Source organism: Papaver somniferum, chromosome 2, assembly GCF_003573695.1.
Source record: "Papaver somniferum cultivar HN1 chromosome 2, ASM357369v1, whole genome shotgun sequence".
Lineage (NCBI taxonomy): Eukaryota > Viridiplantae > Streptophyta > Magnoliopsida > Ranunculales > Papaveraceae > Papaver > Papaver somniferum.
This window is the reverse complement of record NC_039359.1, coordinates 87,052,654-87,124,742: the sequence shown is the minus strand read 5'-3', so window position 1 is coordinate 87,124,742 and position 72,089 is coordinate 87,052,654. Positions and strand designations below refer to the sequence as shown.

At 35.1% G+C, this 72,089-nt stretch overlaps 3 protein-coding genes across 3 annotated transcripts; 1 reads left to right on the top strand and 2 right to left on the bottom strand.

Moving 5' to 3' along the window:
• Positions 1 to 7,424: 7,424 nt before the first annotated feature.
• LOC113353672 lies at positions 7,425 to 9,498 on the bottom strand. Its single transcript, XM_026597200.1, has 3 exons — positions 9,364 to 9,498; positions 8,160 to 8,237; positions 7,425 to 8,080 (listed from the first exon to the last, which is right to left on the bottom strand). Exons 2-3 carry the CDS (start codon positions 8,214 to 8,216, stop codon positions 7,583 to 7,585), a joined length of 555 nt encoding a protein of 184 aa, XP_026452985.1. The 5' UTR covers positions 8,217 to 8,237; positions 9,364 to 9,498; the 3' UTR covers positions 7,425 to 7,582.
• A 29,431-nt stretch (positions 9,499 to 38,929) lies between these two features.
• LOC113348302 (GTP-binding protein At2g22870-like) lies at positions 38,930 to 43,071 on the top strand. Its single transcript, XM_026592016.1, has 4 exons — positions 38,930 to 39,658; positions 41,951 to 42,020; positions 42,271 to 42,433; positions 42,545 to 43,071. The coding sequence occupies exons 1-4, from the start codon at positions 39,166 to 39,168 to the stop codon at positions 42,761 to 42,763; spliced, it is 945 nt and encodes a 314-aa protein (XP_026447801.1). The 5' UTR covers positions 38,930 to 39,165; the 3' UTR covers positions 42,764 to 43,071.
• Positions 43,072 to 43,958: 887 nt separating this feature from the next.
• On the bottom strand, positions 43,959 to 45,592 carry LOC113348301 (60S ribosomal protein L37-3-like). Its single transcript, XM_026592015.1, has 4 exons — positions 45,514 to 45,592; positions 45,265 to 45,400; positions 45,066 to 45,167; positions 43,959 to 44,300 (listed from the first exon to the last, which is right to left on the bottom strand). Exons 1-4 carry the CDS (start codon positions 45,514 to 45,516, stop codon positions 44,254 to 44,256), a joined length of 288 nt encoding a protein of 95 aa, XP_026447800.1. The 5' UTR covers positions 45,517 to 45,592; the 3' UTR covers positions 43,959 to 44,253.
• Positions 45,593 to 72,089: the final 26,497 nt, after the last annotated feature.

The following is a 72,089-nucleotide window of genomic DNA, read 5'->3' as shown; positions in this document are numbered from 1 at the left end:
CTTTGTTGATCAAGAGAACCGGAAGAATGGCGTGAAACAAGTCCGAGAACTCAGTCCGCGAACTGCCGAAGTTTTCAAACCCGAGAATTTCTGCTGGAGTTGACAAACTACTTGCGTGAAACTAAGTCCGCAAACTCAGTCCGCAAACTCATTCCGCGAACCTAGTCTGTGAACTTGAGAAGGTTATATATCTGAAGATGATTTCTGAACTTAAACTTAAAAATACTAAGGAATGCGGTATGCAAACCGTGGCTATAAAAGTTCATGAATCGATTCAAGTGAATCAAATCATCTTTGCTTCAATTTTTTCTTGTGTAGTACATGAGATTTCCTTGCAATTGAACAACTCTCTAACTAGTTCATTTGAAATCATTTGAGCTAGGTATGGTGAAGAAGAACTTGGTTGATATGGAATACTTATATGGCTAACCTTTTGGTTAACTATTGTTGAACCAACAAGTGCATAAGTTTGGCTATGGTTAACAAACCTAAAAGCGTGCATTGTAAAGTGTGTGTAACAAGCTAAGTTTTCGATCTAACGGTTGAGAAATATTAGCTTGAATCTAAATCAGGTTTTCAACTAACAGTGGATATTGATTTCTTAGTTACCAAGGTAACTTAATTGCAAACCCTGATTTGAAAGACTATATAAGGGGAACTCTAGTATCTGTGCAAAACTAATCCCACACCTCGCGTGTGATACTAGTTTGTATATTAGAGTCGGTTCTCCTTTAACCTTTGGTTTTCTTCTTCTAATACCAGGTTCACGACTTAAAGACTTCATTGGGATTGTGAAGACGGACCGATACTACTTTTATCATAGTTGTGTGATCTGATCTTGCATCTTCTATCGTACGAGTACAATCAGATTGATTGGCTTGAGATTGATATCTCCGATAGGAAAGATATAAAAAGTAATCACAAACATCTTCGTCTCATTGTTTGTGATTCCGCAACATCTTGTTTCACTACCATACGATTAAGATTGTTGTGAGGTGATTGATAGCTCTAGGTTGTTCTTCGGGAATATAAGACCGAATTATCATTTGGTTCCTGTTCACCTTGATTATTATCAAAAGACGGAATAGAACCTTTTAGGGTTTATCTGTGGGAGACAGATTGATCCTTTCATAGACTTGTCTGTGTGAGACAGATTTGTTTTATGACAAGTCTTCGACTTTGGGTAGTAGTAACTCTTAGTTGTGGGTGAGATCAGCTAAGGGAATCAATTGTGCAGTACCCTGTTGGGATCAGAGGCGTAGGGAGTACAACTGTACCTTGGATTATTGGGAGACTGATTGGGGTTCAAATACAATCCAGTCCGAAGTTAGCTTGGAGTATCAGCTGCGGACGGAGGACGAAGACGATCTCTAAGTTCAAGATTGGCTCTTATTTCCTCGAGTGAGTAAGACCGTTGAGGCGGATGATCAGCCATGAAGGAAGAAGAGTGAGAAAATATGACAAGGACAGTTGAGAAAAAATGAGGTGAGGTCTGCTGTATTTATAGTGTTGAAAAAAATGGAGGTTATTGAATCAATCATTAACTGCTGCATCTCAAGGGTCGTGGGGATGAAACCGTCCCTACCCACTCACTAAAACTAAATAGATCGAACGTGTGACTGTTGACATGGTCTTTGAACAGTCAAACAGTCAGGGGACTAATGTTAATACATGAAAATAACTAATCCTAAAAGAGTTAACCCCTTAACCTGCTAAGGGTTCCTCTTAAGGAGAAGGAACTTGGGGACTAGGTCTAATCCATTGGAATGGGATAGTTCTAGTCCATCCAAGACCATGTCAAGATTGGATGGACTTTAACCCAAAAAGAAAGCCTTTTAGGATTTTTTATTAACTCAAGGAAAGGGAAATGGTAGTTTAGTAATATGCTAATCTTATGAGCACTTATTTATAAGATAGTCATTATAACAGAGGAAAGATGACACACTTATTGAAATATCATTAACACACGATTACTATATCCGTAAATTCCTTGAGAGTACTTTCTGTGATTAGGACTAGTTCCTCCTTCCCACTTTCTACCCATTAGCATTGATCGCATATTTGACCGAACTAATACTTCGTCCAGACGATTAATGAGCGTACTTTTACTGATCCGAAATTTTACCGCTCTGCGAGTTGTTCACTAGGCTTGGGTTTTCCTTGCTTATCAAATAATCGGACAACCAAATTAGTGTGCTCAGTGAATAGATGAACCAGCTGGAGATGGGTGGGGATGCACTCATGTACGTTTACGTAATGTCGGTTGATTGCTTTTTTCCCCTGCTAAGATGGCTTTGCCTTCCAGAAAGAAAAGTGCGAAAATATAGGAAATCGAGTGCATATAGGTATGGGAAATCGAGGGGGAGATCAATGATGAGTAGACATTCCACAATCTGAGTAGTATTTAGTAACTTTTAAACAAACTGGGGAGGGTTGTGTTTGACTTCGTCCGAGACTCAAATCCATCACCCACTTTAATTCTTTGCAAGTACATACAACCTTGAAGTTGAAATTAAATCACATCTCATTATGCACGGGGACTTTCCATTCTCGAGGACAACAGCATCAACTTTCGGAGCATTAATTATTATCGGAGAACCTCATTTCCATAAAATGTTGAGCTCACAATTTAAAAAGTCACAAAAGTCACCACCCACTTCAACTTTACGGCTCCCATTTTCCACCCTCTTGAAATTGAAACTGATTTGAAGACAAGACAGCTCTCAAAAGTTGAAATTCAGCCGCTCAATGTTTTCCTTCTCAACGCCATCCACAATCCACGTAGGCATACCATGATTCGAGTTTTGCTTCGACTTGTATTGAATTAAGTGGTAAGATCCTCAGAAACTGGAAAGAATGTAATATACTTCCCATATGTGATTTTATTATTAATTTTAGTGTAAGAGGAAGATATAACCAAAAAATTAGCTTCAAATTCATTGTTGTTTGGATTCAGAGAAAAAAATGACGTTAAAATGCGAAGATTATGTCAATATAACCATGTTAATGAATCCTACCCGATATAAAAAACACTTAAAAACCTGGACAAATAAAGCTCCCACGTTAAAGGTTGAGGAAACCATCATTTTATACTGGTCGAAATCGTTTGTGCCAAACATAGTTGTGTGCCCTTTGTGCCTGCAACACATGTCTTTCCATGATAGCATCAACTAACTCTGTATATACTTCCTACTCCAGTTAGATATGGAAACATAGTTTAAACCATCTTCTTGGTTTTCATAAATGTCCATTCTTTTCGATCTTTTTGTTCTCTCCAATGCAAGGTACACCATCTCTCATCTTATTTTATTTCTTTTTATCATTTCCAACACCAATTATTGGATCTACCAATTATTGGATCTTATCTTGTGCATGGATGCACGAGATAACAAAACCCTTCAATTATACACGAGACTATCCAAAAGATAATTATTTAAGAACGAAACCGTAAAATAACTGAACATATGTTTGGAGTTAATTATCCTGGCTAAATTGGGGTCTAGACCACTTTATTGGGGCCTATAGGTTTTTCCTTCTCACACCCCAAATTACTCTAGGCACTCAAACCTTATAAAAAATACTAATTTACCCCCACATTAATTTCTGAAACTCATAAATTCTAATCTTTCTATTTTTAGTAAATCCAAAATCAAAAACACCTAAACCTAAAAAATCTTTCCATTTCTATCATAAACTTTCCAAATTCTCAAAACCCTAATCAATTTTTTTTTCATCCTCCACTCCGACGATCTCCGATCCAACCAAGAAGAAAGTAAATCTCCATCAACCCATTTTCTTATCTTATTGATTTACATCATTAAATCATCGTTTTTGACAAATAAAAACTTTGATTACACCCAGAATCGGTTTTTATTGACCTACCGAATAAACCGATTCTGGATTTTTTCCGCCCATGAAGAGCATGCACAGTAATCGGTTTACATTAGGATTAATCCGATTAATATAGTCTTTTCATCTTTCTTTCAGAATCGGATTTTATACATGTACCACATAAACCGATTTTAGTGGTCTCTTCATAATCGGATTACATATATTTTTTTATGTACCAATTGTTAACTTGATTTTTGTTTATTTTTTGTGTAGAATGGACTTCGGACACCTACCATTCTACAATCGCGATTTAACCGTGCAGGATATCTTGAGGAAACCACAAAGAGTGCCGGTGAGGAACCTAGAGAAGTTTGCATTCGGAGTTGAAACCCGGCTTGAACAAGCCCTGGAATTGATTGATAAGCTTTCACTTGAAGAGCTTATTGAGGTCATCACCTTCGCCAGGATGAGGAGAAACATGATTTCATCTGGGAGGGAGGTCCATGTAGAAATGGAAGAAATGTGGGAACTAATGGATGAAGTACAAGCTTCTCCTGATGGTGGTGATGATAGTGCTGGTGCTGGTGCTCCTGCTGATGGTGGTAATGCTGGTTATGATGCTGGTGATGCTGGTGCCGGTGCTCCTACTGTTTAAGTTATAGATATTAAAAGTTTAAGTTTACAAGACTTGTGGTTATTTTAAGGTTTTTATTTTGGATGATATATGTGTTGCACTTGATGAACTTAAATCGGCTTATTTTGAATGATATCTGTGTTTAATTATATTTATGTGTTGCTCTATAATTCTAGCCTGACATGTCAAGAATCGTTTTACTCGATATGTCATTATAAACCGATTATGCAAGCCAATCTTTCTGGATGTTATAGAATCCTATCACTTATGGAAATATATAAACCGATTAATGTCGGTGAAAACTCAAAATTTAAAATGACTCTAATCGGTTTACTTTGGTCGCAATAAAGACCGATTCCTTGTGGTATATAAAGGCAATCGGATTTTATATTTCTTCTAAAAGATCGATTATTTCAAATTATTACACGTTTTTCAAAAAAAATAGTCGTTTGGGACTTTCTCTATAAATAAAGACTTCACCCTTGGACCCCATTTGCCCCAAAATTGATCATTTTATTCCCCCTCACTCCATATACTCCGCAACTACTCATTTCATACATATACATACAAGAAATGGCATCATTCGACTCCGCGGAAGATTTGGCAATCACGAAAGCATGGTATGCGGAATATCAGCTTAGACGTCAATCCTCCGAAAGAGAGGATTCAACAACCTTTTGGGTTAAAGTACACAACAAATTTATCCAAGAATTTGGAAATCCTAACGCAAGAAGTGTTCAAGCCATCCATGAAAGACACCTTGTCATTGAAAATGCGATACTTGCTTTTTTAGCTCTCCAACCTCCAATTTTTAACCCTCACCTCTTCCCCTTGTCCATTGCACAATTTGTAAGTAATTTTGTGGATTTTTTTACGTACCCCATGTTTTGTTATCTTCCAACGAAACACCACTAACAAATGTAAGCTTGTTTTTGTGTTTTTGTAGCACGAAGTCGTGAAAGCGCGCTACTTGGAAGTAAAGGGGGAAGCATTCGCATTCGATGCAAGCTATCACTTCTTGGCAGATAGAACCCTGAAGGATTGCCCGGACTACTTGGATGTGGTATCGTCTTCGTCAGAGGAAGATTGATGGCTTTAGAAGTTTTTGTAAAGGTTTTGTGGGTAGACCTCTGTGTAAACCCTCACGAGATTATAACTCGTCCACTAGGGTCGCCTAGGGGTTTAAAGGCTTGATGCATGTGCTAAATGCATCCTACAATAATAATGCGATGAATGAAAATTGGTAATGAAAGGAAACAATCGGTTTATATATGTCACAAGTAAAATCCGATTATCAAAATCGGATTATAGAACATGTGAAAGTAAACCGATTCTGGATGTCCTCTGGTAATTCTAAACACCAATCCAGAATCGGTTTACAAGTGAATGAACGTAAACCGATTCTGTGTAACTTTTACGAAAAAAAAAACAAAATGTTGATGTTTTGATGAACTCTCTAACATTAATTAATCTCACATCCAAAACAAAGTTAACCCCTAATATGATTAATTAGTGATAATTAATCAGGAGTAAAATAGGTAGTTTGATAATTATTTTGATAAGAGGTTGTGTGAAGTGATTTCTAGTGACCTTTTTTGTCATCTAGCTATAAGCCCTAATTAAATGGTATAGACCCCGATTTAGCCAGGTTAATTATCAGCAATCAATGGTGTTTTCATATTAATGGTGGACGAAATTAAAAGATAATTGCACCTTGTTTTTAGGAAACCGTTATTAAGACATGTTTCACAGTAATTTATAAGATTTTGAATCCATTTTGTAAAATAGTTATTTGTGCCTGATAACTTTAATAATCATGTATTAGATCTTTTCATCAAGATCTTTACTCTTTTTGTACAATCCTTCATCACTATCTTAATTGTATTTAACCTTAGTTTTCAACTTGAACATTCAAAGGAAGAACGAATCTCATTATATTCTGTTTCCCTAATTAACCAGGGTAAATAGAGTAACAATAAACAGAGGTAGTTAATGTTTATAGGGAGACACATGTCGCCATTTTACTTACGGGCACAGAGGGCACACCACTATGTTTGGCACAGACGATCTGACCCTGAAAATAATATAAGTAAAAAGAAAGATAAATATAAACATATCCTAATTATAAAAGTAAGACAAAGAAAAAAATAGAAAGTAACTTAATAAACATAAACATATCCTTATTACAAATATATAAATATGAAGTTTATTAATATGAAACTTAATAAACCAACTGAATTTAGTTAGTATTTATATGTCTTTGCTGCCCCCATAGGCCTATGTGTTTAGTCATATATCCTAACCCAATTTAGTTATATCAATTCAATGTGGTGTCACTATCAGCGTAATAATGCATCCATGGGAATAAAAAACCAAATCTCTGTCGATGGTTTGTGTTTTGGTTCCTCCACTCACAGTTGTCGTAAGCCGTCCAAGTTGGCTTCATGCATCAGTATTACCCCAATTCCAGGTTTGCATGAAGCTTTATGAAAAATTTGTTAACCTTTTCAGAATTTTGAATTTTGGCGTTGACAACATATCATTTACCCACTATACATTCTGCCTTCAATCTCAATCTGACGTGAAAGTATTTTAATTTATTTTGTATGATTAGTCTAAATTGTGAACTGCAATATTGGCGATAGCCTTGAAGGAAGACCTAAAAGAAATAATCACCCAACATGAATCTTATATTTCATAGGGGAGAAATAAACCCGTGCATTGTATGGGTGAAAAACTAGTACGAATAAAAAGAAAGATAAACGTAAACATATCCTTATTTTATAAAAGTAAGACAAAGGAAAAAATAGAAAGTAAAAAAGGAACGCCTTAAATGCTTAAAAAACCAACCAACTTTTTAGTTTAAGAGATTCAACCTTCTCAGGCCATAGAAAAGGTACGGAGGGAGCTCGAAACAAATTAAGCCGCTGGGATCATTCAATACAACAGGAGTATGAACACGACTCCAAGGCAAACCTGGATGTTATACATTCTTTATTACACCTCACATACATCACTCTTACACTCTCCTTACGCCTTAAATTTCTCAAAAAGGGAGACTATAACGATGAATACTGAAAGGGAGGCTACAGCAACAATCGTCCCCACATGATTGTCTCAAAGTAGAACGAAAACTGCCCATGTATAGGCAAGATAGAGAGAAACCAAGCTAACACACAAGGTGAATCGGACAATTTTTAACAAGTATGAAATGTTTGGGCGTTTTAGTGTGAGCAGAAGTAGAATTATATCAGAAATTAGAGAAATGAGACTTAACGATGCAAACGCCTGAGAGACTACCGGATGTGCAAGGCTTATCTTTTTTTCTCCAAAAATCACAACTATCACAGCTACTAAGCTTCCAGCTGAAACAGCGATTAACCCTAAAGAAATCTTTAATTCACTTTGTAGATCAGCCGGTGGGGTTTCTTGATGGTCGTCTTGGTCAGCAACGGAATTAGGAGGTGGAGATATTCGGACATAAGAGACATGTCCATTTAGCTGATTATCATGTGGATTGGGCTCCATCACATTGACCTCCATAGGGTTCGGAATGTTAACTATATGCTCCAGGACCGGGTTTGTTTCAGGAATACCCTCCGGCGGCTGCCCGAGCTGTTAACAACAATGAATTAACATTTAGAAAAGAAACACATTGTTATATACAGTACTAGGAATAAAAATCTTGACTTACCAAGTTACCAATCACGGGTCCTAGGCGACGAACAGCTATGCCGAGAACAGCCAACATAGAATAATGTTGCTTATTTAGCTGCATGAGCACGATGTTATTTTAATCATTAAAACAAAAACAAAAAAACACATGATGTGCAAAAATGTCCCAACAACTGTGATTTGTAAGTAGATTCACATGGCCCATGACTAGATTTGAAGTGGAAGTGCATACAAAGTTTCCAATTCGGACCTGTCGAATTGAAAGTTGAAAGTGAAACTCGTAGACAGATAAAACAAACAAACAAATTCTCTTTTTTAATTTCTTTTCCAAATAAAAAATAATTTAATTAGCAAAGCTTACAAGAAATAACTCAAGCAAGAACAAACCAAAGGTTCCAAGGCGCCCACCAAAGAAATAATAAAAATCACCGAAACTAAACAAAACCCCCACCCCCAACTCAAGCTAGGATTAACTTACAAAAAAACACCGACCCAGTGGCGGAACTAGACTTTGATTATGGGGAGGATTTGACTTTTTTCTTGGGCTGGCTTAAGGGTAAAATTTACAAACATATAATGGCCCAACACAAAAAGGGCTATGAAAAAAATGTCTTTTTCCAATCTTGGGGCTGGCTTGAGCAAGCCCTAGTCCAAGGGTAGTTCCGCCCCTGCACCGACCTCAATTAGAATCAATCACCTCTAAATAAACACCATTTAGTTCCACCTTGTTTTTACACCAAAAGAAAGCTTGCCTTGAGCTTTCGCATTTTTGATCACTTGCTGCGCAAGAAATTATCTTTCTAAATTTAAAAGAAAATCACGTAAACAGCTCGAGCAAATGAAATCTCATCGATCAAATTGCAAAACCTGAAATTTTGTCATAAACCCAAATTCTCAAAAGATAAAAGTGTAGAATTTTCAAAAATAAAAAGACAAAAGAAAATAGGAGTATAGAACTGCAGAAGGAAAGTTAGAGAAACAGAAACGAAGCATAGATCACTCATTTGAAACCGACGGACAACAACAACTTAGACAACAACAAAAGCAGCGGCATCAACAACAACTACAAACAGCAACACCACTGCCGCCCCCACCAACAAAAACAACAAAAATAGCAGCAGCAACAACCAATAACAACATCGACTTCGGCAACAAAATCAAAAAAGCTGCAACAAAAACAAGATGAAGAAAAGCATTGGACAATATCAAGATCAATCACTCACCTGAAGTTCACGCTTGAAACTCTGCCTCCTCCCTGTTCCAATCCCTGATCAAAACAAAAACAAGAACAGGTGTAGTATAGTTCAAATCAAATCTGCAAAGGAAAAAGAACCAGTAGAAATAAGTAAAGAGAATCGTTAACCAGCAGCAGACCTCTAAGGCTAAGAAAATAGAATGAAAGAAAGAAAATGAACGAGGAGTGTACAAGACCGAGTCCCTTTTTATATAGGCACCAGACATGCACAGTAACCCACGGATGTAGTGGAAAATTCACCTAACAATTATTCTGTCAGTCTTGGATCCACCAACGACATCCCAGTTATCGTGGATTGACGATATAGGTTTACTGCTCACGACACTAGTTATGAACTTATTAAACAACTGCTGTTTGACGCATCAACAGATTATTTTTATTTTTCTTTGCAAGACGATACATCAACAGATGAACGGTTAACCATTCAAACATCCAACAAAATCCTAATTTCTAATAACTATGGAAAGAATAAAAGAATTACAGGACAAGAACTTGCTTCCATTTTAAAAAACAAACAACACGTAAGAATTTAGCTCTCGGTTCTTAATAACTATGTGGCGATTTTTTTTTATACTGGAATGCTCACTCATTTCTCTCCCTTTTTTAGGGGATTTTAATAAAGTGTCACACTTTCAGTTTCATGTTTAAGAAATTGTCACCGTTTTTTTTTTCAGAATTTATTTAATACCACACATTTGACCTTTTACATCCAAAAAAACTATTGACGTCAGTTAGTGCATAGGTGGCAGTTATCCTTCCTAGTAAAAGACATCTACACCCTCAAATCGTCTCAACCATTCACCGACCCAAAACTATCGACAACATCTCTATTTTCGGCTGCTGTCAGTGCCCAGCTTGGGTTTCATACTCTTCTTGATTCAACAAAACCCTTGTCAATGCTCATCACAAAGTCAGTCCAACAACTACCCCTTTCATTACCAATTCAAGCCAACAGAAACCATGGGAATTACATCAACACCAAGTTGTTTTCTTAACTAAGTTTACTGCCAAAACTTGCCCTGAATCACCACATATTTTTCTGCCCCCATCAATCTCATAAAATTGCTTTAGACTCATATGAACCCAGCCATCAGAACTCATGGAAAATACCTCCACAAGCAATTTTCAGCAACATCCCTTGTGCACAAGCTCAACTAACAGAAACTGAGCTTGAAGAGGTGAAGAAAAAGTCATTTAGGCCTTTTATCGAACACCTGATGTGCCATTCTCATCTTGCTGTAACATTGAACTTTCTATGGCTTCTAAACTCACCCAAACACCTGCAAATTCAATTCACAACAAACCCATAGTTCAGAAACCATTCAAAAATAATAAATCTCCAAATCCAATCCCAATTATCAACCAACAACACCATTATCTTCTCTGGTTCAATTGGTCTTCAAAGTCTATCAACTGCTCAACATTTCGTACTCATTTCAGCCTGCAAGTCGAGCTATAAAAGCTCTTGATGGACCCTGGCAAATACCCGTCGTAGACTCCCAAAAATCAGACACGGAAGCAACACATTTCCACCTGAATTTCAGCTCAATCTCTTCCCTTTTCTGGTTCCGAACGCCAGCAAATTCACCATATCCATCTCTTTCTCATTCGTACCAACCTCTTCCAACCCATTACCATTCATGCTAGCAAATACCCAATTGAAATCTTACCATGACCACCAACGATTACCTCTGTATTTTCTTGCTTTCGATTTAAGAACCCTAACAACAATCACCAATTCTATCAATCAAATTGAAACAATAATAGAAATCTTAATTAAACCCAATCACCATATTTTTCTCCTTAATTCATCACTCAATCAATTTTCCCCTCTTAGCACTCCCAATCTTCTAAATTCATTCATGGAGAACCTATACGGGAAGCGGCACCAAAAGAAAGGCAGGTTGTTATTCTTTTCTTTTTTTGTTTACCGGTGATAATGATGGTGAACCTGCGACTAGTATAACAGGGTTTTCAAGGGTAAATATGTAAATCGCGACAGATTTTTTTGACCGAGTCAGCGAAAAAGACCAAGTCTATGGGTCCTGACGGAAAAACTAACGGTTGTGGCATTTAATTAATATTGAAAAAAACAGTGGCGGTTTCTTAAACATGAAATTGAAAGTGTGGCACTTTCTTAAAATTCCCTTTTTTTTATCGAAAGAGAAAAGCTTATATTAAGGAATTTTTCTCGAAAGAGAAAAGCTTATATATTAAGGAAAAAACGAGGGCATAGTCGAACGTACAAAAGAGTGTCTACAAGTGGACTAGGAGATAAGAACCTGAAAGTATCTGATTTAATACTCCATAATACACTTGATCTCTTGAGAGGTCTTAGGCGTGCCTCTAAATACCCTGATGTTTCGTTCCAACCAGGCATGCCACACTATTGTGTAACGTAAAATACTTGAAATACTGTCCATGTATGCACGTGTTTTAAGTGATGCCACATATGAAATATCCACATTCATCATTGGAGAAGCTCTAATAGTTCATTAACATAAGCTAGAAATACTGTCACTGCACTAAAGTTTGTTTTTTAAGATTTGAGCTCCTACAAATTAGATCACACGTTTAAATATGCAAACAATTGAACAAAAGTCTGGTCAGAAACGAAGAAAAAGAAAACTCTATTACCACATGGTGGTATAGTAACAGTCGACAACTCACGCGCATATCACCCAAGTTATTTGGATAGATTTTGGTGTTTTTATCGTGTTTCAGGGTTTCAGTAGTTCTATACATACAGCTCATTTAAACGACACATTTACAACCTCCTCGCGTAGGGTGTGCTTCGCCATCTTGGAGTTATGAGGGATACCAACTCATTTAAACAACACAAAAATAACCTGAACTCCGCCTTCTTTGGAATTAGCAGGGACGAATTGTGAGCCCCACATTTTGAAGTTATGTGGGAGAGTTATTTTTGGGTTATTTAAATAGGTGGTATGTTTAGAATTTTTATTTGTATTTTAGTAGTTGTATATACATACCTCTTATTTAAGAGACACAAAAACAATCTCCTCATATAGGGAGGGCCCCACCGTCTGGGAGTTTTCAAGGGTCCATTTTTGGGCCCCGTTATTGGAAGTTACGTAGGAGGGTTGTTTTGGGGCTGTCTTAACAGGCGGATGTTCAGAATTTTTGTTTTTGTTTTAGCAGTTCTATATATACTGCTCATTTAAACACCACAAAAACAACCTCCTCACATAGGGTAGGTCTCGTCATTCTTGGTGTTAGCAGGGGTACGGGGTACCGTCCATTTAAACAACACAAAACAACCTCCTCACATACGCCATCCTTCAAGTTAGCAGGGGTCCACTTTTGAGAGGGTTGTTTTTGGGTTGCCTAACCAGACGCTATGTGTAAGGACCCTGAAGCTCGTCAACGCTATTAGACTAGTCAAGAGACGATTTAGCCGTTAATAACTCGATTAGTTTTAACACGAATGTTAATTAAGTATCGCTAGGTTGAACTCGAAAAGTTATGCGAAATGGACTACTTCAACGTGTCATTAAGATTCCTGACGAAGAAGATATTATCAGTTTGCAGTGTAACCGATTGGCAGCCCTTATCCAAGTTTTGGGCGCCTCAGTATTTTGGTCGGCCTTATCAAGACCAAGTCGAGCAAATAAGCTTATTCAGTCCTCTCTTCTTTCTCTTCCCTTCTCGTTCTTCTTCTTTCTTCTTCTCTTTTCTCTTCTTCTCCTGTTCTTCCTTCTATGGAAAATTCGAGAGATCAAATGGAGGATTTGTGATCGTTAAGAGGTAGGAAAGATCTTGGAGTAGTGGTAGTGATGATGTTGTTATCTTTTGTTGTTTCAGATTCGAAGAAGGTATATGAGTTAGGGTTTCAGTTGAGGCTCAAAGAAGAATTAGAAGATGAAGATGACAATTTAGGGGATTGAATTAAGTTGGGTTTACCACGAATTAGAATATAATGTTGAAGAGTGATTTCAATTTGATAGTAGGGTTTCTGATTTTGATTAAGATATGAGTTTGAAGATGAAGTTAAACTCAGAGAAGATGGAATTAACGTTCAAGTGGATTGTGGATCTCGAGGTAGGCGTGGTTTGTCATCAAAAGAGGTGGGAATAATTTTAACTCTTTTGTAACCGCTGTTGTTTCTTTTACAAAAGTCCTTTTTTAGCAAACTCATGCATTGTCCGTTTGTGCATTCCATGCATTGTTTAGTTTGCATTATGATTGTTCTGTTGATTCTTTGAATCTTTCCACGATTTAGAAAGGACTTGTAATGTTTGTTGTCATCAAGAATTGTTATGGGAAATGAAAATTTCCACGTGTCGTATATAGGATGAGCTCCTTCACATTTATATCTATTATATATTCATTCGGTGTGGAATTGGCATCAATATTACTATTCGGTGTGGAAATGGCATCAATATTATACATTGTTTGAAGAAGGAGTTTGTCCATATACATGTTTGTTTATTTTAGTGACTTAGTCGCTACGTTTCGGAAAACATGTATTGTTTTCCAAATCTTTCATATGATTACTTAAAAATTAAATGTTATTTTTACCGGGTACCCCTTATAGGGACGATGTGCTCACCCATTCCCACTTTCAGTTTCAGAGACAGATCAGAATTGTGCAGCGGAAGCTTTGTGGCGTTGAGTCTTCTGCTATGTTTATTATGTTGTATATTCTTTTTGCAAACCAAATGACTATTGTATATATATATATATCATTTGAGAGAATTTCTTGTTTATGTATTTCTGAGCGGGGCTAGTTTTGCGTTAATTTTTGTAGCAGATTTCTTAATTGAATATTTAAGAAAATGATTTAGATTCTTAGTGCCTCTTTATTTAGTTAATCTCGTGGATTAGTCAGCTGATAGCTTAGGAGGCGCTACAGTATGTTTTGAATTTTTTCTTGTATTTCAATAGTTTTATGCATACCGCCCATTAAGTGGGGAATTTTTTTTCGCCACAGTTGAAGGTGTCATGAACCGACCATGTTAGTCATTGGTGTAGTGGTATTGATTATAAATCGGTATATGTTTACAATCGCGTGGAATATCCCAATAGGAAAATCAATGGAAAATATATATATTGAGCAACTCTAGCAATTGGATTAGGATAAAGTGGGTTTCATTCAATTAGGAATATACAGTCTTGTAAGAAGAACATATCATGTAAATATTAAAGTTAAATTCATTTTTGTTTGAGATTTGCGAAGAAAATGACGCAAATCATGTATGATAGTGTCCATCTAAGAGTGACCACGGATACATATATTCTTATTTATGATGTACTGATGAAAACCCTTTCTCTTCTCTCCCCTTTCTCAAAATCCTGGAAAAAAATATTATTATCTTCTTCCTCCTTTGCTCAGATCTAGTGTTTTGGAGGCTAGATTTGAGCAATGATTACTTGTTTTTAGTTTTATTTTAAAGTGTTGATCTTATCTAGGAATTGTTTTATCGTACGTTTTGAATCATTTTCTTTGCTATTAGGGCGATTCTTTTCTTCGCTTGTAGAGCGATATTATCTACACTTTTATAGTGTTTCTTTTTAAACCGTTTTCTTGCGGGTTTTTTAATACAAGTACATCAGCGATTTGACGGAGGCAAGATCAAGTTCTTCTTCAACGAAATAATAGATCTATGGTTTCCGGGCTTCTCGCTAAATATGAGTTTTTGGGAAAATTACTCCTCTCTAATAGGAGTATCTCTTTTCCAAGAAGAAAATCAATCAAAATGGTCGAACTGTGATTTCAAGTACCATTCCTTCTCCAATCTCTCCGTATAAGATGTGGGCGCTACCATTGTAGATCACTCACTCTTTTCGCGATTTATTTACATTTTGCATATTTCATCGTATTTATTTCATGTTTAAGATGTACTTATTTTTCTTGAAAACCAAATCAATATTCAAACCAACAAATTTGTTAGTTCGAACATCCGTTTTTCATGTTTGTTGAGTGCATAATGGGAGCAAAATGAACAAACTTTGAGTTTGTTCATTCCATATGAACTGCTCTAAACGTTTCTTGCAATGAAATTAAAAGGTTGATTATTAAAAAAAAAATCGTATATACCGCTTCAAAAAAGAATAGTTTAATGAGTCTATTTATTGGGAATAAACAAAGAAAATTTTATAACATATTTCTAAAATATTTTTAAAAATTCCGCCTTCGTAACTTGGATAAAAAGCATACATGGAATGCTAATTAGAATTTTTGCAACTTGGTAAAAAAAAAAAAAAGGAAAACTAATGAAGGTTTTACAATAAAGATAGACAGACGAAGATTTTCCCGTCAAGAAATCTTATTACTTAAGATTTTATGCTTTTGCTTTGGTCCATAACCTCTGTTTATAGTAACGAGGTTAGCCAATAGTAGAGAGGAGTTCCCGTTACCTCTCCCAATACCCGATGTATCTTATCCTTCCGAAAAACTGGCACGTTTTTATCTACTTGTTTCGTACCTAATATATAAGCGGATAATGTGAAATCTCTTCGATTAAGAAATTTTTTGGTTTTCATAAATTTTCATGTTTTTTTACTGTTTTTACTCTTTGTCTCATTCTCACTACAATTTCCCATACAAAAAAAAAAGGATATCTATAAAAGAAATCCTTGCATTTTTAAGAGAGGCTAATAAGACAAAAAAGGATCACCCAAACCTATATGAAACCGCCCCTTATCCCTGATTTTTATAAATGACAAATATACCCTCAACAATTGGTAGATAAACCTACAATAAGTAGTTTACTTTAGTAATCGGTAAATATTAGGATAATCGGTAGGTAATATGTACATATGTAGTGTGAGATTTTTGTTATTTTGAAATAACTGACAATCGGTAGCCAAGGTTTCATGTATCACTACCGATTATGAAGTTGCCCCAAAAATGAAATTTGAAAAAATCACAAGTTTTCGAATTCGGGAATCACCATAATCTGTAGACTAGGAGTTAATATTTCTCCCGATTGTGAAGTTGCCCCAAAATTGAAATTTGAAAAAATCTCAAATTTTTCGAATTTGGGAACTACGATAAACGGTAGTTTATGAAGTTCAACTAACCCATCGATGTTAACTCCAATTTAACCGGTGGACAAGGAGAAAATATTGTGTCTGATTATCAGGGTTTTTTTGGTACAGAAGAACTTTGAAATGGAACCAAGATAATCGGTAGTAAATCTTAATAGTTTTACTTCCGATAGTGGACATGTCTCAAAAAAATTGGAAAACTCACCAGAATCGGTAATTAAGGTTGATAATGTTACTACTGATTCTGCACATATTTGACAATTTTTTGTAAAGTCACCAGAATCAGTAGTTTAGATTGATAATGTTACTACCGATTTTGCACATATTTGACAATTTTTTGAAAATTCACCAGAATCGGTAAATAAGGTTGATAGTTTATCCTTCGATTATTGTGAAAAATTCAGCAGTTTCAAATAATCAAGTAATAAACATAACTCAAAATACATTCATGACCCATAAACTTAAGAACATATAACCCCAAAAAAGTATTTAAGTGGAAGTCGTCGAGGTCGTCTTTGTTTTAATCTCACGGATTACACGAAGATGAGAATGCTCCCGGTACTACTCCATATAGCCTTGAGCATTATCATCACCTCGGTTGATAGCTTTCCTAGTGTTCACCAAGAAGTCCATCATTTTATCCCAATGTTTAATAACATATGGTGTACTAGAGTAAACTACCTTGATGGCATCATGATTAGACTCGTTATGCTCCACATCCAACTTGAACTTGCCACTTATGTGATGCCATGGTACTCCTTGTACAAAACCGTGTTGTCACATCACCCTTGATCCATTGTACATCACATAACCGGTGGGATGCTACAACGGTCCAAAATAACGGGACAACTAAGAACGACTAGCTATATGTCCAATAGCTCGGTCTTCCTTGTATGAATCAAAACATACCTCAGCGGCCTTCATCGCGTCTAACTTCTCCCTCAAGTTAATCAACTGTTGCTCCTTTGTCCTTGAACGGTTGTCACCGAACTTGTACTTTGTTCCTCTCGGTATACCTTTCTACCAATTCGGGTTCTCTGCTGCCAATTTCACATTCTTTGTCTAAAGGTCATCCTTTCATTTTTGTTGGTGCGACTGCGGGTTTGAGTAGACAAATCTCATCGAAATGATATTATTAGACACACAACACATTACAAAATTCATAGAGTGTTATTACGAATAAAACGACAATACACTAGTAAGAAAGAATATGATTATTACCTCGATTTCGTACATTTCTCTGGTCCATCAGTCTTTGTAGCCAAATAACAATGCTATCCAAATAACAATGCTCCTCCATGACTCTTCTTCAAAATACGTCCTCTTCAAATGAATAGGGAGAAGGTGTGATCTTTATTCGCGATTGGCTTCCTTGTAACTCCTTCTACTCCTTGTGTACCACTTTGTTGTCCTTCTTCTTGTACTCTAATTTCTGGAACATTTTGTCCAATTTTATATTGAGTTACTTCTGGTGCGCTTGGTTCTACTCCTTCTTGAGTTCCTTGTGGAGCGCTTGGTTCTACTCCTTCTCGAGTTCCATCATTGCTAGAATTTCCTTTTTGACTTCGTTCTCCCTGTTCACTAGCGCTTAGTTTCTTACCCCCTTTTTTACGAGGCCCTGTAATAGTTGTACCTTGGTCTTTCTTACCTCGCATGTTATCACACCTTCAAATGCCCCAGCAATTTTCTGCGAAAGTGTAACCCGGCAGCATAGTGGTTCTGTGAATAAAAATTTACCCACATGCACTTCAGCCTTATAAGTTTGCACCAATGCAAACAGCCAACTCTTCAGTTCACTAGCGGAAGACTTTAGTCTTCTTTCTCTTCACTTAAACTTCTCAAATGTACCCCATAATGCACTCAATTCATGCCATACTTTGCTAACAACAATCAGTCTACAAAGAACACTTAAAACATGACACAATCATCTCATTTTATTGCATCAAAGGGAAGAAATACAAAACTTTCACACTTAAGGACTTGCACAGACTTGTTCACCTTGAACCAAGCCTTAACCTTACAAAACACTCTTAATTTGAGTCTCACACTCTCCTGTGCTATCCTTCCAAATTTCCCATGCCTTAGGACTATTTATACAATAGCTTTTCTTGGCGAAAACCATGCACAACTGTTCAAACGCCAGGGACATCCATCTGTCACATGGAGCAGTTGCATAACCGACACTAACTGTGCTAACTGGCCAGTTCTTCTCTAACTTGCGCCAATCATCCAACACCTATTCTCTTGCAGTTGGCAACCTTCTCCCACGATCATAAACTCCCTTTATAACCGTTTTCACTTTGTCTCGCGTGTTTGGCATGCTTGTGAAACTCGCAACCCACTCCTAACCATCACTTGAGATGTAGTGCACTACTTGTTGTGCATTACTGGACTTTGGCCTTAATCTGATGTCAGCCACCTTGGCACTTCCAATTTCTTGCTCTAATATAATGCATGTACCATTGTTATGCTTCCAACATCAATGCCAATTCCTTAAGCTCGCTCTAGTTACTCATGGCGTCTTATGCTTCACTCTGCCAACTTGCATGACAATGGAATGCCACTCTTGCATTACCAACTTGTTTGCACTTGTTCAAGCTTTGGCCTGGCCTTGAACTAATGCATAGACTAACTCTTAGTTTATTCTACATGTTTGTATCATCCTTGAGTTTGGGATAACTCAATTCCACGGACATGCCAACATGCCACATGCCAACCTGCATGTTGCAATGTTGCATCTTGCAACTTTGTCCTAATCTTGCATTTCCCTAAATGAAGCTTCATTGTGTCGGCCAATCAACTTCATTACTTACCCAAATGTATTCACAATGTGGCGCCACTCTTGCGCTTCATTGGCCCTGCGGGGTTATGCCATTCTTGGCACTTGACAGTCTATGCAGTATCACGCCATCATGTCGGACACTAACTTGTCCTGCAACTCTGTAACGCGTAATCATTATGCGTCACTTGCATCCCCGTCATACCTGTCCCTAAACAATAAAAGTGGATCGTAAGTATTACACTACAAACTACAAAATCGGAAGCAAAAGATCCATGTTAAAAACCGATTGTGAATAATCGGAATTTAAATTAAAATCTAAACAAGCGATTGTAAACAATCGGAAGCATGGGTTAAAGATTGTCTTTCGATTACGAACAATCGGAAGTCATATTCTAGTTTTATCTCCCGAATATAAATAAATTTGGGTTCAGGGAAGGATAAGTTAATGATATAGATAATCGGAAGTAAAGAAATATCCTTTGACTTCCGATTAAAACGTAGCCCAGAAATTGAATTTTGCCAAAATCACAAATTTTACAACTTGCATAATCGGTAGTGAGTTGACTTCGTCTAACTTACGATTATAATGTCAATCGGAAGTCAAATACTATATAGTATCTTCCGATTCTACTGAATCTGTGTGTCCCTACCCTCTGTTATAATCGAAACGTAAAATATAACCTAGCTACCGATTATGTCAACTTTAGGGTTCAGTGTCAAAAAACAATATATAATCGGAAGTAAACTACAAATATTAACTCCCGATTCGGGTTGATGTTATTGAGGAATGAAGAAAATGGTAACAATCAGGAGAAAAAAGCAAGATTATTGATTCTGGGAAATAACCGAAAACCCTAGAAATTATTTTCATGTATTCGTCAAATTGAAGCAACATAAACTCATAAAATGATAGAAACTTACCTAATTGGGGTCATTTGCTGGAGAGTTTAGTTATCAAAATCACCACCACCTATATGATCGACTTCATCTTTTTCATCTTCTTCGTCATTTGCAGCAGTTACTCGAGCTCTCATGGGTTCTTTAGTTCTAGTCATCGTTTTATAGGAGAATCGACGATGTTTTTGATTCGGCGATGAACGACGACGATAAATTGAAGTTTAAAAACAAGGGGAAAGTGTTTTTCTTCTCCACAATCGGAAGGGAAGAAGAAGAGGAGAAGAACAAAAGTTGAAAAGAAAACAAAATGAAATTAGGTTAGATTTTGGGTGGTTTTACGTCGAAGGGGCATGTAGGTAATTAAACAATAGGTAGTTTGTCTCCAGTGGTTATCTACAGATTGTGTTCATAATCGGTTGTGTAATGATGTTCATTTGCTAACGATTAATAACAGTTGCCCCAAATTCATTTTTTTGCAAAACCGATAAAAATTCGAGTTTATTTTAATAATCTGTAGATATGATATGTTATTAATCTACCGATTCTGACAATAGCCCGTTCTTAAACAAACTAGTAATCGATAGATAATACCTCTACATTAAACTACCGATTATAAAAGGGCATAAGACCAGCCCTCCCAATAAAGCAAAGTAAGCGTTGCTTGAGGCCACACATGGGAAGGGGCCAGAAATTACCAAAATGCAAAACTATACCTTAGCTAGCTAATGCAAAAATATACCTTAGCTAGATACTCTAAGAGCAAGTCTTACGGTGGAATCCAAACTATTCCAAGTGTGGAAAAACCATGGAATGTCAAGTCTAGTGGCTTCCAAGTTGGGGTCTTCCACAGAAAATCCAAGCAAGGTTCCACGGTTTCGTGGAATCCATCTGAACGCCAATAAGAATAGTGTTAAACGCAATTAAGAATTGCGTTTTTTTTTATCCGTAGATTTAAAATGATTTGTTGAAATCTAATGGCTGAAAAAAAGCTACATTCTTAATTGCATTTTTTTAGCTCCATTCTTAATTGCGTTTTTTAGCTCCATTAAGAATTGTGTTTTTTTTTATCCGTAGATCTAAAATGAGTTGTTGAAAGCTAACGGCTGAAAAAAAAGTTCCATTCTTAATTGCGTTTTTTTAGCTCCATTAAGAATAGCGTTTCTACTATTCCACCATTACACTTGCGCTTCCATCCACAGTTCCAAGTGCTGAGGTGGCGTGGAAGATGGAAGATGGATGGAGTCCACCATAAGACTTGCTCTAACCAGAGAAAGAGAAGGTCAAAAATCGTTTTTAATGGACTCGTTGTTCCTTATTGTGGTCGTTTTCTTTGCTTTATCAGATTTTTTTTTTCTTTCGGAAAATGGATCATTTGTTTAAATATTTTTAAAACATGGTTCTAATGGACGAGTTAATTATTACGGGTGAAATGGATAAAAAAAATAACAAGGATGAAACTGGATTCATCCTGGCTTAAATTTAAAAAATAGCGAGGATGAAACTGGATGCATCCTGATGTAAATTAAGAATAAGAAAAGGTATTTGAAAATGGGTAGGATGAAACTGTTTACATCCTGGTTATTTTAACATTTTTTTCCATTTAAACAGTATCAAAATCTAGATGTCTTTTTCACCCAAAAATTATTGATTTTGGTCTTTTTAATATGTTTTTTTTAATCTTTCGGTAGTTCTTGCTTTATCAGATTCAATTAACTAGAATAGTACTCCGCGTATGCTCATTTATCCCCATGTAAATGCATGGATGTGTCATAATATTTAAATTGTTGTGTGTACCTCGGGTTCCAGCTAGCTAGTTAAACTCACGATGGGTTGTTTGGCTCAATCAATTGGTACAGACAATTCTGTTTATGCGAAATTTTGGCTAACTATTGTAACATGTTTTAGTTCTTTTTTTTTTTTTTTTAATTGCTTTTCTTTTTTCCTTTCTTTCAGAGGTTCCCTTTCTTTCTGTTTTCTTTGATTCTTAATTCTTATCAATCAATAAAGTCTCCTCGTAACCTAGTTAAGCACCCCCCACTGCTAGTCACCCCCCCACTGCTAGTTATCGGTAGATACGTAGTACAGATGCACATAGATGCGCATAAAAATCATCTCTGTCAATACTATCTATATGTCACGAGTACATTAATTTGACTATCTGTGAACCAAAAATGTAGGGAAAGCTTAGTTCGTGCATCCATTGTTGACGATTTTTCCTGTAAAAATTGTACAAAGACAACCAACTGTTGGGCGACCATTATTGGAATGCTTTTCTAACTAGCAGTGGTCCATAACTTCTTTTTTTTAGAGCTTCCTTTTCTCCAGACAAAGGCCATAAATTTTATTTTATTTTAGGCCACCAAAATCCCGGGACCGGGTTTGGGAGGGCACTTAGGTATTTTCCGGACATTTCACAACCGTGTCTATGTGTTGGGAATAAAAAAGTCGTCCTTAAATATTTCGAAGCCGCTCCTAAAAATGCAAGGTAAAATATAAGAATATCTATATCAAGAGCCTTCTTATAATTGGAATTACACCTATTTAGTGGGACTAGAAAAATCCGATATTCCATCTATATAATACAGGGGCGGAAAGAATATCTTCGAGGACAGCTCTGGACGTGGTTAGTTAATCCAGATGAATCGAGTACTTGGCACATCGTAGTAGGAAAATGATCGTAGTAGGAAAATGATACACAAAATTGGTTAAAAAAACCAAAATAAACAATTGCTGGGTGAAAAAGACATTTAGATTTTGATACTGTTTAAATGGACAAAAATGTAAAAATAGTCAGGATGTAAACAGTTTCATCCTACCAATTTTCAAATATTTTTTCTTATTTTTAATTTACATCAGGAAGCATCCAGTTTCATCCTTGCTATCTTTTAAATTTAAGTCAAGATGAATCCAGTTTCATCCTTGCTATTTTTTTGGTGTCCATTTCACCCATACTAATTTTTACTCGTCCATTTGAACCATGTTTTAAAAATATTTGGACAAATGACCCATTTTCCGAAAATGATAAACACCGGAGAAAATGCTGATGTATATCCCGTGTCGGGATGGTGGGACCCTCTCATCCATAGACAACGGTACTACCTCTGAGTCTCTTTTTTTTTAATAGAAAAGGAGGCAAGACGCATACAAATTCTGGGGTCTGGTGCCGCTGAGCAATCTGCCAGAAACTCCTTGGTTTGCATTCAAACCATTTAAGTCAGTTACAACTGTTACATTGTCATCATGACTTAAACTAGAAGAAAAAACATTGTCAGAGATGTTTGGGACGATATTGATTACAGAAAATTGGTCCCAGGATCCATCCAAATTACAGTCAATGCTATATCTAGGTAGGTTGACTGCTAAAGAATTTTCCCTGTCATTTATTGTGCTCCACGTACTGATTTCAAAGAGTTCCTTCCCATCGTAGTATAGAGAGAAACGAGCTCCTATCTTCTCATTTCGGTGTGTCTAAAACTAATTTGTGCGATCAAACACAAAGTATGCCGTCAGATACATTATACTCCACTACTATAAACAAAAGGCAACCAACAGGCCAAAAGGTTTTTGATGTTGGCGACTTTAGCTCCATCCTAATCATGTGGTAAATTATGAGGTAGGGTCGAAAAGATTTTCTAGGGTCCACAGCAACCAATTCAAATTTGGGATAGGATAGGTTATAACTAAAGCTAGTAGCTAACTAGCTATAATAAAGATCATAATAAAGGTTGTTCAACTACTGGATGTCACTCAATGTTTACAAATGTAAATTACGAGCAGGGAAATCCATTGAATGACCCGAAAATGAAACTTCCACTAACTATTATTTTGGTATGCTCGGTCAGTGGTCAACAACGGTACAAGGGCCGAGGAAGCTGGTGGTATCACCTGGCTGTATACGATCCCGCAAAGTACGCCACCCAAACCTCCAGATGCATCCCGATGTGGCAGCACGCCTGTTCTTCTGGAGCAAACATGCGTTAATTAGCGTTAGATCGAACCATTAACGCGATAACACGTCACGCGGCAAAAATTGCGGGATAAAGCATTTTCGGGCTGTATATACACGTAGCATTTACAGGAACCTTTATGTCCTGGCTTTTATCATTTCAAACACCATTCATTTTTATTTTTTTTCGTTTTCTAGCATAAGCAAGAAACTTTTTCATTAATGAAAATTTGAGATTAGAATGAGTTTAATATCAAAAATAAGAACATACAAAGTAACAAAAACATACAGTAAAAATACAATACCGAAAAATCCGACAAGAGAAGGAGAAGGATTATCATATTAAGACAAATACAAGTACGAATAAGATCTGGTTAAATCAAGAGAGATTTAAATATGAATGAGCAAATAGAATGGAATTTACTAAGGCGTGATTTACATTATGTGCACGTTTTGGTGGAGGAGGATGACAAAACGGAGATTATGGAAAACTTTAGCACCTCGAAATGTTACGAGAAACTCATAGGTGCTTTGGATGAGTGTGGTTTCAATAAATTTTTTTGGAAAGCTCATATTCCCAATAAGATTTTTGTTTTTGAAAATGATACTTATATTACTGAGTTTCCATTAATATGCTAATTCAGACTCTTCAGAGACATACTCATGATGAGTTGCTCTTCCAATGACTGAATTTGGTGGATTAACTTCAACAGAACAAGATACAGAAGTCAGAAGCATTGTTATTGAAATTACATACATCATACGCTTCGACAGTGTCAAAAGCAATTGCAGGAATTAAAAAACTAGGAGCTTGATCAGTCCAAGAAGTTGTGTTACTCGATCTTCGCCCTTCTTTGGCCAACAAGTCTGCCACCTTGTTTGCTCTTCTATATACATGCTGAAATCCTTGAAAAGATATCAGTTGGTATGCTAACAATTTAACTTCATCTAAGATTGAGATGCATTGTCATTGAACCGTTGTTGCCTTTCCCCGTAAATACCATATTGTTGCCTGATTGTCCCCCTCTATCGCCAGATTTTGTATGTTATTTCTGTTGGCTCATTGTGTTGCTCTAAGTAGAGCTACAGCTTCTGCTTCTTCGGCTGAGAAGGTTCTGCACCATCCAAATTCTGCTGCTTGAAAGGTGCATGTCCAGTTGCGAATGATAAAGCCAAAGCCAGCATTAGTGTTTTCAGATAACCAAGAGCCATCACAGTTTAATTTAAACATGTTTACAGCAGGAAGGTGCCAGTAAACATCTCTGATATGAGTAATGATGTTAGTTTCATGAACTATTTTTCTACTTTCTGGATGCCCGTAAGCAAAGTGTCTAGATATGGCTAGAGCTAATTGAGCAGGTGTTCGAGTTTTATCTTCGAAAACCCTAAGACTCCGTTCTTTCCATATGAACCAACACTTGGTTGCTGCTAAAGCCATATAAATAGAGTTTAAGTTACCTGACTGCCACTCATTATAATGTTTTAAGAAGGAATTAGCATGATTTTGGTTTAGAGATACTCCATGTGTGGTCATTGGTGGTAAGCTCCAAATAGTCTTTGCAAAATCACATTCAAAAAATAGATGGTAAGTAGATTCTTTTACAGTCTTGCAGAAAACACACTTTCTATCTTCATTGTTTGCAGTATCCAATTTAAGCTTAGTTGGTAGAGCATCTTGCAAGCATTTTCATATAAAGAGTTTAATTCTTTGAGACATATCCATGCTCCGTAAACCTTTCCAGAACTTTCTAGAGGAAAGAGATACAGAGTTTGAAGGGTTTAAAAGTTTTGCATATAAAGACTTGACAGAAAATTCACCATTCTTTGTTAAGGTCCATCTCAATTTATCTTTTTTCAGATGACCATTCCTATTAGTGAACAAGTTAATGTTAACTATTTCCTGAACTAGAGCATTATCGAAAGTTGCTTGTAACAATTGTAAGTTCCACTTTTTAGTGTCTGGAGTAATCAATTCACACACAAGTGTTATATGCGTGTTTGACCTATGGACTGAGTTATCCGAAGTCTGTAATCTTGTTGGAAGCCATCTATCTTCCCATATGTTAATTAATGCTCCGTCCCCTACTTCCCACATACTATATTGTTTTATATGCTCAATGCCTTGAAGGATGCATTTCCATATCCAAGAAGCATGAGATTTCTTTTTGGAATGTAAAGCTCCCGTCTTTTTGAAGTATTTACCTTTCAAGATTTGAGCCCACAGATCATCTGGCTGACTAACTAACCTCTAAACTATCCTACTAGTCATTTCCTGATTTACTTTATTGGCTTCTTTGAAACCTAAACCTCCCCGATCAATGGGTTTACACAAGAAATCAAAAGCTTTAATGTAAATCCATTTCGAGTTAGTGTGCTTGCCCCACTAGAAATCACGCTGTAAGTTGTTAATTCTTTTGGTTATTTTTTTCGGCAGGACAAAACAGCCCATGCTAAAGATGGGCATACTCGAGAGCACAGATTTATTCAAGACAATTTTACTAGGTTGAGACAGAATTTTCCTAGCCAGTTTTTTATCCTCTGTTCCGTTTTTTCAATAATGTTATCGAAAGCCTTCAGTTTGGATCTATCTATGAAGAGTGGTACTCCTAAATGAGTATCTTTTATGTTTATCTTCTTTATTTTCATTAATCTACAGATAATTCCCTGGTGTTTGTTATGAACTCTTTTGCTAAGGAAAAGACCAGATTTAGTGAAATTTATAACTTGTCCAGATGCTTTACTGAACATCTGGATAGCTTCAAGTAAATGGTTACAGCTAGTAAGGTCTTCTTTTGTAAACAATAGCAGATCATCTGCAAAGAAAATATGGGAGATGGGTGTCGTTTTTGGTGTCAATTTGATACCTTGCACTTTCTTTTATGTTTCCAGATGGTTTAGCAGTCTAGAAAAACTTCCATACATAAAATAAATAGATACGGAGACAATGGGTTTCCTTGTCTAATACCTCTAGAGGGTTCAAATTCCTTGCAAGGATTACCATATAAAAGAACTGCGATGGAAGTTGTTGATATGCACTGGTGAATCAAGGTGCACTAATCTTCCGAAAAACCAAAATCTTTTAAGGCTTTGAGTAGGAACGTCCAATTGACCCTATCGAAGGCCTTAGACATATCAATCTTAAGGCCTATGTTTCCTATCTTTTTTTTGCTCATCTTCATTGAATGAACTATATCATGATCCACTATTATGTTGTCTGAAATTTTCCTAGAGGAGAGGAAAGAAGATTGCAACGAAGAAATGATGTGTTCTAGTGATCTCTTAAATCTGTCAGCCATCAACTTAGCTATAACTTTATATGGAGTATTTCACAGACCTATGGGTCTGTAATCAACAGGGGTTTTAGGATGTTTTGTTTTAGGAATTAAAAACGGATAAGTTTTGTTCAGATTGCTATCTAGACTTTTGTTTTTGAAGAAATCCTGCACTACAGCCACTAGTTGGGAACCCACAATGTCCCGGTTGTGTTTAAAGAAACTCACCGGGAAGCCATCTGGTCCAGGTGCCTTGTTTGACTTTAGATTCTTTACTACCATCTATATTTCCTTCGGTGAAGGTATTGCAGTTAAGGTTAAGTTTTCTTCTACGGAGATAGTGCTTTTGATATGTGAAAATTTTTCCTCTTCCGGATCTATAGAAGATTCAGTAAAAAGCTCAGAGAAATAGGTAATTAGAGTTCATCAATTTCATCTCTGGAGGAAACTACATTGTTGTTTTTGTCTTGAATACAATCAATGTTATTTCTTTTCCTCCTTTTCAGCGTGTAAATTTGAAGAAAAAAATTGTATTTCTTTATCCTAGGGCTATTGTATTGTTCCTAGATTGTTTCTTTGATATTTCCTCCTGAGTATCATATAGGGCTTCTAGTTCTAACATTTTATTATTTATTAAGGTTTGAGCAATGGGAGTTGGATGTTTGGCTTCTAAAATTTCTATAGTCTTTAGCAGACACTTAATCTTTTTGTTTGGTTTACCAAAGATGTCTCTCTTCCAAGTATTAAGATTTATTCCTAGGTTGGTAATGTTATCTAAGAGATCCAATATTGGTCTATTGGTATTAATATTCCAAGATTGTTTTATAACCTCAATGCATGATGATTACTTAATCCATGTATCATTAAAGAAAGGCATATTGGCCCATGATTAGACCTAATTGCCACTAAATTTTTCAATGATGCTTCTTGGAATTCCTCATTCGATTCAGCATTTTCCATGGCTATATCTAACCTCTGTTTAATGTTAGCACTTCCTTCTCTCTTATTACTCCAAGTAAAAATATTCCCTGTAAATCCTAAGTCTTCTAAACATGTTCTCTGAATTAGGTTCAAGATAGGCTCTAATTTTTTTCTGTCAAAAGGCAGTCCCCCTAATTTTTCCTCACTGTTGAAGATTATGTTGAGATCACCTATTATAAGCCATGTAATTGCAATTATGTTCACTTTCTGAGCAATATCTTCCAGATAGCCCATAATTTCTAGTTTTTTTTTCATGCTTAGGTGCTCCATAAAAGCATGTTAGAAGTCACTCCTTAGAATAAAAATTATTTTTAACTATGACATTGATCATATTAAGGTTCCATTGAACCACTTCAAAGTGAATTCCGTCTACCCAACCAATTGCTAGACCTCTAGCTATTACATCTAGATCTACAATATGGGTATTTGGGAAATAATCAAGTAAATTCTTCATCAAGCTCCTCTGAGACTTGGTTTCAGACAAGAAAAAAATGTCAGGTTTTTCATTGTTTAACAGGTTATGCAAATGTTGTTTAGTCTTTTTATGACCACACCCTTGTGTGTTCCAAGCTAAGATTTTCATAGCATTAGATGGAAGAAAAAAGGGCCAAAAAGTAAGAGATCCTGAGTCTAATGATACCTCAGTCTAATCAGAATGGGCAGAAAAAGAAACAATAAAGAGAAACTCAGGCAAATTGTATGGAAAAATAACCAAAACTAAAACCACTCTGAGTCTAAGTGATACTCAGCTGATGCAAAAAAGTGGCAACAAAAAAGAGATTAAGGAAATGGAAAAGGCATTGTATTATCTCCTGAGTCTAGTTATTCTCAGCTGTAGAGATGTTGGATCTTCAATCCCCAAAATATATTCAAACTAAGCACTCAGACGAGAGAACAGAGATGAAAATTAAGAGAAACGCAATAGATTGAGAAAAAAACAACAAAGAGAGAGACATACCTAGTTTTCCTCCTTTCATTTTTTTGCAGCTCGGACTTGTAGAAGTTCAATCTTTTCATTTATGGATATGGTGTCTAGAGCCAATGTTGAAGACGTCGCAGTCAAAGACCCATATTGATTGATATGTTATAAATGAGTGTCTTTTGCAGATGCGGAAAATAAACAGTTTTCAATCATTGATGGACTAAAATCATTTGATGCACGAGAGCTAATTGGAGATGAAAAACCAGAATCAGATGAATCGGAAATGGAGATGCAAAAAGCTGGATTACAAGCATCCAAAACAGGTTGAGAATTTTTGACCATATTCTCCGATTCAGAAGAATCAGAAAAAGTGATGCAGAAAGCCGGTTTGGGATCGTTTTTCTGAATCGAAATTGCTTCCTCGGGTGTGAAGAATTGCTCAATAGAATCATCAATCTCCTCGTTGATGCTGTCGATAGGAATGAAATCATTGTTAGAAACCGGTGAAGATAAGATCTGGTTTACCACATCTTGAAGAAGACCCGAGTTTCGAATCTTGAAATCTGAATCAAAAATATCTTGGTATTGATATGAAGTGAACAGAGGTTGTGGTGGTGATTCCCAGAATCGTCTTCTTTTCCCTAAGATTGAACCATCTCCCACAAGAAGATCAAAATCTTCATTTTCTTCGTTATCAGAGAGAAAAAGAGGAGATCTATTAGATAAGGATTGTTCGAAAATTTCTTGTTCTAGTAAAACTGATTCAGGTGAGTAATCAGATAAGGGTGAGTCAGCAGCAGCATCTGAGACGATTTCCCTATCTATTTGCTCATTAATGAGAACCTTAAAGTATGTAGCCCAACTTTTCGATTCCTCCTCCGAGTCAGACTCAGGACCATGTTCATAAATGTCCTCAAGAGGCAGGATAAATTTTGTGGCACATATTTCTTCAATATGACCCAAACGGTTACAGTGATTGCACATTCGAAAAGGTAAGTCCATGTAAATGAAACCAACTATTGATTCTGGGTTATTCCCCACCTTAACTCTAGCAAAAGTGGTTAATTGTTTTTCTATATTCCCGATAAGATTAGTTTTATTTTATGGGATACTTTTCATGATTCTCTTCCTACTAGGGATATGTTGCGTCATCGTGGTGTTACCATAGATAGTGAGCAGTGTGTTTTATGCAATGAAGTTAGGGAATCTGCAAACCATTTGTTTATTCATTGTTCGTATTCTTTTGAGATTTGGAAATATTTTTTAAGGCCTTCAGAATTGCTTGGCCTTTCCCAAGTACGTTACTTCATTAATTTGGCTTGGTCTTCCAATGTATTGCGTGGTCTTATGGTCTTGTGATAAGGTTACCTTCAAGCTTGTCGATCCTAGCTTAATTTGGAGTAATTGGGATACTCTAATGTGTATGTAACTATCGTTGTATTTTACTTCTTTGGTTTAAACCTTGGCTCTCTTTTTTCTCTTTAATATAACCTTCTATTTCGAAAAGATCCGGTTAAATCGAAGGATGAATAGTTTATCTCGGAACTAAAATCCAACCATTTTATTTTTTTTTCTTATTTAGAAAGGTATATTCTCAAAATAGGAGTGATTTGCTCACATCTCTTGTAATTGTAACTAGTGATGAAGCTTCCGTCATCAAAGAAATCACCGTTAAAAGTTCCGTCGTCAGATATTGATGATGAGGATTTCTTCATCGGAGACAACAAAGATGAAGATTTCGTCGTTGAAGAGTATCATTATTTATCTTAAAACCCAACTCAATAACCAATAACCACTAAAGCGAAGATAAACCTCAAAAGAGTAGACAAAACCACCATAATGGTGTAGATAAGTAGAAGACATCATAATAACTAAGCTAAAACTACTAACTAACATAAAAATCAAGGAATATAGAAGAATTTTGCTCCGACCAGATCTAAGCAGATAAGGGTTGTTCTGGATGGTTTGTTGAAGAATGAGTGAGAGAGGGGAACAACATTCCAAATATTGGAATTTGTTTGTTTCATATTTTAGGATGAATTGATTTGACCTATGATATAACCACATCAAACCCTTTAAACTTATAAGTCATATAAGCCCCCACGTCACGCGGTGACGAAAACTTCCCTTATGTTAGAATTGAACACCACCCCCCTCATCGCAGAGATTCTCTCTTTTTGCTTCGAATTTTCTCACTCCTCAAACTAGATTAAATCTTTTTTTCTCTCCCCAAAACAAATTTATACAAAATAATCAAAAAAGATCTAGGAGAAATCCGGGAACATAAACAGAAAACAATTAAATTTCAAAAAGAAAAAAGGAAAAAAAAATCTCCATCCTTTCTTCAACTCCTGTCTTTTTTTTTTCTTTTCTGTTTTACTATTGATTTATCAGCTGCAATTCAACATACAAACCCTTAACCTTATCTTTTATTCTCGCGTATTTTGTTTATTTGTTTGTTTTGGTACTCCTTTTATCTTCCTTTTTGTTCTAACTATTAGAGTTCCTCAATTTTTAGTGGTATGATCCTTTATATAAACAACACATACAATCATGTATCTTACAACTTTGCATCTACAAAAAGAATACCTTATGCAAATATTTGATTTTTTGGTTTATGTCGATTCTCATATTGATTGTTGAAGGGTTTAATGTGTTGTTTTAGAACTGATCATTTAACTGCACGGAGAATGGGGTGGGTGATGATTACGATGGCTAATGTATAAAACTTTTCTTACAAACCCTAATCCTTATGTTTTTTATGTTTTTTTTTGTTTCTTCTTAATTGATGATGTATTTTCTAGTCTGTTATTTGTTTTCTTTCTATTAATTGATTGAACGTGTTTTGAAATTGCAGATGGGTCTACCAGTTCGAACCAGGTGAGATTTTTTTTTAACAATAACATGTATTTTCATTGTTTCAACTACTACTAATTTTGATTTTTTTAGCATTCGAATTATGGTTTTATTAATTTTTATTTTTCTCATATGTAATCGGGTTTTGTTTGTGTTATTTTACTTCTGATTATGGAGTTAGTAAACATATCTTTACGAATCGATTGTTTTTTTAATTTTGTTATCGAAATCTATGTGATTATACGACTTTTGTCTCAAGAGTAGGAGATAGAATATACTTTTGAGTGATAGATAAGTTCAGGTCTCCACATACCTTTTAGTCGATGAAGTTCCACCAGTTCCTTGAGTGGTTTTTCGTCTTCATATGATGAACGTCGTGGAGTCTAGAGCTCAACTACACTTAACTATCCTAGTCCGAGACTCAGCTATAGTAGACTAGAAGTCAAGACATATAGTTTTGACAACTAAACTTGACAAACAAGCTTGAGATAGCAACGGTTGTGAGTTCGACCGAGTAATGCTCTAACAAACACATACCATTGATCAGCAAGGTTTCTCTAAAATTACAAACGAGTAATAAGTTAGTACTAACTAATGCTTATTTGTGTAAAAGCTACTAAGGTACTTACTTGTCGTTCATACGTCCACCAAAGAAAAGCGTTCCTACAAAAGCATTACTCATCTTGAAGTTTGCCGATATCCTTATCGATTGTATTCTTTCTTCTCTTAATGTCACTGGATGATCTTCCAATTCGATTACCATCACCGCCTCAAATACCATTAAATTACGGTTCCATAATTGTTCTTCGAATTCCGATTTGTGACGTGAGTGATTACAATCATGAGTTGTTACCACAACCCATGCTCTATACATAGAAAAATCTTCTTCTTAGGCAAAAGGAATAACCATGTTTTTGTTCAGATGAGGAATGTTTTAAAATTTGAATGGAATAGAGGTGGAGAGGGGTGCAAATGGGTTGTTAGAGATGAGTTTCCTTATATAGATTTAAACTCCAAAGGTTATTTTTTTCGAAATAAACTAGACGTGCCTCGAATAACACACACAATCGGTAGATAATAAGGAATCTTTGCTACCGATTGTTTGTGTTGAAGGAAACTCTGATTATAAAAAAAGGCAAATAATCGGAGGTATAACAAAATAACTTCCCACTGATTATTAAATCGGTAGATATACGTGAAACCTTGTCTACCGATTATAGTTTATCATTGTAACTATAATTTTTGTAGTATAGATATAAACTTTAACGACTAATTTTTTTCAAAATAAAATAGTCGTGCCTCAAAAAACTCACATAATCGGTAAATAATACATATTTTATTTTACCGATTTTGTAATCAGTTGACAATGTTAGATTTTGTCCACCGATTATAGATTATCATTGTAAGCGTAATGTACGTAACATATGTACACTCTTGTTACAGTACGCAATAACGACTATATTTTCAAAGAAAAGAGACGTTGGGACTCTCATCTATATAAGGAGGGTAACCTCTTCTCATTTATGCACCAAATAACACACATCTAGACTTGTGTATTTAACAAAGAGATTTTCGATTTTCCATCATCTACTTTTTCTAATTCATACTATCTCTCACCTTACAAACATGGAAAGGTTTGACGCAGCTGAAGATTTGGCCATTCTCAAAACATGGTATCACGAAACAAGACGAGAAGATGTCATAGCTGGTTCTATCGCACCCGAAACCTTTTTAGGGAGCGTGTATAGCCAATTTATACGAGAGTATGGAAATCCAAAGCAAAGATCCCTCCAACAACTTCAAAATTGGTATCAACTTATCCAAAAACGAGTAAAAGATTACATAATGATACAAAATAGGATCTTTAACACTACCCACTTAAGTTTATCGATCCAAAAATTTGTAAGTATTTGCATACTTCTACATAGAACGAGTTGGTTTGATCTTACAATTAAACTATACAAACTTTTTAGTATTTAATTTATATTTGTTGGTTTATGTAGGAGAGATTCGCAAAAAGGCACTACTTGGAGGAAAAAGGAGAAGAATTCATATATGATGGAAGTTATGAATTCCTAAAGTCTGTGGTTACAATCGGTAGTTAGTATGTTAAGTTATTTACCGATTCTGGGTATTTTTCAAATATTTTGTCAGAATCATGTTATAATCGTAAGTTATTGTCATACTTATCTACCGATTCTGGGAATTTTTTTAAATTTTTTGTAAGAATCGTGTTATAATCGGAAGATAATTGTGCAACCTATTCATCCGATTACATAATCGGTTTCTATTATATATAAATATATTCCGATTATATCAATATATTTTAATAAGATCTCATGTACTTTTCCAAAAAACATGTACAAAAAAGGTTATTCAAAATACATCTTCCAAATATAACGATCAAACATCATCATCATCTTCGATTAATTCGAATATGCTATTGGGAAAGTTGTTCATTGTGCGATCCAAATCCAACATTTTGGACTCATATTGTTTCATTCAATCCTTACAATAATTTGTTAGGAAGTAATCCACCTATCTAGACACTAGAGGCAATGGGCAATCTTTCTTTAACCTTAAACCGAGAAAATGCACGTCATTGAAAAATGCTATGACGATTCTTCTATCTTTGACCGACTCATCACAAACCGTTATGGTCAGCATAAACATAACACAAAATCCATACTTTGGAGGACAAAAATAATATACCATGAAATTCAATACGTACACTAGGAGATATCCACATATAGGAATTCTCATCCAATACTTGGATATGATTATCTTCAATCCCTTTAGGCATTTTACATGCGCACATAATTCTTTGAAATCTTTTTCTTTGTCATATCTTCCTCGCCTCATCATCTCCATGTGGAAATCCTTGTCCTTCATTAGTTGTACGCCCATCTTATTTCCTTAAATCTTGGTATTGGGAGACATTTTTGATAACCATCTCATTAAAGTGACCAATTTGTTTCGTAGCAACATAAAACCTACAATTTCCATCCCCTTCAACCTCGTCGGTGGACAAAATAAATGGAACAATGAGTGGAGGGAGTTGTTCCAAATACTCTTCGTATATTGTATACGTGGATCGATTTGGTCTTCCATCAAGATCCCTAGGACAACGAAGAGTACTATACTTATCTTTGTCTCAATTTGATCGGTTGGGTTTGCTGCGAGGCACCTATTTGCTCAACAACTTCTAAGCTAGTTTGGGTCTCCCTAAAACAACTTCTTCCACCACTTCAGCTTGTCTTACTTGAGAAGGCTCCGTAGAGACCTTTGGTTTCACTTGTCGTGCGGTTGGTCCACCTTGATCCTTTCTTGGACGACCTATTTTCTTAGGTTCCGTCTCATCTTGAAATTCGGAATTCATATGTTCGTGCCTAGAAAGGTCTCTTTTGTTAGATAAATCGGATTTTTTATTAGACAAATGTATCTTCAACTCTTTTCTTTGGATGGTCCTCGATAATTTGGTGCTCGGCCTACCGATCCCCTTTTGCTTAATAGGTTCATCAACCTCCCTTAAACAAGGGTGAAGGGCCTATTTCAAATGGTGCATCAATATTTTCTATTTGGCGCCATTTGCTAAAGAGTAACGCTCGGCGATTCTTGCACACAATTTTGTCTCCAAGAAAGACGGATCATTAACAACCGGGATGCTTGGATCAAAAGATAATTTCTTTCAAAATGGATGAATATCATTGGCGTCAATCACTTCAACATACCTACCCACTTTATGACGACACGGGATTCCAATACCTATCATATCCTTGCAAACACAAACTGCATTCTCGTCATCGTATTCTTTATAAAGTTTCAATTATTTCATCATGTGATCTATTTCCTATTTTAAAACTTTGTGAACAATGATCCCTTTAGAATCATTCTTTCCTATCCAAAGGGAATCTGTGTATATTAAATTCCATACAACCCATAGTCTTTGTGAGATCACAATTGGTCTATTCATGTATTGCTTCTTGGATCGGCACAACTTCATTTTGACTACCGAGTAGTATTTTATTTAATAGGTCACTTGTCTCCTCGTTCTTAAAGTTTCGATATTCATATGTCCATGCAAACACAAACCTCTCAACCATTGTGTTTTACAATAATCAACGGGTTTTGGATAATTAATGCCCCATTCATCCTCAAATTCCTTCAAGTTAACCTCATAAATTTCCTCGGTTATCGACCAAACGATCTTGTCCTATGCTTTCATAAATAATTTCTATTTTATTCTATCCTCTTTCCATTTCTCTTCAAATAACCTCTTTTCTTCCATTCTCTCTTCCACGGTCAATTTGCTAATGCGTTCATCTTCTTCCTTCAACCTCTTGGTACCCTTCCTTGGTTTTTTAAATTGGAAATGATGTTTGCAATTGGATAGGACGTTACATTGAATGTGCCACATACAGAGCAAGTTTTGGTCTTCCAAAAATACTACCGCTATTGCATTCATTAAGGCTTGATCGTTATCTGCTACAATAACCCTTGGAAAACGCTCCCCGTTATAAGTTGACCATAATATTTGCAACATCCAAATGAAACTCACGTCGTTTTCATGATCCATTAAACCTCACGCCACGGTGAACGTGTTTTTTTCAGAAATGTGGCAAACAATGTTCAACAACGGAATTTTATATTTGTTTGTCTTATAAGTAGCATCTATCAATAAAATTTGATGAAAACATTATGCCAATTGGATCATCAAAGGATGTGCCAAGGAAATATGAACCATTTTACCATCCTTTTCTTCCTTTCTCAACATGTAGTCAAGTAACTCTGCTAACCACTCTTATTGTTGTATAACCGTTCTACCATCTCATTCCGTCTTTTTGATTGTAGCTAGCGCCAACTTAGTCGTAGACAAAGAAGACAAGTTGTTTGGGTCATCCGTCTTTATCGTATGTAATATCACACTCTCTTTACAAATCCTCATAGGCCTCATTGTTTGTTTCATGTGGTTTTAACTTTGCAACCATTAAATGACCAACAAGACTTTTCGGATCATCATGGTGATAACCATTAATAACTTTAAACATTTTCCACTCTTTACCTTCCCTACCGTCGGGCTTATAGATGACAACCTCAAATGGGCATCCAATCTTATTTATATGGCTTCGGTATTTCCTCTTAGTCTTCTTTACGTACTTATGATTCTTTCCCTCGTGACTCTTTTTCTCTCCACCTCGCTTACATATCATTTCAAACCGAATGGGCTTCACGCAACGGTTCTGAACTACCACGCGTACAACTTCTCTTTTGCCTTGTTGATAAGCCATTTTTTTCCTCCACCTTACTTTCAAATGACAAAATGCGCACATAACAAAAAAAAACAAACTTCATAATCCTAAGCATTTAACATATATTATTTGAGAGAGAAAAAATCATCATCAACCGCTACAATTACCCACGTATGGCAACAACAAGTTAGGAAATAATAATCGGAAGCACGAGATAGATTATCTACTACCGATTATGAAATAATAGGTAGTACAATACGAGCTTAGATTTTCGATTTTTATATACACGGTTCTCGTATACAAAAAACTTGCATAGTCGGACGTATTATTCGTTAACCAGCACCCGATTATGAAAAATTGAGAAATAAATGTAAACATCGTAGAACCGACTATAGGTTCGAAATTGTTAAGTAATTTCTTTTTCTGGTGCAATAACCATTATCGAAAGGTAAATAAATTTATCAACTATTGATTATGAAATATGAAGAACTACAAATTTTCAATTTTGGAGAAAGTTTTTTTTGGGGGCGACTTTGACAATCGAAGGTTAAAAAAATAAACTTAGTCTACCGATTGTAGAAAAATGAAACAAACCAAAGATTATAAGTTTGGGGAAATTTGTATTTGGGGCGACGTTTATAATCGGTAGTTATATACAATTGGATTACTACCGATTATTTAAAATTGAAATGTTCAATATGGGGGTTTTTCATAGTCGGCATTAGTCTAAGTTCACGAGGCTACCAATTAAAGATATATTTTGATGTAGTATCTTATAATCGGTAGATAGCTTACTCCATTATGTATCGATTCTGGATAGCTCATGGCATTAAATGCGTGCAAAAATTAAATTTTTTTTTTTTTTTACAAAAGCGAACAAACATACACAAAATGATTATTAGAATTTCTTAACAATACATGTATGTTTTATCCATTATTAACTTCGATCTCGTGTGATTTTCCTTTTTCTTTCATGAAATCTTCGTCTAGGGCTTCCTCTCCATAAAAATTTGGATCATTAAACAAATACCTCAAATCGTCTTCTTTAAGCCGGTAGTAAATTTCCAGCATTATGTTCTTCACCTTCTTCGTCATACACATCCACGTTTGTTGTTAACTTAGGAAAAATGGTTTTCTCCCATTTCTTTTTCTTTTTCTTTTTCTTCTTCTCTCTCCCACTAAAAATTAAAACTAAATAACTCAAAAAAAAATCTCTAAAACTAACTATATACACCTTACCTACCGATTGTAAAAGTAACTACTGATTATATACACCTTACCAACCGATTATGGTTTTCGTAACACAAGAAAAGTAAAGTAAATTTAACTACCAATTGTTGAGGGTATATTTGCCATTTTGAAAAAATTGAAATAAGAGGTGGCTTCGTATTAGGTTTGGGTGACCCGTTTCTATCTTATTAGTCGCCCCTAAATCTTTCAAGGTCGCCTCTAAAAATGTCAGGTAAAAAAAAAGGCACAAAAATATAAAGGAAAAAAAAGGTCTAATGGGGGTTCGATGTAGTGCCCCCAAACCCCACCAAGCTGGGGACATAACTCCCAAGTACAAAGGGGTGTCAGTCCTAGCATTTTATCCTTTTCTTCTTAAAACCCAAGATATACAGAAAAATATCAAGAAACGCAGTGTAGTCTAGGGTTTTGATTCTGAAAGTGAAAACAGAATGACCCATAATCAAATTTGTATCAAGAAATAGCTAAAGTTGGATTCATTTTTCTTCTGAACCAAATTTCAAGGTGGAACCTTTAAAAGCCGCAATTTATTTGGTACAGCGGATAGGGTTTAGACTTATCTTCCAAATTCCAATTGCAGAGACTTCGCTTTGCACTGATGAAATGATGCTTCTCAATCACTTCCCAAGATTAATTTCTCCATTAAATCTCTCCAGAACAATATTACCCAATACTTTTACTCTTTTCTGCACATCCAAATCTTCTCTATCCTTCTCGGAATCTGTCTCAATTCCTAACTTCTCTACTGATATATCAGAAGATACCCAGATAGAAATTCCTGATGATGTAGTGTATCCAGAAGAAACCCAGATTGAAATTCCTATTGAAAAGCTTTTTATTCCTCCTGAAACTGATATTTCATCTGGGTCATTGAGTAAAAGGGTTTTAAGAGGTTCAAATATAGTTCTTAGTAAGTATGCAAGAGATGCTCAGGTATCACAAGCTGAGTTTGTGAAGAGCAGTGTTACAACAGAAGATTGTCCTTCTGATGGACTTCCTGAATTTGCACTTGTTGGCAGATCAAATGTTGGGAAATCATCTCTAGTTAATTCAATTGTGCGGCGGAAAAAGCTCGCGCTTACATCCAAGAAGCCTGGTTAGTATTAATGTGTTTTTAAGAATTCAGTTGTTTATTAGACATGTAAATGAAATGCAGTAGTATTTTCGGAAACTCTTACACTAGGTTAGCTCATCTTATACATAATCTATGATGGATATATGAATAACATAATAGATATGCAAGCAAGCAGCTCGTAAGGGAGTGCACAAATTCACTGGTGAAACTATACATGTTTAGTCCTAGTTCTACCTGTAGTTCAGTGTGTTTTCCGTTAGTTGTGCTCTGGCAACGGAAGTTGCTAAGATCTGATTTCCCTGCCTCGATAAATGTCCTACGCCTGTCCATCATCATTTTTAAATAGTGGATGTGAAGTTTATTCTTCCTGCTCTTGTTAGCACAAAGTTACTGGATCAGAATCCAAGAGCTTATGGATCACCGTAAAATTTAAATTATCAGTGAAGGACCCTGGTTCAGTACCGACTACCGAGAATTCGTAAAGATAGCTAGTTCTTTAATTAGTCTCAGTACCATATTTTTTGGATCAGTTTTTTGCCATGTATGGATGGCAAATGGACAAGAAGTATCACTCATTCCTGCATTTCTGTCATGCTTATGGAGAAGTCAATTTTTTTGCAGATTCTTTTGCAAAGAAAGGCTCTCATCTTAGTAGGGGTCAGATTAGGCATTACATTCTCAACCTATTGATTTTTGCAGAGGTTAGAATGGCCTTATGACACTTACTTTAGGTTCTCCTAGATTGTTGGTTTTTTTGTTCTTCCTTCAGTTGGCATGGTGGAGTACGAGGGTCAGTCCTTTTGACAATAAAACAAGTTACTACTAGGAAGAAAAAGTAAAAATTTATTACGCGTGGCTTTCTATTTCAAAGTCTAGTCTTTTCTTTATAGCACCTAGAACTTTGAAATAGAAATCCACGCGTAATAAATTTTTACTTTTCTTCCTAGTAGTAACTTGTTTTACTGTCAAAAGGACTGACCCTCGTACTCCACCACGCCAACTGAAGGAAGAACAAAAAAAATTATTACGTGTGACTTCCTATTTCAAAGTCTAGTCTTTTCTTTATAGCACCTAGAACTTTTAGAGAGTTGTGTGGTCCCAATTTTAGAGGGTTAGGGTAGGAGATTAATGGTTGCTTTTGTTTACTTTATTTTATTTTATAAAGATAGAGAAGGGAGGGAGGAAGGAAGGAAAGAGAAGAGTTTGTTTGTAAATACCAGTAAGTAGTGACTGATGAGTTAAATGAGGACAGTGGCCTTTGAGGTGGAGTGGAGAATTGGATCAAATTACATACAAGGACAGTGATTGGACTCGTCAAACCATCATACATTAATTTATCTCATTGTTCTAGGTGCTATAAAGACTAGACTTTGAAATAGTAGGTACTGCAAAAGCTGCGCGTAATAAATTTTTACTTTTTCTTCCTAGTAGTAACTTGTTTTACTGTCAAAAGAACTTGTGCCTTGACTATTGAACTTCGCTTGTTTTTCGCTTTGCCTTTTTGGGGTTTTTGTTTTCTTTCTTTGTTTGGCCTCTTTCTTGGGCACCATTTTTTTTTTACTAAAAGATGACCAAATAGAGAATGTAATTTGAGGTCGTTGTAACCACACTACCTCCCCCTTGAGTTGCTATTCTCCGTGTTTTAGGGTAAGGACTTGCCTAGTGATTTCTATTTTCCGGGTTCTGAAACACCAGGTGGACACCTGAAGTGGTGTTACATTCTAGCTATTGTATTTCTGTCATCCAAGATGTCCTGATTATGCTTGGCAGGTTTTATCTTCGATATTTTTTCTCGTAGTTATTCAAGTAGCTGGTGTTCTGAACCAGAGAGACAATGTACCACGAAGAAAACTATCGTGTTTCTGAGCTTGCAAGGATATGCAAGATGAACCTGAACGCAAAAACAAATAGAGTTTAAAAGGACATCAACAGGATGTCTAATAGAATTTTGATTAAAACTTCAAAAACATAGTTGGAAATCATAATAAATGGGGAAGTAAAAGAAAGAACAAAACCTTTCCGATGTCAAGATTTTGTTACGAAATCAAATTGAGCTCTGATACCACAGAATATAATCTGTTAATTTGAAAGCATCAATATACTTGCTTTTGTATTATTTCGCGTGATAAGGCGATTACCAAACACTAAAAAAACTTGATTTTGATGCTTGCCATTTCATTCTGCGAATAAAAGAGGATAATTTTTCCTATATGTTCCTTCCAGTGCAGTAAACCATTGTAATGATGCATGTGTTTCTGTTTTAAAAAAGTTGGTTATATCATGTCGTGAAGGTTCCTATTTCTCTGTTTGCAGGAAAGACACAGTGCATCAACCATTTCAGGATAAATGACAGTTGGTTCTTAGTGGATTTGCCTGGATACGGGTAAATAAAAGAAACTCAACAGTCTATACCTATGCTGTAGAATTTCTTTTTCTTGTATCGCATTGTGGAAAACCAACAGTCTTCTTGACTTATGTGTCTGCAGACAGATAGTATCTCATAATAATTATTATTTCCAGACTTTGGTTTGTGGTTTCTTAGCCCGCATGGTCATTCACCATTTTATAATGTGCTTGTCCAAGAACTATTTCCGTGTTTTCTAATAACCAGTGATTTGCGTATTTAATAACAGATTTGCAAATGCACCCCATGAAGTTCGAACAGATTGGAGCAAGTTTACTAAAGATTATTTCCTCAACCGCTCAACACTGGTATCTGTTTTCTTACTTATTGACGCTAGCATTCCAGCGAAAAAGATTGATCTCGAATATGCTAGTTGGCTTGGTCAAAATCAGGTAACTTCTTTTCTTTTATCCCCCTCGTGTTGCAGTTCTATTTATCACTTACCTATTCCTTGTAAACCTAGTACCAAAGTTAAACTGACATGAAATATTTATCATTTTCAGATTCCAATGACGTTGATCTTCACAAAGTGTGACAAGCGAAAAAAGAAAAGGCATGGCGGGAAGAGAGCCGAGGAAAATGTTGAAGATTTTCAGGATTTGATACGTGAATACTTCCAATCAGCACCGCCATGGATTATGACTAGTAGTGTTACAAACCAAGGTCGAGACGAAATGCTCCTTCACATGGCTCAGCTTAGAAATTACTGGCTCAAGCACTAAAACTAACTGTGGCATTTGGACTCGAGTACTCTACCTAATCTCAGCTTGTTCTTGTTGTGTCTCTAGTTTAACAAAGATAATTGCACCAAAAATTGCACGAAAATTTGAAAGCACACTCCCATATCTTTGGCTCAGCTTGAACAAAACCATGCGAGTGTACCTTAATAGAACACAAGATCCTTAAGTCTCGGTCCTTTTTTTTGCCTTAACATTATATAAAACTGTAAGCAAACTCAATTTTGTCTACGTTTTTCTTTACCTTGGTCATGTAATTAATCTGTTTTGCATCTATTGAATTTTTTAGACCAGCTCTGCTGAATTTACATTTTCGATTAAGTGCGCCACCAGAATTACAGCTAACAAGCATTTTCTGTTACCAAAGGAAGCAGCAGGCTGTTCTCGAAATTACTCGTTGAGGATCTAAATTTCTATAATTCAACCCACCCTATGTGAAATAAAATTTCATTTTCTTTTCACTTGTTATTGCGCAAGGTCGAGGATTTTTTTTTTCGTGTGTGTAAGTTACACATCTTAAAACCAAAAAGAGAGTATCCAAACTGCTGTCGGTTGTTCTTAGTCCGGCCATATTTCCTGAAATATGAGAAACCCCCAACAGATTTATCTCTCAGAAAGGACATAAAACATTTAAAGAACTACTTCCATCTAACCTAAGAGAGAGAAAAAGAAAAGTTTGCACTGTATTCCATTGCTGTTAGTAGAATCCTTGTTCTCTTGATCCGTTAACAGCACAAAACTTTATCAATTGGCTGCAATCTTGCACCTGATGCAAACTGTGCAGGCATTTTTCAACATTGCTGTCTGTATACATGGATTATTATATGGAAGCTTGGCTCCAATGGGAGTCTACACTTGAAATGATTTTACACAATTTCTACTCCAGCAGATTGGATCAAAATAACATCAAGAGCCAAAGATGTAATAAACTCGGAGATCTAAAAAGTTCCAAATTATCTTTCTGAGAATCACCACCAGTTTCCCAGAGGGCCCTTTTTCATTCATATAACTCAGAATCAGAAGGAAAAGCAAGGTAACAGCAACAAATCCTATGTGTAAACACAAAAGTCTACAATGGTTCCAAATCGGACGGTAAGGCAAGCTAAGAAAAACAGTGCATCATAAGTTCTACAGAAGCTAAAAACACACAGAATGGAACCAAGTTCAAGGGATACGACAATACCACATAAAGGTAGTGTGAATGCTTAAAAGGTTGACAAAGTTGAGACCTTAAAGAAATATATGAGCAACACATACTGAACGTAAAAATTATCCCAAGGTATTAAAATTGAATCATGTCAGTAACAAAAACGGAAGAAGATGTACACTTCCTCCTCCAAAATGAAGAAAACTGTCTAGAGCGACACTCATAAGATAAGTATTTCCTTAAGTATTTTCCTATAATCCAATGGATGCTGAGAATCAACTAAAAGAAAAACTACAAAAAGGAGCCCACAACATGATTCTTCTACACCTTAAGCAGATGCTGAACTACCCTTCTTTCTTGGAGCTGCTTCAGTTCCTGAATCAATCAATAGCATAATATATATCAATACAACACATAAACAGCCAAAAATAGTTTCTTAAACCAAACATATGAACTAGAGCCCTTTTCATTACAAACTACCACTGCGTTCACTACTTATTTCCACAGCTCAATACCAGTAGTGTCCCACGATTGCAATAAGAAAATGGAAGCGTTAGACCCACCGCACTTTCTCCCGAGAAAAATCGACAGGGTAGCCAATGGACTAGATCTGCTGCTTAACAGTGGGATATGTGCAACGGAAATTGGGTACCACTGTCTCTCTCTGTCAGGATATATATCGGGAGAAAATCTCTAGGTTGAGATAGCATTTCCAATAAGAAAATTAGTGCAGTTTTAATAATTTCATACTGAATCGCTGTCTTCGATCATTTCTTTCTCTATCTCTGGCTATCATATCAACTATCAATAGAAGATTCTTATTTCTTTCATCACCATATGTTAAAATTACAGGGAGATGAACCAATTGTTGGCAAGAGTACTAAAAACAACCATACAAGACATGAATTTAACTATGCAAACATTTCAAGCTAATCAAAGCAGCAAACCCTAATGATTTCCTCCATTTTAAGCTCAAATCTTAATGGCTAACAAAGGTACAAACATTACCAGTAGCTGGTAAGGTTTCATGTTGGAAGCAAAAGAAATGCCTAATTTCATGTATACAGACGATTCCGCATAGTATTCCTAGTAAACCCTAAAACAACAACACGAAAATCAAAAATATGAAATGAAAATTACCTTCTCTGAAACCACTCTTGAATCTGCGAGGAACATTACGAAGGTGCCTCATCCTTCCACTTCCAGTAGTCTTTCTACGTAGAGCTTTCTCACTCCAGTTAACTAAACAAGATCATCCAAACAATAAATCAGCAGAAAGAAAGAAAAAAAAACGCCAGAAAAAGTCGAGAAATCAAAGAAATTGAGAATCGATTCTTACACTTTCTAAGGCGAGCAGCTGGGTAACCACAAGCAGCACATCTACTCTTCTGAAGATGATAACTGCGACGACCACATCTCACACAGAGTGTGTGAGTCTTGTTTCTCCTCTTACCAAAACTTCCTGTTCCTTTTCCCTATCAAAATCAACAGATCAAATCAAATTAGAAAACAAGAACTACGGTTATCTGAAGATCGATCTATAAACTCGTAAGTATTAGGAGTAGAGATAATCGAGAAGAGGAATCACCATTTCTTCTTGTTTTTTGGGCGCAGTAGTATTAGGGTTTTCGAAGCCAAGGAAGTCCGTAAATTTATATTGCGATGAAAAACCTAAATCGGTTCCAGGTTGGGTCTGGCCACCCCGACTAGGTGGTTTGAGTAAGGCCTGGGCCCATCTATCGCATGATCAAAAAAACAAAACAGAAAAATGTTATCAAAAGGCAAAAGCCTACTTGTTTTTGAGGGTACTTGGGGATCTCTGGTGAAAACAAGCACTGGATGAGCGGATGCGGATTTGGTATCATCAGAATCTAATTCATCTAAATGTTTTGTTTGAGATTTTCACCCGTGTCCAATTCATTATATGATAGATGTGATATTTATGGGTGAATGGGTAAGCGGATTGAAGGTGGATGGATCTGCATATCTTAAAAAATTATAAACGAAAACGGCAATATGAGTATTGCAATTTAGTTTTAAAACTTAGATTACTAAAGTATAAGTAATATACATAACAAGAGTAACACATTGTCATTCCAAAACCCAAACTAATAATATTTATTGATGTGAAAGCCTACGATCAATCCAAAATTGATACATTTGGAATTCAGTGAGGATCTTCAATGCTTCTCAATAAGAAACTATATATTATTTACCAATTTCTACAATAACCTTAACATATGTATCATACTAACATTATCTTTATGGTCGGGTATCCAACGGATGAGTGATATTCCAGCCGCGTCCGACCTGTGAAAACGACCAGTGTTAAAAATATACCCACGTCCAATCCGCTTCTCGACAGATTGGAAGTCGACCCACCAAAATACGGACTGGTTTGGGTAAAACCCGCAGGGTTATTTTTGCTCACCCCTAATCTCTGGATACATCGTACGAAGTTATTTTATACTTGTTTAAGTCGAAAATTAGAATTTAGTTTGGGAACATGAGTATAAAATATTTCTAACAATGGTTAGGACTAACTTTCATTTCTAGCAGAAAAATTTATTTCATAAAGAAATTAGTATTTTTGTTTCTAGAAGTCAATCTCAAATTTTATTGCTTCTAGAAGTTGAAAAGCGATTTCTAAAAGTGTATCCAAACACCATTTTTACTTGATTAACTTATGGGTGTCATTTCAGAAATTATTTTTTAATTTAATTAAGTTGAAAAACCAGAATTTAGTTTAGAAACACAATTTCAAATTGCTGGAAACAAAAAAGTCTTTTTATGAAGCAAATTATTTTTATTTCTGACTTTTGGAATTGTCTTTTGTTTTAGGTTATAGGAAAACTAATTGGGGATATAGGAAAAAACAAAATAAGATCATTTGGAAATAGTTAATGACTAAATTACCCTTGTTTAATTAGCATTAATCAACATGTTTTAGTTTAATTAATATAGTTAGATTAGTTAGTTTGACTTATAAGTTATGGAATCTAGGTTTGGTTAGACTTAACTTATGAATTTTATTATTTATGGAAACAATTTTTTTGAGAATTTTATAACACTAGTAAAACACTTCGGAAAATGGATTTGGATAGTTGTTTCTTAGTTTAATTCTTCAAATTAATGAATTAACACTTTTAAAATTCAAATGACGAAAATTCGGTATGCTGGATTGAAACAAAACATGCCGACCAAACATAGTTGACGAGTTGGTATTAAAACAAAGTGACGTATTTTCATAGTGACTCCACATATTTATTCCAACCATGCTGACTATATGAGATTTTTCATATGAAATTATGAGGGTACTCAAATATATCACGCTTTTTCATTTCAACCTGTAAGTCCGATACCAAGTGTGATTGTATATGGACAAAGTAGAGACAATACAACAACTAGGTAGTCACTTGACAATAGTTATGGTACAAGACCGATTGACTGTAGGATCAATGTCAAGTGATTAGGATTTAACGTACAAGTGTTATTTGTTTTATTATAATAAAATAGTTATAATGTGGAAGTAAGTAAATGACACAACATGATTTTGTTAACGAGGAAACCGCTAATGCAGAAAAACGCCGGGACCTAGTCCAGTTTTGTACTCTCAAAATTAAGCCGTTATACAAAGAACAAAAGCCAACTCCGTATAGTTGTGACCAAGTAATCTACCCCTTGTTACTTAGTTCCCTCAGTACCCCTGCGCCTACAACCATCTGGCCAATGCACGTGAATTCTAAGTCGGAAAATCATTATCTTGAGTTATTTTACCGATGTAAAGTCTTAAGCACTTTTGATCTTCTTCCAAACAGTAAACGAACAGAGTTGTTTGGTAACTACTCCAATAATCTTTTAGAAAAATTTTTGTCGAGGTTTGAAAAAGGCTTTTTCGTTTAAAGTAAGTTGTTGGTACGTTAAATCACTGACTCCCATGGAACGAATCTTATGGTACTTCTCAACTAAACGAAATATCTTTACCCGCAATCAAGTGATTTGTGATGTTTTAATTGTTCGTGAATATGTCTGGGTGACTGTATCGCCTTGGATCTCGGGAAAATTTTATGAGATCTTCTAGTATACATGGATTCAACATGCTTAGATAGTTTTACTTTATAACTTAAAATTAGTTAACCTACTTGTATGCTGCCATGAATAACACAAGTCAGTTAAAATCATGATATGCCCACTCGCTTGTTTTGGATAAGATGAGAAGCATAAATATCTTTTACATAGATCTCTTCAATCGTTTAATACCGTTTCCTTTACCTTTCTGATCCTAGCATGATAGATATTTTGGTAAATCATCCCTCATGTTAGCCTAGATAGGTACATACATAAAAAATGTTTTTAAATGGGTACGAAATTTTGTTTAGAATTAATCCTCATAACCGTCTAATAGATAGCCAAACATACTACCCTTATGCATATAACGGAGTTAGAATAATGTGCCATAATGTGTTATCCAACATTTTGCAAATGTCTATGTATATATATGTAATCGCATTTATTTTAACCTTAGTTAAGGATAAGAGGAACATGTAGCCGTCAGGGATGATCGCATTATTTTATATTTATATGTTTACTATCATGAACGACTTTTTTCGTCATTTTGAGTACACGCGCCCATTTCATGTATTTATTAGTATATTAAACAAAGAAGTGTCCGAGAGGGCGCCTATTTGTGTATTGATATTTGATTTCCATGAAACACGCATATATCATCTAACTTATACGCCCGTTTTTTTATGTTAATAGTTTGTCTTGTGTAAATCGTAAATATATTTTATGTCCATGGACTTCACATGTTGCTTTATAATATCTTTCTCTTTGCCTTTTGTATATACGTAAGATTGAAAAAGCATCAAACATCTAAATTAAATTTACAGTATGAATATTTGTTCCTTGAAATATGCATGTCACCTAGTCGCATGTGTAGGTTGTCACTTTATTAACTTCACAAAGTATCAATATCATTTTGTCTTGAATATCATGATCGGTTGTACAACAAAGATTCTAGTAACGTATTCCGGGCACCAGGCTAGCTATGAAATATGGTCCCTGGAGGCCGCTATACAAAAGGATATGGGATTGCATTCGGTCAGCTGACATACAAATTTACAAAAGTATACGGAATTGCACCCGGTCGGTTGACATAAAAATTTACAAAAAAAATAGAGATAGGATATCCTCCATTGCCAGAAACTTGAAGCTTCTTTGTTTTGGGTCACAGAGATTGTATTGGGGTTTTCTCAAGTTAATTGTGAATTTATATTGTGTTTCAGCCCGGTCGGAAAGAAAGGGCCCGGAATGGAATAGGTTTAGAAAAATTAAATCGGTTCTAGTGAAAGTGGTTATCAAAAGCCAACTCGTCTCCATGGATGTTTGGAATCTCTGGATAACTTATAGCGCGTTTGGATACAATTCTATTTCGGAAGTCAGAAGCAAAACCATTTTTCTTCACAAAAAGTTAACTTTTTTATTACTATAAATCATTTTAAAATTCTATATTCAAACTGAAAAGTAAAGTAACTTCTGTCTGTATATCAAAACGCACTATTAAAGTTACTTTTAGACTTGTTTAAATTATAAGTTCGCTTGGGAACACAGTTCCAAAATGATTTTTGGAAGATTTTTTTTGCCTTCTTAGCGCGTTTGATATCAGAAGCAGAAGCCAAAAGAAGCAAAACTATTTTGCTTTATAAAAAGTTGATTTTTTTTACTTTGGTATGTCGTTTCGTACCTAATTTCTTGCTTTTTGACTTCTATAAGTCAAAAAATAACTTTTGGATGTGCATCCAAACGACTTATAGGATTGACTTTTGCTTCTGACGGAAAAAAATTGCTTTATTGTTTCTAGAAGTCAATCTCAATTTTTGTTGCCAATCTGACTTATGACTTTTTCTAAAAATGCAACCAAACACCCTTTTTTTAGTTAATTAACAGCGTGTTTCGATACTATAAAAGAAAAAGAGAAAAAAAAGGATTTTGCAAAAAGTAGACTTTTTTTTCCTAGGTTCCGTTCTGAAAGTTTATACCCAAACTAACTTCTTACTTTTTGACACCCAGAAGTCGCAAATTTATTTGTGGATGTGTGTCCAAACAGGTTACTGATGTGATTTGTAGATAGTGGTAAAAAGTGATTCGATTCTCGAACTTGTGAAGGATAACATTAAACTTAAATTCAAAACTAAATAGAAAACTCGCTAATAATTATAACAAACACCGACAAAGTTGGTATCAATATCAAAAGAACACTGAGACTAAGATTCCACTATTTTCCAAGTTCAAAGTGATTTGGTCCAAATATTTATATTCATGCAATTTTCTCGTTTAATTTGATTCTAAAATATTGCAACTAATAGATTTTCAAAAGTAATAATTGTAAATACCAAGTATGAAGCATCAAGAGTCTATAAACTAAGCATATTCCATCAAAATAGATCACAATCACTCAAATAAAAATCATATTCAATAATAGTTCAAGGCAAATAATCATAATAATAATTGCAATAAATTAAATAAAATAGATTGTACCGCTTTTTGTTGGAAAAATAGCTTCCTCTATCTCCTCAGCAATGGGGTATAGCTCCTCATATTATTCACGTTCTCAAAATAGGTGTTTATAGCTCAAAAGTGTGAAAAACAAGAGAAAACTAATAAAGCAGACAGTTTGCAACGCTAGAAAGGCGTTACAAACAGACTGTTACAATGGGTTTTGAACTGTTACAGAGAAAAGATGACAAGCTTGTGATATATGAGATCTGTTGAACAGCGATACTTCTGTTGTGTTGTTTGAATAAGACTGCCTCTGCGACTGTCCTCCTCTGTCCAATGTTCTTCAGCTTCTCTTCTTCACCAACAACAGGTGAATATTCCTGCAACTTCACCTACGCTTCTCTGCTCCGATTCTATCGATCCCAAACTCTCGAATCTCTTCCTTGATTTCCCAACATCCCTTTTATACACGACAGGACCAATCAAATCTCGAGAAAATCCCAAATTTTCTTCAAACTAAAGTCACGGGATTTATATCCTTTTCTATTTCTTCTCTATGCGGCTTCTCTTTTTTATCCAACCTCCTTCCCAAGATAGAATACCACCTGGATATAGAAAATATCTTCCCTTTCATCTATGAAATCTTCCAAAAATAACAGAGAATGATAATCCGAGAATATTCTGCCATGTTTCCTTCCGAGTGACGTCTCATCCCTTCTTTATCGAATCCGATACGATTACCTGCCCTGTTTAAGCCTAACAGGGTACTTCGAATCAATATGTATCAAAAACTCCGATGAAATCTCGTTGCAATTCTTCCCATAAAATCTCGCCATTTCCGATAAACTTTCTTACTCTGTTTTGTTAAGATTATACGAAACCTTCCCCTTTTTACGTGAACTTATATCCTACCAACCTTGAATCCACCTAACATGCCCAAAATTCTCCAAGTCCGTGTCAAAATCCATCAAAATCTCGTCCAACTTCGTTCTACGGAATCATGCAGACGGAGTGCAAATTTTCCCGCCAATTTTGTCTCTTCAAAAGCAAGGGATGGAGTGCCCCTAACCAGTACATGGGTGCGAATAACTGTGAAGTGTAAATAGCAATTAGGGTACCCCTTATTAGTGGAGTACCCCTTAGTAATTGAAGTGCCCCTTATCCAAACTGAGAGTCCGAATAGTAATTTTCTCCCACGAGCGCAAATACCACTTTTCGAGCCAATTTTCCCGCAAAAGCTTATTTCTCCAAAAACACCTACAAAAACATAAAATACCAAAATAAGTACAAAAATGGGTACTAACAAAATAGAAAATCGAGATCAAAATAGACACATAAATGCGTCTATCAGTTACAAGTTTTGCATGCCATTTCAAAAGATATTTTACGACTTTATTAAGTGGAAAACACGAGGTTTAGTTTAGAAACACAATTTCACAATAATTTTTAAGAGCAGAAAAGTATTTTTGTGCAACAAATTATTTTTGTTTCTGACTTTTGGGATTAATCTTGTTTCTGACTTTTGGGATTGACTTATGTTTTATATTGGAACTTAGATGACATTTTTATCACTCAAGATAATGGAGCATCCCTGGAATTTTTCACGAAGCTCACAAGCATCGTTGCCACCAAATGGGACAAAATGAAAGGCCAGAGTTATCAACCTAGATAATGAACGCCAAGATCAAATCCAATTGAACTTTTATTTCAAGATTGGATACAGTAATAAGAGTAGAGATTTAAATAGCAAAAAACAATAATACCAAACTAATATGCAAAAGTAAAAACGAAATAATAACCAAAATTAGCCAATCTATCGGAAACAAATATGGAATTTAAAGAGCTCTAGTGGAGGTAACTCATGGAAATTTCATTATTCTTGTGTGACTTTTATAATTGGTACATATAACATATCAAATAAATATATGGTTAACTTATAGAAATATGCAGAAGAAAAAAAGAAAAATAACATTACCAATTCTATATGAGAAAGATTTTTCTGAAACGATGCACTAGTCACATAATTTCAATTTTCCCTAGGAAAATAACCATAGTTTTTACTGTTAATTCATCTATTTCATGAGACTTTAAGATACATGCCTCTTTGTCATTATTTCAACTTTGGTAGTACATGAGTGTGAATTGTTATGAGCTGAAAAGTTTAGAAACTTAACATACAAAATGAATTAGATGCATTAACAAATCAATATATAAAACTGGACTACTTGACCTTATCCTGAAATGATTGAAAGGTTAAATGTAGTATTTTTGATTTATGTAAGTATGAAGGTGGTTCCATCGAAAATATTTGTTCCATGTTTAGTAAGGATATCGATACCTTAGTTATGCGTTTGTATACATGAAAGCATCACATTGGATCAGAATCCAAATGTTCACATTTATAAAAGAATAACATGATATATCTAAGATTTGAAGAAAAAAATAGGCCAGGATTTGAATCTTATGATTTGAATTATAAAATCCAAAATAAAACATGGAATAGTACATTACAGTAAATGACTTTCAGAGATACTAAAAACACAACTATTAATATAAGCATATAAGGTAGGATATTGTCACTCGGATATCAGATCTTATCACGAGATATGGAAACTCGTCTCCATTATTTTTTTCCAAAATCACTTTGACACCAAATAACTCTATATAGAGAATCGTGGGATACGCCCTTCTGGCTTCGGTAAACTCAGGGTCATCCACTAACTGATACAACACGCAACCATAACCTGAAATTTTAATAATAAGTTTACCTGAACTCGTCCTACCTACTACTCCCACACCAAATATTTTGGAATTATCACACCCACTTGCGTTGGTGTTGATAACAGTTTGAGTACTATGTTTAGGAGGATCCCAACATACAGGTAGGGGTATATCATCGTTTTCCAACTTAAAAGTTGTTGTATTTTCAAGATCAATGACTATGAATTCGCCATCGCGATATTGTGCTGACATATTTGGTAGTCTACTTAATCGTCCAAACTAGGTTCTCCTCGTCGTCTCATTTCTGTTAATCATACATAACATACTGAATCAGTCAATCAGTGACATAAAAATCAAACAAAACAGGAAACATATAGCTCAAAATAAACGACGTTGAATTTCAGGTAATAGCCTATGCAACATACTTAAGCATAAACCAGTCTAAAGCAAAGTCATAAGCAAATAAACAGATCATGTAAAATAAAATCCCCTTATATGTAGTTTCAAGGGAGTTCTATCATGCATGATGAAGGATTGATGCATCAAAAAACCCTTGGTAATACATGCATGTCAATTCCTTTCTCAGACATTATTGATTACTTCACTTTTTTTACTAACGGCAAAAGCTGAAACCAACCATACACACATTCAACATATCTGAATAGGAATAGTTGAACTACAAACTTAAAGATACTACTCTTCAAAACCTCATCTATAGAACAATTGTCAAGCATGAATTAATCAAAATCCGTCACAAAACTATAGATACAACCCATGTGCCATGTCGAAGTCACCGAAGTCGATAAGGAAAAAATAAAAATAAAGTAAAAGATTACAGAGTAATGCAACAAAAAATGCTAGAAAAAAATTTGAAAAAGAAATCCGGGATTAAAAACGCAGGAAGAGTTGTCAAGTCATTCTCACGCTACTTTGTTAACAAACAAGTTTTCAACATTTGCTATTAAGTTTAAATGTGGGAACACACAGGTCTGTCTAGTCAGTCTCACATGACTAGTTACATGAGAAAATTTTCAGACACTCCTAGATCAATATATATATATATATATATATACACGAGATGATAAATAGTACACATATATGTTTCCCACACTTATACTCCTTCTATTACTATAGGATTGATACTTTTCTTTTTACTTTTGTCCCAAAATACTTGATATTTTTTATTTTTTATATGATTATTTATATTGTTATAATAAATAGTGTTTTTTTAAACAATTCTAAAAAATGTAAAGAAATCGATAATCATCTTTATACTTGTTATGCGGGTCTTTTAAAAATATTTCTAATAAGATATAAGATTTTAAAATACCCGTTTAATTTTTATCTTGTGAAATATACTAAGTCTAAGTTTTAACCCATAGGCGTATAAAAGAAGAAGAAAAACAGTAAAGATATATTGAGAAAGGAATTCACTATTTCACGAGAATCCGAAGCTTCTGAGTTGTTTTTGGGCGCAGAAATATTAGGGTTTCCAAAGGAAGTTACAGTCTATTCATATTGCGATTGGCACTCGGGGTTTTTATTAGAGCATTGCTCGGTAGAACTCGCATGTGTTGCTATCTCAAGCATGTTTGTCAATGTTAGTGATCAAAACTATAAGTCTTGATTTCTAGTCTACTATAGCTAAGGTCTCAGACTAGGATAGAAAGTGTAGTTGAGCTCAAGAACTCCATGGAAATCATCATACAAGAAGAAGGACTACTCAAGGAACTGGTGGATCTTCATCGACTAAAAGGTATGTGGAGACTTGAACTCATCTATCACTCAAAAGTCTATTTATCTCCTATCATGAGACAAAAGTCGTTTTGCTATATAGACTTAGATTATACACATTTGGTATTCCGAGCCGAGTTTACCTCGCCTATCTATTTCAAGAAATATGTGTTGGTAAATCTTTCGCTTTACCCAAGTTCATCTTTACCTAGTGACGAAAGTCATGTTATGTTTCAATCACTTTGAAAATTTCTCTGACGAGAAATGGTTTGTGAATAACAAATATATAACGTCCTCTGAGAATGTTTTAATGATTGAAATGAGAGTTTACACTATATAACCATTTGAAGGATATGAACATTGTTGTGGAAACACATATATGTACAAGCCCTTATTGCTTGAACCGAAGTTTACGAACTTTGTTGATCAAGTGAACCGGAGAAGTGCGTGAGCTAAGTCGGCGAACCCACTCCGCAAACTAGCGAAGTACTCAAACCCGAGAATTTCTGCTGGAGTTTGTAAACTCCATCCGGGAACTTAAGTCCGTGAACCCAGTCCGCGAACTTGAGTAGGTTATGTCTAAAAACGATGTTTAGTGAACTTATCTTTATAAACTAAGGAATGCAATTGCAAACCATGTCTACAGAGTTCATGAACCGATTCATGTGAATCAAATCGTTTTTACTTCAATTGTGTCTTGTGTAGTACATAAGATTTCCTTGCAATTGAACAACTCTCTAACTAGTTCATTCGAGTCACTTGAACTAGTTATGGTGAAGAAGAACATGGTTGATATTAAAATGATCATATGGCTAACCATTTGGTTAACTATTTTTGAACCAACTAATGTACAATTTTGGGTACGGTTACACAAGCCCAGGAACGTGCATTTCATTTGTGTATAACAAGCTATGTTTTCGGTCTAACGGTTGATAAATATTAGCTTGAATCTAATCAGGTTTTCATCTAACGGTGAATATTGAATGCTTTGTTACTAAGTTAACATTGATTGCAAACCCTGATTTGAAAGACTATATAAGGGAGAACTCTAGCAACTGGGAAACCTAATCCCCACACATTCTGTGTGATACTAGTTGTGCTAAGCTAGAGTCGATTCTCCTTTAACCTTTGGTTTCTTCTTCTAAACCAGGTTAACGACTTAAAGACTTCATTGGGATTGTGAAGCCAGACCGATACTACTTTTCTTCTAGTTGTGTGATCTGATCTTGTTGTTTATATCGTACGAGTTCAATTGTAATAATTGGCTTGAGATTTCTATCTCTGATAGGCAAGATAAAAAGTAATCACAAACATCTTCGTCTCATCATTTGTGATTCCACAATATCTTTTTTTGCTGCGTTGATTAAGACTATTGTGAGGTGATTGATAATACTAGGCTGTTCTTCGGGAATATAAGACCAGTTTATCAATTAGTTCATGTTCACCTTGATTTATCAAAAGACGGAACAAAACTCGTAGGTATATTCGTGGGAGACGGATTTATTTATTATCATAGACTTTTCTGTGTGATACAGATTTGTTTATTAAAGTCTTCGACCTTGGGTCGTAGCAACTCTTAGTTGTGGGTGAGATCAGCTAAGGGAATCAAGTACGTAGCATCCTGCTGGGATCAGAGACGTAGGAGCATAACTTTACCTTGGATCAGTGTGAGATTGGTTGGGGTTCAACTACAGTCCAGACCGAAGTTAGTTTGGAGTAGACTAGTGTCGGTAGCGGCTTAATACAGTGTGTGTTCAATATGGACTAGGTCCCGGGGTTTTTCTGCATTTGCGGTTTCCTTGTTAACAAAATTGTGGTGTCTGTGTTATTTCTTTTCCGCATTATATTTGTTTATATAATTGAAATAATACATGTTGTGCGTTGTTCAATCAATTAGAATATCCGACCTTTTGGTTGTTGATTTAAATTGATTGACACTTGGATATTGGTCTTTGGTACCATCCAAGTTATCTCTCTTTCATAAAGACTCGCAGATTTTTATTTTCTTGAGTATAGATCAAATCGAGAGATTGAGATAAAAAATCTTTGATATACTTTTCTATTGATTGAGTCTAACTTCCTAGTTGATTCTCTAGAAAGTATATTGGAGTTTGTCCATACAGATTACTAAGAGAAATATTGGGTGTGGTTGTTAGACCCCCGCTTTTTCAATTGGTATCAGAGAAGGCAAACACGTTTAAAACCTTACAAGTCTGTGTTTGTAGCGATCTGACTCTATGGACAAAGGTGCTATCTGTATTAACGTACCACCAGTCTTTGATGACTCTAATTACTTATGGTGGAAAATTGATGTGCGAGCTTTTCTTCAAGCACGTGATTTACAATCATGGGTATATGTAGTTAATGGCTATAATTCTCCCGTTGTGGCAGTTGGAGATATAAACGTTCCCAAGGATATTGGTGAATACACCTCTGCCGAGATAAATGCTGCAAAGCAAAACTCCGACGGTTTGAATGTCGTTACCCTAAATCTTCAGCACCATGTGTCAAATTGCACTAAGTCTAAAGAAGCTTGGGATATCTTAGAAACCGTATTTGAAGGAAATACCAGTGAACAGGAAGCTAGGCTTCAAAACCTTAATTCTGATTGGGAAAACTTCCGTATGGCAGATGAAGAAACATTTGATGAGTTTAATCACAAAGTGTCTGAAATTGTTAATACATCTTTTGCATTGGGTAAGACTATTCCTGAAAAGGACATTGTGATGAAAATTCTCAGATCGCTTCCATCTAGATACGATTCTAAGAAGCATGCCATCGTTGAGGGAAATAACCTGGATAATCTCTCCAGAAATACGCTGGTTGGGAAGCTTAAGATCTTTGATCATGAACATTCATCCAAATCTAAGGATGTTGCGTTCAAAGCACTAAAGGACCCTAAATTACTTGATAAAAGTAAAAAAGTGTATATCTATGAAGATGATCACTCTGAGACAGATTCATCAGATGAAGATCTTGACAAATCAGTCTCGATGATCACAAGACAGTTTAGGGATCTTCTGCTGAAGAGAAGTAAACGGTTCTCCAGAGATAAGCCTAAGGCATCAGTCAAACCTCATAATCGTGTTCCTCCTAAAAATAGGAACTGATGAAACTGATGACGAGGATATGCCTCGTGCTTTAAGTGTAAGGGATTTGGTCATTTTGCAAACGAGTACCCAAAATCGTAGAAAATACACTGGGAACAAAGGTCTTGCTGCAACTCTTGATGAAATGTCGGACATCTATGATTCTAATGAAGACGAGAAATCAAGTGTTGCACTTCTTGGTGAAAATATTGATTTTGATTACTGTAGCAATACATACATCAATCTTGATATTCTTTAAAGATAATCCAACTATTCTGGAAGATAAAGTTGACTCATCCTTTGGAAACTCTGTTTGTAATGTTTCAGGTTCCACCATGTGCCTAGATGCTTGCACATCTCAAAAGCCTAATTTTTATCCTAACTTGACGTGTTCTTATTGTTCGTTAAAAGGTCATAAACTATCAAGGTGTTACAAGTACAAACACCAACGGAGGCACATCAACAAACTTCAACAAAGAGCAAATCATTTAGCAAGAAAGCTTAAACTTGCTCAGAAGACCACTGAAGTATGTAGGATTTTATCTTTGTGTAAAAAGTTAGTTTCCAAGGATAAACCAAGACCATTAAAAAGAAAGTACGGTCGAGTCGTTTTGATAGACAGAGGTCTGTAGATTCCTCTCAAGAGGAAAATGGTGGACAAATTTGTTGTTCACCGCAATGCACCTTGATTGTGCTGTGTTTTGAAATATTTTCTCATGTGCCTGATCGAAAGAGACAATGATTTTGTACCTCTCAGGCTTTAAGAAAAGTTTATTTTCTTCTTTTCTTAGATTTTCCTTCTTTTTGTCTATCAAATAAAAGAAAGGGTACTATCGACAATTCTACTCTTCATAAGGTTGAGAGTTAGTCGTGTACGAACCTGTTTAAAGGTTTCAAAACCTACATTCCTTTTTCCTTCTCTGAAACCTCTTTTTATCTCAAGACTACTTGTTGAGCAAATTGTGATTTCCTCTCACAAACCCATACGTTTATGGATACTCCAGGCATGATGTCTTCTGATGGAAAAGATGTTAATATGATTGTTAATCCATCAATCACGAAGGAAAAAGAAAAATCTCCATTATCTCCAACAATAAAATGAAAAAAAGGAATGTGAGGAACCCAAGAGTCGTTCCTTCAAATTCTCAAAAGTTTTCTGATGTTCTTGATGGGTTAAAGGAGATGCGAAAGGATATTCAATAAATTAAGTCTTTTGTGTATAAGACTCATGAGATTCAGAAGGCTCTGGTTCGACAACATCAACCAAGAAGGTTTATTGATATAAACTCCTATCTTAATGAACCTTATGTTCAAATGGCGGTTGACGACATGGAGTTCGGGGAAGATAAATAATTCTTTAAAGGTCTTATTGCCTAGTAAATCTTCTATTTTTATTGTTTTGCTTAGAAGAATAACTAGAGTTTGGAATAGTCATTATTGTGATTACACATAGATATGTCCAACGTTTTCATCTTCATGTTTTTAGATTTATTGGTTTAAATTCTGAATTTGTTTGGAAGATGATTTTTGCAGTATTAATCTTTATGGTTTTATATATTGCAATATTGTTATGGGATATGTGTGTTTACGTCCGTGAACTTGATTGTCCCATACTTTGTCAAAAGTAAAGTCGTTCATGAGTTGATATGTATGTATTGATGAAAGAATAAATTGACTTTTGACAAATACAAAAGTTAAGCCTATTATGTCAATTTTTGATGAAAGATAGGTTAAAAATCTTTTGTTTTCAAGGATTATGTCTATTGGATGTCATTGTGCAAATGGTGATGGAAAAATAGAATGAATCCTTGTGTATTCCGCAGTAATTGATCTTCCATGATCCATATTTTATGTATTAATTTGAGGCTCCATAATGTGTCTTATGTTAAGCACTACACAACCAAGTTGATTATTTTTATGATTAGCTTTGTTTTTGTTCCGTGAGATACTTTATGTCGAGCATTTTGAACTAAATTAATCATCTTGTTTGGTTATTTAATTATGACTCCGGAAGTTTTCTTATGTTTGAGCGTTTTTGACTGGGTTGATTATTTTCATGATTAACTTAGTCATCGCTCCATAGATTCTCTTATGTCGAGTATGACCAATTAAATTGATTACTTTTGTGATTAGTTTAGTTGTGTATTTTGATATGCTCGGAAACCTACAATAAAATACTGCAAGCGCACAACGTCTAACTAGTAGACAATGGCAAGTAAAGGTCGTTCCCACGAGGAGTGTGAAATACTCTACCAACTAATACCAAGAATTAACTAATCAATAGGATGATGTTTAGGGACTTTTCAGATATCCGGAACAAAATGAAATAATAAATAATCGTAACAAAATGGGTTATGGGTTATTAAGGTTTTCAATTTCCACCAATTCAATCATATAAACTCAACTAATCTCTATGTATTAATCAAGACAAATATTGAACTCAATCTCATGCCTCGGAAGATGGTATGTTAAATTCTAAGATATTGTTTCTCCGCTGAATCTCCTTCGCTTCATGGGTAGTGATTCTAAAGCATTACCTATCAATCCTAAAGCATATCACGTCAATGGATTTAACCGAAGCATGAAATATCAATTCAAAATCATAGATAATCAAAACAACCACATAAACGATTAATCACCAAGCTATATGAAGAGAAATTACTAGTCAATGAATTATTATTAGAGATATCATCGTAGTGTTTAAACAATTAATTGGCTTCCATCTAGACCCTAACAAACGATTTAACAAACCATGGATAAAATGAAATCAAAATCACAAAACCCTTGTTTCTCCTCTGCAGCTCTGCAGCCGCGCCTCTCCTCTCAAATATTCGACATCCTTCTTATACACCTTCCCTTTCTTTTATTTCATTAAACAAAGTATAAAAATAAATTATTCTATGGAATACTTGCACACAATTTGATGTCGTCATCAGTATCTTTCCCCAAATAGTATTGCCACCTCGTTCTTCCAATGAAATAATAAACTCTCCTTATTTCCAAAATCTCCCAAATGAAGAAAGAATTATTTTATTTCCAAAATAATCTCACGTGTAAATATTCCTCAATTAATTCTTCACATGGAAAATAAATTATCTTTCCCGGTGGAATATATTTGTAATAAAGTAAGAAAGATAAAATACTTCTCATTTTCAGTTTTCATGTGTCAACCCCATTTTGATTTCAATTCCTTTGTTGCGTTTGTGCATCGCCTATGAAACAATTTTATGCTGTTGATATATATGGAGATACCAGTCCAGCTACATTTTGTCATTTTTTTCATTGTGGTTGCTGATATATGGAAATACCAGGCCAACCTCATTTCATCATTGTGGTTGCTGATATATGGAAATACCAGGCCAACCACATTTCATAATTGTGGCTGCTGATACATGGAAATACCAGGCCAACCCGGCTGCTGATACATGGAAATACCAGGCCAGCTTAATAAGTGCTACTGATATATAGAAATACCAGGCCACCATAATTGATCATTGTGGTTGCTGATACACAGAAATACCAGGCCAACCACATTTCATCATTGTGGTTGCTGGTATATGGAATTACCAGGCCAACCACATTTTTCCATTTTCGTCGCAAACACCATTAAGTCTCACATTTTGTTGTTTATTCGCTGGATGATCGAATTCACTTGTACTTTCTCCAAAATCACTAAAATAGTATTAGTAACTAAAATATTGTATCATAACTATTATAAATATGGGTATAAAATGTAGCATATACATGCTTATCAACACCCCCACAATTATATTTTGCTAGTCCTCGAGCAAAACAGAGATATTATGCAATTGATTTTTTTTTTAATTCTAAGAAAAGTGAAAACTTGCAAAAATATGGATAATGACCCACTCCCCCACACTTAAACATTACATTGTCCTCAATCTAATTGAGTCATCCAACGTATAAATTAAGATGGGAAATACAAAAATAAACAATAAAAATTAGAGATAGAGTAGAGGGAACAAATCTGATGGGTTGACTCCCATGAAGCGAAATGTATTTGTTTCCCTACTTTCCAATAGCATGTAGTCTCAAACAAGGTGAGGTTGGTACCCCAAAGTAGACATCCAATCATATATATATAGTCTAAAAAGTTGAGGATCATCCCAACTAATCCGTTCAGCTGAAGATATGTCCCTCTGAACACTATAAACCTCCAAAACGGTATGTAAATTCATTCTCAATCGAAAACTGTAAGTGATATTCAAATAATGCATAGATGGGATAAGTAAATCATTCTCATACGTAACAAATTCAGATTGCTTGACAGTTTTTATTGGCGGAACACACTCTAAATCAGGTTCTAAATTAACTGAAATAATTTCCGCGGAACAAGAGCTTTGTGGAGAAATAATATCACGACTCATAGACCCATTATCATCTAAAACGGTTTCATTATTAATATCATCAATACAAAAAAATTCAGAACTTAATGGCTTAAGGGTCAAGGTCGGATCTTTCTCGACTGATGGAACTAGTCGAGACTCGGACAAAACAAGAGGTTCTAATTTGGGGTTCCATTTATTAGTGTCTAGCAACGGTGCGGAGTCTAACAAGGCATTGACTTCACAAATAACACTATCATCATCAAAACCAAACCCAAACTGAGCTAAGCATACCTCTAATGGATCTTCCAAGTGGCTCTTGCAAAATCTTGCCGAGTACATACTTGCTTTTCGCCCACAGCACTTCGGACTAAGATACCTAAAAAACAAAAATCAAATAAAATGCGTAAAAAGAACTAAAAGAAATCTAAAAGAAGAATAAAAATAAATTATGTACAGAAAATAAAAATAAGCTATATACAGAAATTGATATCAATTAGAGAGTATTATCCAACCACTCCCCGGCAATGGCGCCAAAAACTTGATAGGCTCGGAAACCTACAATAAAATACTGCAAGCGCACAACGTCTAAGTACAAGTCGTTCCCACGAGGAGTGTGAATACTCTACCAACTAATACCAAGAATTAACTAATCAATAGGATGATGTTTAGGGATTTTTCAGATATCCGGAACAAAATAAAATAATAAATAATCGTAACAAAATGAGTTATGGGTTATTAAGGTTTTCGATTTCCACCAATTCAATCATATAAACTCAACTAATCTCTATGTATTAATCAAGACAAATATTGAACTCAATCTCATGCCTCGGAAGATGGTATGTTAAATTCTAAAATATTGTTTCTCCGCTGTAATCTCCTTCGCTTCACGGGTAGTGATTCTAAAGCATTACCTATCAATCCTAAAACATATCACGTCAATGGATTTAACCGAAGCACGAAATATCAATTGAAAAGCATAGATAATCAAAACAACCACATAAACGATTAATCACCAAGCTATATGAAGATAAATTACTAGTCAATGAATTATTATTAGAGATATCATCGTAGTGTTTAAACAATTAATTGGCTTCCATCTAGACCCTAACAAACGATTTAGCAAACCATGGAGAAAATGAAATCAAAATCACAAAACCCTTGTTTCTCCTCTGCGGCTCTGCAGCCGCGCCTCTCCTCTCAAATATTCGACATCCTTCTTATACACCTTCCCTTTCTTTTATTTCATTAAACAACGTATCAAAATAAATTATTCTATGAAATACTTGCACACAATTTGATGTCGTCATCAGTATCTTTCCACAAATAGTATTGCCACCTCGTTCTTCCAATGAAATAATAAACTCTCCTTATTTCCAAAATCTCCCAAATGAAGAAAGAATTATTTTATTTCCAAAATAATCTCACGTGTAAATATTCCTCAATTAATTCTTCACATGGCAAATAAATTATCTTTCCCGGTGGAATATATTTGTAATAAAGTAAGAAAGATAAAATACTTCTCATTTTCAATTTTCATGTGCCAACCCCATTTTGATTTCACTTCCTTTGTTGCGTTTGTGCCTCGCCTATGAAACAATTTTATGCTACTGATATATATGGAGATACCAGGCCAGCTACATTTTGTCATTTTTTCATTGTGGTTGTTGATATATGGAAATACCAGGCCAACCTCATTTCATCATTGTGGTTGCTGATATATGGAAATACCATGCCAACCCCATTTCATAATTGTGGCTGCTGATACATGGAAATACCAGGCCAACCTGGCTGCTGATACATGGAAATACCAGGCCAGCATAATAAGTGTTGCTGATATATAGAAATACCAGGCCAACATAATTGATCATTGTGGTTGCTGATACATGGAAATACCAGGCCAACCACATTTCATCATTGTGGTTGCTGATATATGGAATTACCAGGCCAACCACATTTTTCCATTTTCGTCGCAAACACCATTAAGTCTCACATTTTGTTGTTTATTCGCTGGATGATCGAATTCACTTGTACTTTCTACAAAAGCACTAAAATAGTATTAGTAACTAAAATATTGTATCATAACTAATATAAATATGGGTATAAAATGTAGCATATACATGCTTATCATATTTCGATTTGATTAATTCTGGGTTTTCTTGTGATTAATCTAATTGAGTGTTTTTAAGTCTCCATAAGTTTTCTTGTGTTGAGCATTTACAATTAAGTAAATCATGGGTTCTCTTATGATTAATTTAATTGAGACTTGAACTTATCTATCACTCAAAAGTCTATTTATCTCTTATCATGAGACAAAAGTCGTTTTGCTATATAGACTTAGATTATACACATTTGGTATTTCGAGCCGAGTTTACCTCGCCTATCTATTTCTCGAAATATGTGTTGGTAAAGCTTTCCCTTTAGCCAAGTTCATCTTTACCTAGTGACGAAAGTCATGTTATGTTTCAATCACTTTGAAAATTGCTCTGACGAGAAAAGGTTTGTGAATAATAACTATATAAAGTCCTCTGAGAATGTTTCAATGATTGAAATGAGAGTTTAGACTATATAACCATTTGGAGGATATGAGCATTGTTGTGGAAACACATATATGTATAAGTCCTTATTACTTGAACCGAAGTTTGCGAAGTTTGTTGATCAAGTGAACTGGAAAAGTGCGTGAGCTAAGTCCGCGAACTCAGTCCGCGAACCCAGTCCACGAACTGGCGAAGTTTTCAAACCCAAGAAATTCTGCTGGAGTTTGTAAACTCCATCCGAGAACTTAAGTCCGTGAACCCAGTCCGCGAACTTGAGTAGGTTATGTCTAAAAACGATGTTTAGTGAACTTATCTTTATAAACTAAGAATGCAATTGCAAACCATGGCTATGGAGTTCATGAACCGAGTCGTGTGAATCACATCGTTTTTTCTTCAATTATGTCTTGTGCAGTACATAAGATTTCCTTGCAATTGAACAACTCTCTAACTAGTTCATTTGAGTCATTTGAACTAGTTATGGTGAAAAAGAACATGGTTGATATGAAAGTTATCATATGGATAACCATTTGGTTAACTATTGTTGAACAAACTAATGTACAAGTTTGGGTACGGGTACACAAGCCCAGGAACGTGCATTTTATTTGTGTATAACAATCTATGTTTTCAATCTAAGGGTTGATAAATATTAGCTTGAATCTAATCAGGTTTTCATCTAACGGTGAATATTGAATGCTTTTTTACTAAGCTAACATTGATTGCAAACCCTGATTTGAAAGACTATATAAGGGAGAGCAACTGGGAAACCTAATCCCCACACATTCTGTGTGATACTAGTTGTGCTAAGCTAGAGTCGATTCTCCTTTAACCTTTGGTTTCTTCTTCTAAACCAGGTTAACGACTTAAAGACTTCATTGGGATTGTGAAGCCAGACCGATACTACTTTTCTTGTAGTTGTGTGATCTGATCTTGACGTTTCTATCGTACAAGTACAACTATAATAATTGGCTTGATATTTCTATCTCCGATAGGCAAGATAAAAAGTAATCACAAACATCTTCGTCTCATCGTTTGTGATTCCACAATATCTTTTTTCGCTACGTCGATTAAGACTATTGTGAGGTGATTGATAATACTAGGCTGTTCTTCGGGAATATAAGACCGGTTTATCAATTAGTTCATGTTCACCTTGATTTATCAAAAGACGGAACAAAACTCATAGGTATATTCGTGGGAGACGGATTTATCTATTATCATAGACTTTTCTGTGTGATACAGATTTGTTTATTAAAGTCCTCGACTTTGGGTCGTAGCAACTCTTAGTTGTGGGTGAGATCAGCTAAGGGAATCAAGTACGTAGCATCCTGCTGGGATCAGAGATGTAGGAGAATAACTGTACCTTGGATCAATGTGACATTGGTTGGGGTTCAACTACAGTCCAAACCGAAGTTAGTTTGGAGTAGACTAGTGTATGTAGCGGCTTAATATAGTGTGTGTCCATTCTGGACTAGGTCCCGGGGTTTTTCTGCATTTGTGGTTTTCTCGTTAACAAAATTATGGTGTCTGTGTTATTTCTTTTCCGCATTATTTTTGTTTATATAACTGAAATAATACAGGTTGTGCGTTGTTCAATCAATTAGAATATCCGACCTTTTGATTGTTGATTTAAATTGATTGACACTTGGTTATTGGTCTTTGGTACCATCCAAGTTATCTCTCTTTGATAAAGACTCGCAGATTTCTATTTGCTTGAGTATAGATCATATCGAGAGATTGAGATATAAACCCTTTGATATACTTTTCTATTGATTGAGTCTAACTGTCTAATTGATTCTCTAGAAAGTATATTGGAGTTTGTCCATACAGATTGCTAAGAGAAATATTGGGTGTGGTTGTTAGACCCTCTCTTTTTCAGTTTTAACCTTTTAGGGTTGGAAGAATTGGAGTTGGTGGATCGGTATGTCGATCAGGTTTTGAAAAATATTTAAATAACAAAGAAAAATATAACATAATATGATAGTTTCATAGATTGATCAAAACAAGGTTGTATTGAACCCATACATGTATTCAAAACCTCATAAAAAATCTCGCAAAAGAAACCGATAAAAATCTCTTAAAGAAAGACTGAAAAACTGCGATTCTCGATTATAAGCTCAGGGAGTAAATGACTTTAAAAACACAATTAGTATAGATATAAGATATGAATTATGGTACTACATATATGTTTCTCATGCTTAACTAATACTCCCCATGTTATCAAATATATGTTTGCTTTTACCTTTATTTTTGTCCCGCAATACTTGATAAGTTCCATTTTTTATATGTCATACAAACACAAAAAAATTGTAATTCTCGATTATGGGCTCGGGGAGTTTGATAGATTGATCAATATTAACCAGAAAGGTCAAACAAAATCTCAAAATAGACTTGTATCGAAAAAATCTCAAAAGTAAGTAAACACAAAGTAAAATTTGATTCTCGATTGTGGGCTCGGGGTTTATTTTCATCTTCAATCTGTCTCATCGAGAACCCTACTACACCAAAAGTATATTTTCACATTTCAGTGTTTGTTGAACTTGAACATCTGTCAAGAGCATGAAGACTTGCTGATTGAATTTACAACTGTTGCATAACTATTGTATGTGAATAAATAAGATAGATTTAACTTTTATTTTAATCGATTGAGGCTCAAGAATTTGATGCATAAAAGTTTTAAAAGATTTTACTCACAATGAATATCATTCCTGAGTTTTGATTTTTGAATTGAAGCTATTGCAAGATTTAAGTTAAACAAGACAAACGGAACAATAACATGTAAGGAAAATAGGGAAGTAAAGTGTATTTTGGAGATGAAAAAAATATTGGCTAATGATTTTTTTACAAGAAGGTCAATCTTTGAAACTCTGACGCCTAATTTGAAGCACTAGATGTTGCACTTATATTAGATATTGGTTGATATTTGCATGGATGGTGTAGGTACCGCTATCAATTTTCTAGGAACTAAAAACCAAGTAAAATACAACTTACAAATGGCATGTATTTGGAACTTGACCTTAAAGATTCTTGTTTTTTGGTCAAAATATTATTAGGATTTTCAAAGTTAGTTATGAATTTATACCGCGCCCTCGGATTTTAGCCTTGTTGGAAAAATCGGAGTTCGAATAGGGTTGGTTTAGAAAAATTAAGTTCTAGTGGAAGTGGTTCTAAAATCCAACTTGTTTTCGAGAGTGTTTCAAATCTCTGGAAACATTTTGAGAAGTTACTTTTAGATTTAATTAAGTCGGACAATCAGAAGTTAGTTTGGGAACACATTTCAAAAATGACTTATAAAAGCAAAAGTTTACTTTTTAGAAAGCAAATTCATTTACCCTCTTACTTCTAGGCAAGATTTTTAAATCGTGGATCGAGTCCTGACTCGCGTTTCATTTTTAAGAATTAATTCGTACGTTGAATCATGAATCGGGGATTAGTGGTTGATTTTTGAATCATATGCCTATAAATAATATTCAATTATGTGAAACTTTCAACATTGAGATGTATATTTACCAAATTTAGATCTTTGATGCAGTAGTAATTTCTAAAATTTGAATTGTTCCAATATAATTTAACAAGGGAAATGGTACATAGAAAGAATCTAATCTATAAACCCCTACAATAATAGTTATAAAAATTTAGTGTAATTCCATTAGTATCAAAGGAAGTTACGTGGCACATTGGTTTAGGGGTCCAACATGGGGATATAGGTTTGAGTTTAAGGTTCGAACCTCTCCGGCTTCCTTACTTCTGAGTTATTTGCTTATAAACTTGAAAAACAAATTCTGAAAGTGCGTCCAAAAGCCGTTTTTACTTAATTGACTTCTAGATACCATTTCTGAATTCGCTTTTCGGTTTAATGAAGTTGAAAAAGGCATAAATTATTTTGGAAACACAAATGAGATGAAAAAAAAATCTACTTTCTATGAAGCAAATTATTTTTGTTTCTGATTTTTGGGATTGGCTTCTGCTTTAAATTGAAAAATAGATGAAAGCCTTATTATCCAAGAAAACAGAAAATTGATGGAGTTTCCACCGAATCTATGTACATTTGTTCTAATTAAATGGACCCATAGTTGTCGACCTAAATAAGGAAACCAGATATAATCCAATGGTATTATTATTTCAAGATTGGATTTGGTAATAAGAGTAGAGAATCTAATGATAGAAGAAAACAAAATTAGTCAAACTAATATGCAAAACAACTATGAAATTATATCCAAAAGTTAGCCAGACTATAAAGAGAAGCGAGTATGACAAAAACGACATTTGAAAAATGATGGTGGAAGTGAACTAGAAAAAAATCATTAACCTTGTACGACTTTTACAATTTGTATAAATGCAACATCCAATAAATATATGGTTAACTTATAGAAATAAAAAGGAAAGAGAAAAAACAAATTACCCAATATATAATAGAAAAGATTTATCTAGAGTGACGCACTCCCAACATATTTTCAATTTTCCCATGGATAATAAGCATAGTTTTCCATCTTATTTAGTTCATGCATTTCATTAGTCTTTGAGATACATGCTTCTGCATCATTATTACAATTTATTTAGTACATAAATTACATCTCTAATAATTGTTATGAGTTGAAAAGGTCAGCAATTGAACATACAAAATGCATTTGGATGCATGAGAGTCGGCAATAATGATCATTGTATAAAATTGGACTACTTTATCTTATGCCATAAAAGAACTTAAAGGTTGATAAATGTTTTTGGTTTTTTTGTAGGAAGGAAGGTGGTTCCAACGACAAGATTTTATCCTCCATTTTTAGCAAGGATATCAATACCATGGTTATGTCTATATATACATGAAGCAACACTAGGATTCCAATTTTTAGCTAAAATTTTGCTAAAAAAATTTAGCAAATATTTGCTGAAAATATTCGAACTTTTTTTTGTAAGAATTCAATTATTTACATAACTATAAATAGCACAATATCTAAGAATTGAACAAGTTTCGAATATTATGATCTGAATTATAAAATCCAAAAATGTAACATTGAGTAACATGTTGGAGAAAATAAGTTTTATTATGTTTTTCATTTGGTCTTGGTGGGAATAGATCTTAGGATTAAGGGGTCACTTAGACCATTTTTATTATTTATGCATGAAAGTTTTAGTCCCGCACGGGAGAAAATAAATATGTTGCCTTTTCATGTTACTGGGATTCTCAAGATTTAAGAGTGGGACTTTGGGTCAACACACTTTTGTATAAGAGTATACTAGGGCTTAACCCGTACCATAACGGCGCGGTATAATTTTTATTTGCTATGCATTTTCCGACATTTGTCGGGTTTCCCTTTATATCAAAAGTGAAGAAAAAACGATTGATATTTCTGATCTTCGGTTTACAAATCCTTTCTCATGTACCCATATATGATTTATTTATAAGTATGTTTGGCTCTTACACATCTTCACAAATATGTTGGAGTTGTATCCTCAAGGCACGGATTTATTATAATTAATTTTCATACTTTCTTTCTCAAATTGTTGTGTTTTTTTTAACTAACAAAGGTATATTATGGATCATTTGAAATGGTACCGCACTTCTGAATTTTCCTTATTTTAGTAATCGTGCAAAACCGAAAAATTGATCTATGTTAGTTATCAAAAATTTATGTCGTCTGAGTTCATTCGTCCTGGATAGTTGGGTAGGCATTAAAAATGTCCAGATCCTTGTTGACTTCTTTTCCTTTAAGAATAGTCCAAAAAGATTAAAAGCCAGTATGGACTCAACAATAAATATCATATTCTATGTTCTTATGAATTCAATAACACAATCAGATCTCTAATACTTCAAAAATCCTATACATTCTAATATCTTGACCTTCCAAATGTGAGGTTATTCACTGCATAAAAATGATGAAACTGTTAGAGCATTGCTCGGTCGAACTCGCATGCGTTGCTATCTCAAGCATGTTTGTCAATGTTAGTGATCAAAACTATAAGTCTTGATTTCTAGTCTACTATAGCTAAGTCTTGGACTAGGATAGAAAGTGTAGTTGAGTTCAAGGACTTCATGGCGATTCATCATACAAGAAGAAGAACTACTCAAGTAAACGGTGGAACTTCTCGACAAAAAGGTATGTGAAGACTTGAACTTATCTGTCACTCAAAAGTCTATCTACTCTATCTCCTACTTCTCGAGACAAAAAGTCGTATGCTATATATATAGACTTAGATTATACACATTTGGTATTTCGAGCCGAGTATACCTCGCCTATCTATATCTCGAAATATGTGTTGGTAAGCGTTTCGCTTTGACCATGTTTATCTTTACCTAGTGAAGAAAGTCATGATATGTTTCAATCACTTTGAAAATTGCTTTGACCAGAAATGGTGAAGCAACTATATAACGTCCTCTAAGAATGTTTAAATGGTTGGAATGAGAGTTTAGATTACATAACCAATGATGGACATAAGTATTGTCGTGGAACCACATATGTGCATAAGTCTTATTCCTTGAACCAAAGTTTGCGAACTTTGTTGATCAAGAGAAACCGGAAGAATGGCTTGTTGACAAGTCCGCGAACTGCCGAACTTCTCATCCCGAGAAATTCTGCTGGAGTTGACAAACTTGTTACGTGAGTACCAGTCCGCGAACCCAGTCCGCGAACCGGCGGAAAATCTTTGCCGAGATTTTCTGCTGGAGTTTGTAAACTCTGCACGGTTGCTTAAGTCCGCAAACCTAGTGTGCGAACTTAAGAAGGTTATATATCTGGAGATGATTTATGAACTTAAACTTATAAAGACAAAGGAATGAAAATTGCAAACCGTGGCTATAAAGTTCATGAACCGATTCAAGTGAATCAAATCATATTTGCTTCAATTGTGTCTTGTGTAGTACATAAGATTTCCATGCAATTGAACAACTCTCTAACTAGTTAATTTGAGTCACTTGAACTAGTTACGGTGAAGAAGAATATGGTTGGTATGAAATGCTCATATGGCTAACCTTATGGTTAACTATTGTTGAACCAACAATGTACACGTTTGGGTACGGTTAACAAACCTAGAAGCGTACATTTCATTTGTCTATAACAAGCTAAGTTTTCGATCTTATGGTTGAGAAATATTAACTTGAATCTAAATCAGGTTTTCATCTAACGGTGGATATTGTTTGCTTTGTGACCAAGGCGAAACCCTGATTTGAAAGACTATATAAGGGTACATCTAGCACTCTGCAAAACTAATCCCCACACCTCAGTGTGATACTAGTTTGCGTGCTAGAGT

Coding starts and splice junctions, on each gene's coding strand:
- LOC113353672 (XM_026597200.1), bottom strand. CDS start 8,216: ATGTTGGCTGTTCTCGGCATAGCTGTTCGTCGCCTAGGACCCGTGATT. Junction 8,081..8,159: donor GACCCGTGATTGGTAACTTG/GTAAGTCAAGAT, acceptor TGTTGTTAACAG/CTCGGGCAGCCGCCGGAGGG.
- LOC113348302 (XM_026592016.1), top strand. CDS start 39,166: ATGATGCTTCTCAATCACTTCCCAAGATTAATTTCTCCATTAAATCTC. Junction 39,659..41,950: donor GCTTACATCCAAGAAGCCTG/GTTAGTATTAAT, acceptor CTCTGTTTGCAG/GAAAGACACAGTGCATCAAC. Junction 42,021..42,270: donor GTGGATTTGCCTGGATACGG/GTAAATAAAAGA, acceptor ATTTAATAACAG/ATTTGCAAATGCACCCCATG.
- LOC113348301 (XM_026592015.1), bottom strand. Junction 45,168..45,264: donor AGCTGCTCGCCTTAGAAAGT/GTAAGAATCGAT, acceptor GATCTTGTTTAG/TTAACTGGAGTGAGAAAGCT. Junction 44,301..45,065: donor CAAGAGTGGTTTCAGAGAAG/GTAATTTTCATT, acceptor TGATTGATTCAG/GAACTGAAGCAGCTCCAAGA.